The sequence below is a fragment of the Ammospiza caudacuta genome, chromosome 22 (assembly GCF_027887145.1).
Source record: "Ammospiza caudacuta isolate bAmmCau1 chromosome 22, bAmmCau1.pri, whole genome shotgun sequence".
In the NCBI taxonomy this organism is placed as follows: Eukaryota; Metazoa; Chordata; class Aves; order Passeriformes; family Passerellidae; genus Ammospiza; species Ammospiza caudacuta.
In genome coordinates, this window is record NC_080614.1 from 5,457,195 (window position 1) to 5,522,072 (window position 64,878).

Genomic DNA, 64,878 nt, shown 5'->3' on the forward strand with positions numbered 1-64,878 from the left:
CTTGTTGTTTAAACCCCAGAACAAACAGAGGGAAATTAATGGGTCTATCTGTATCCCTCCCTTTCACTCTCCTGTTTGTCTTTTCCTTTGTTGTTTTCCCTTCTCTTTCCGTTTTCCTTTGTTCTCTTCTTTCTTTGTTTTGTGTTATGGTAAACATGATTCATGGCACAAGGGCATTCAGGCTTTGAAGCTTTGCTTTACATCAGGGGAATGGCTAAGGGCAAGGGGATTTAGCAACTTGTGTTTGACCTGTTTTTCCCCAGGGATGAGGTGCTGGTCAGGAAGGGGAACAGAGCTGTGCCAAGATGGGTCAGTTAAATCTCAAAGGGAAGGGCCAGTAAAGGTAGTGGGCTTCTTCCAGTCTTACATCTCACAGGTTAGTAATATATTATTAACTTAATAACTACCCTCCAGTGAGAAAATCTGTAGCATTCCTGACTAGCTCAGCTTTGGAACAAATATTCAAAGGTATGGAGGTATCTGCAGAAAGATAAACACATCCAGCAAGAAGTTCAAAGCAGCCAAGCAGTTTGGGTGCTTGCCTGTGAGCAGGAATGGTCACTGAGCTCTTTGGATGCTTTTGGGGTTTTCCTGCCTGAGTGCCTGCATCTTTAGGGGCCAACAGCCACCAGTAATTCTGGCATGGGTTTTAGTTCTGGCAGGCGAATGCAGGAAATTGTTTGTAAACAATCAGGAGATTGTTCACCTACAGTATGGAGAGGATTCAGGAGAGCCAGGTTTGCCAGCCCTTTAGATGTTTTCTGTCACATTCACATTCTCTGAAAAAATCCCTTCACCCAGGATTTTTCTCCTGGGAAGGTGAGAAGCCTCAGAGAAAAGGAAAACAATTCTTATCTCATTTGCTTCTCCTGTGTTGTGCTCACATGTGAATGAGTTTGGAGATTGTTTACCCACAGGTGATTGTTTCATTGGATTCTGCTGGGAGTTGTTTTCACTCTTTGGCCAATCAGGGCCAAGCTGTGTCAGGACTCTGGAGAGCGTCACAAGTTTTCATTATTATCTTTTTAGCCTTCTGTAAGTATCCTTTCTGTATTCTTTAGTATAGTTTAGTATTATTTAATATATTATAGTATCATAAAATAATAAATTAGCCTTCTGAGAACATGGAGTCAGATCCATCATTCCTTCCTGCCATGGGGCACCCCACAAATACAACAGTTTCCCTTTTCCTCTCCTCCTCTGCCTTTCTCCTTGCTGTTTAAGGTAAACACACACAGGTTCCTGGAGGTATCCTTGTCCCTCTGAAATGGTGATACCTATTTGATTGCCATTTGAAAGTGCATTTGGCATGTGAATATCTTTCCTGCTTCCTTGCTGTATCTTTGTCAGGAGAATAATTTGAGACTAATTAGTTCTCAGCTCTCAGGCCTCACAAAGGAGCATCAGCACCTAGTAGACTCCATTTGCTGAAGCCTTTATGAAATGGGAACATATTACTCTTTCATCTTATTGTACAAATAATTAGAATAACTCAGCCAAAATCCCTTGGGATGCAGTTTGTGTTAAAAATGCTTCCCTGCAGTGACTGGCAGCCAGTGGAGAAGAGCTGGAGGGGCTGAGACCTCTTGCCTGTGGACACTTCCAGCCTTTCATCTGTATCCCTGTGGACTCCAATCCTTTCTAATCCAAACCCTCTAATGCTTTCCTGTGTTTCAGAGCTGTTTCTCTCCCAGAGATCAGCTGAAAACAGGAGTGACATACAGGCCTGGAGGAGGTGAGATGGATGACAAATGGATGGATGACAGTTTATGAATGCAGTAGCTCCTCTAAGAATTGTTCCATCCTGGTGGTCTGGTACATGGTGCCTGCCCTGGTCTGGGGGACATGTCAGACCCTTCCCTGTGTGGTTCTGGGTCACCCCAACTGCCCTGCACCACAGACAAGCTCACACACGTGTGCTCAGGGCACTCTCTTAGCCTTGACATCTTTAAAGTCAGCAAAATTCAACAATAAAGGTAACACCACATCAATAAAGTGATTCATATTGCAAGGTTGAATTCCATTTATTCCAGAAAGATCAAGATCTTTGAGATAGTTTCTTTTTTTTTGTTTTTGGTGACATCTTGTCACAAGGAGACATGAAATGTTTCACATCTATGGGATTTCAACCAGCAGCATAATTCCCTCACATGTATTCTATTGCTGTGTTGGGTGTTAATTTCCCTGCCTCTAATTTATGTGCATATTAAGGTTGAGTTACGGTTGCTGTGGGAACTATAACTTCAAGTTTTATTATTCAAAATGAAAAAAAGAGTATATTTTTATACTTTATTTTGCTTATGGATCAGCATGGTAAAATTAATATAATGGGAAAAGAAAGAGAAACTTCTAAATAGAAAGCATAACATGAAATACTGCTCTGTTTATTTTCCCTTCTGTAACAGGCAAAATCACCACTATGAAGAAAAAATATAAATTATGAAGCAGACAAAAGAGAAAAAAGAAGCAAGAGATAACTGAGATGTTAAATGAAGTTGGTCAGAGCGAAAAAGTTTGCACTTGCCAGACCCAGCTCACCACATGCCAGGAACCTTAGGGTAAAACCAGGCAGTAACTTGAGATACTGAGATTGGCAAGTCTATGAATTAGAGTGAGCAATTCCAGTCACAGTGCTGCTTTTCAGGAGAGTTGTGGTGATGTAGAAAAACAAAACAGACAGAAAAGCACATAGCAGAGATTAAAAATCTGTTTATTATTGTATTTGCAGGGGTGCCCCAACAAAGGCAGGAATGATGCATCTGACTCAATGTTCTCAGAAGGATAATTTATTACTTTATGATACTATGTTATATTAAAGAATACTATACTTAAGAATACAGAAAGGATACTTATAGAAGGCTAAAAAGATAATAATGAAAACTGGTGACTCTTTCCAGAGTCCTGACACAGCTTGGCCCTGATTGGCCAAAGAGTGAAAACAATTCACAGAAACTCAATGAAACAATCACCTGTGGGTAAACAATCTCCAACCACATTCCACATGTGAGCACAACACAGGAGAAGCAAATGAGATAAGAATTGTTTTCCTTTTCTCTGAGGCTTCTCAGCTTCCCAGGAGAAAATCCAGGGCAAAGAGATTTTTCCAGAGAATGTGAATGCCACAGTTTATGGTGTTATGGTGTCTCTCCCACTGCCCTGGGAGAGCTTGCAGATTTGTGAATTTAAAGTAGAAATGTTCATTCTTCCAAGAACTCAGGAGAATTGGAAAATGCTTGTGGGAGGCTGGAGTAGAAGACTGTATTGCACTCTCTTTTTCAGTGTCTCAGAATGAGGAATCTGGTTTTGGTCTCATACTGGTATTAAGTCAGAAGGAACCTGCTTCAAGTTAATGGTGTTAGATGGAGTAAATCAGGAGTAATGGGGGAGAACCAGGCTGTGTAGTACACTACAGAGTGAAACACCTCCCAGCAGTGGCCAATATCACGTTCTAGTCATGAGTTAATATGATGTAGGATCTAAAGTACAGTCCATGCCTACCCAGTGCCTTTCTAGCACAGCTACTTCTGATGAAGCCACAAAGTTATCTCTTTTCAATTTATCTCTAATTTTAAAAAATACAAACCCTTTTCCTTCTCACAGCATAGGGTCACTCTTCACTGGTCACACCACATACTGTGATTTAATTTGTTATTGATTTTTACTGAGGTGGCGTTCATAACAGAAATGGAACAACCCAAAGCACTAATCACTAATGAAAATTGTGACCAGCTTCTTACCAGCCTGCAAAGATGATGATTAAAAATGACTGGAAAGGAAAAATCAATCAGGCCCCTTCAGAAAGTTGCTTGTGAGGGGGCCTGATTGATGTACAGAAACAAAAAGCAAAGATTAGTAATACTAAAACCAGATTATTTCAAAAGCTTCAGATGGTCTTCTGTGTGACAGAAATAGCTTGGTTTCCTGAGCACAGAACAGGGGTTTATTTCCTCAGCAGTGGTGGCTGAGGAGGAGCCACAACAATGTGAGTTTCTAACATTGTTTTGCATTCCAAAGTTTGCAAAAGTCTTAACAGCCTTCAGGACAATAAATCTAGACAGCAGGTTATGGATTGAACATTTTAGATGTCACTGTCATATTTTCTGGAAAAATCCCTTTGCCAGGATTTCTCTCCTGGGAAGCTGAGACACATCAGAGAAAAATGTAAACAATAATTATCTGATTGCTTCTCCTGTGTTTTGCTGCTTTGGAATGTGGTAGGTGATTGTTTCATTATTTTAATTATTATCTGAGAAAAACGTGAACAATATTATCTGATTTGCTTCTCCTGTGTTTTACTGCTTTGGCATGTGGTAGGTGATTGTTTCATTGGTTGCATGTGAATTGTTTTTAATTATTGGCCAATTATGGGCCAGCTGTGTCGGGCTCTCTGAGGAGAGATTCGGGAGTTTTTCATTATTATCTTTCTAGCTTTCTGTCTCTATCCTTTCTCTATTCTTTAGTATAGTTTAGTTAAATATGATATGATATAACATAATATAACATAATATAATATAATATAATATAATATAATATAATATAATATAATATAATATAATATAATATAATATAATATAATATAATATAATATAATATAATATCTATATAGTATATATTATATGTAGTGTATACTATATATACTATATACTATATACTATATACTATATACTATATAATATATATTATTATATATGATATAATATTATTATATATATTATTATATATGATATATATTATTATATATATTATATATAGTATATATAATATTATATATTCTATTATGTATTATATAGTATATATAGTATATAGTATATATACTATATATTATATATTATATATATAAAATAAGTATATATATATATATATATATATAATATTTAAGTATAGAAAGTTAAGTATATAAATATATTATATATTTGCTTTCTAAGAACATGGAATCAGATTCAGTCATTCCCCCTTCGTCCTGGGGACCCCAAAAAGACCACATTTAGATCCCAGATGCCTGCTGCAGGAGAGATATTGCCTCTGGTGCACCAGTGGATTCCCAAGAAATGCAGGTCCCTGCCTGGCTGGGCTCTGAGCTGCTGGGCTGAAGGCACTCAGAACAATTCATGCAACTTCCTGCACTCATCCCAGCATGAGCTGCAACTCCTGTTGGAACAAGAGCACGGTTTCAGTGATGAATTCACAGCGCTGCTATTTTCTGGGAGCATAGCACATGGATATTGGTAGGTGTAACCTCAGCAAAACCTTGGGAGGCAGTGAAGGATCACCACACACAGGGGTTCTAAGTGACATACCTGGTGAGAAGAATAGCAAATTTGTCTTTACAAACCAGCTGTGGGTCTGCTGGTAGATAAATCCAGCACTGGGAGATAAAAGAAACAATGGGAAGGATTCCACTGATTGATGAATGGAAAAAGATATTTGATAAATGAAGTTAGACATTGAAAGATGAAAGAAACAATGTGGAAGAAAAACCCCTAAATTACATAATGAAAAATGAAAAGGGAGGGTTGGGCATTAGGGGAAATCTTTGGGATTAGGTATTCTGGGAAGTCTGAACCTCTCAAGTACCTCAGAAATGGGGAAAGAGAGAAGGGAAATGTGGCTGGGAAATTGGGATAAAAAGGGAGGCTGCATCTTCCAAAAATTGGAGAGATCCCAGGGGAATGTCCCATGGCCTCTCCCTTGATTGGAATAAAGCCAAAGGACTCCTCTGTCTCCTTTTTGGACATAAACCCCTGGTGTTTGTGGGTTAATTTTCCTGACACTGGTGTCTCACATTTACTGTCAAGGTCCTCAGTGGGGATAAACTGGTCTAAACCCGTCAGATTCACTGCCACTACAGTGACTGATCCACACCATGAGAGCTGCTCTCAGACGGAGCTGGGGAGGTTGTGGACCATGAGAAATCTCTCATTCTGCTCATCTGGATGGATGGGGTCTGTGGGCTGAGCAAGTGGCTGCAGGGGAAGAAGTCCAGCAAGATCTCTGCATCTTTTCTTTCAAGGCATGAGGGAGCTTTGGGAAGGCCTTTTCTGTTCTCCCCTGTCAGATGTGCTCGTTCTGCTATTTCCATTACATCAATTATGTAAACTGCAAATATTTGATTTCGGGGAAACGTGAAAAGAAAGGAAACTACTTCTCCCTGTCTCAAAGTGGACTGGATGTGCATCAGAGCAAAGGAGAAGGGAAGAGAGCTGGGAAAGCAGCTTTTATGGCTTGTGGGTGAAATGGCATGAATATGTACGAGGCTGTAATTGGCTCCCACAGAGTAACCAGGCTGCCAGAAGACCCAGGTGTCCCAGCTAATTGTTGTAGACAATTAATAACTCAGATTCTGCTAATTCCATATCGAGCTGGGCGGCTCATTACAGGACCAGAGAGTGAGATTCCCTGCTGAAGCTGCTTGGAGATGAGGAGTGCTGGGGGATCCAGGCTTAGGGGCAGAGAAGGTCCCAGCTGGGCAGTGTTGGCTCAAAAGGAACAGCAGGAGACAGAGAATTCTGTCAGCCTTTGGCTGAGGTCTGGGGTCACATCAGGGAGAGCTCTCACCCACTGGCTCCTCCCTGGAAACAGGGGCTGGGTAACGAGTCCGTGGGTTTAGCAAAGCCTAACAAACCTCATCTGGAAATAAATGATCAAGTTTTAAAAGCCCTGAGTACTCACAAATTATGTTACGTGTAATGGGAGCTTCAGGTTGATGCTTAGAGGTTTAAAAAAGGGTTTAAAGGGGGTTTAAAGGGTAGTTATAAGAAATTCAGTATTTAACTTACTGTATTACACTTAAGTAAAGTGCATCCCCCCAAGCAAGAACGAGCCAGCCTGGATGGAACTGTAAGAGCCAATCAGCACCTTAACCTTCATGCAAATGAAGGATACCAAAAGAAACCAATCCAAAGGAATTAAAAAATGGTGTAAAAGGGGGCATCCAAGTCAGTGAGAGTGTGCTGTTAGACGTTGAACATGGGGAACATCCCTGCTTGAAAGGAAGAAGATCCAGCACTGGCTCTGCAGCCTCCTCACTCCTCAGGAATTCTCCTGCCCTTCCCACTGATCCCATTCTTAGAAGGTTAATTTATTATTATATTATATTATATTATATTATATTATATTATATTATGCTAAAACTGTACGAAAGAATTGAGAAAGGACACTTGCAGAAGGTTAAAAGATAATAATAATGAAAACTCATGACTGTCCAGAGTCCTGACACAGCTGGACTGTGATTGGTCATTAAGTTAAAACAATTAACATAGTGGATAAACACTCTCCAACCACATTCCAAAGGAGCAAAACAGGAGAAGCAATCAGATAATTATTGTTTTCATTTTTCTCTGAGGCTTCTCAGCTTCCCAGAAGAAATCCTGGCGAATTTTCAGAAAATATGATGGTGACAGACACTTCTGTTGTACTATTTTTAATTCCCTCATCGGTCTCCTTCACACTTTTTCTCTCTTCTGAGTATTCTCCTTCTTATACCCACATATTTCCTTGCTTTCTCACTTTCCTACCTATTCTTTTAGACAGCCTGATCATGGCAGAAGAGGTTCTGCAATACCAAATTCCTGTTTCTGGCTCCAAGGGGTTCAGTGTCCCAGAGCCTGGGCTTGGATTACAGGGGGAATCCTGGAAGGGATCTTGAATGCCCTGCTTTGGGTCAGGGTCATGTCAGCTATATTGGATTCTTACAGATATCTAAATAACAGCAATTCTTAAATATAACTGCAGGGAAAAATAGGAAATAATTATAAATAAATGAATGTAGCAGGCTGCTGATGGGCACTTTAATCTCAGGGCGTATTAGAGTAAACACATCCGTGCCACCCACCAGCTCTGGCCATTCTCACTGCTTTGCCATCTGTTGCAGGATGGCTGGATGAACAAAATTTCCATAATTTGCACGATGTCCTCATGTGAAGCACAGTGGGAAAGCTGCTGGTAGTTTCTCATCTTATTTGAGGCTTTGAAGAGACAAACCTGGACTTTCACTACAGGGAAGAGGCCAGACCACTTCCCATGCAACTCTTTTCCTTTGGAGTTGCAGAACTTGAAGAAGTTTTCCAGAATTTTGTGAAATGCTCCTCAATTTTTTCCCAGGGATGATGAATTTCCAAAACATTCCATGGACTGCAACTTCAGCAAAACAATTTTCTGCCAGCACCTGAGGCAGTCAGAGAAGCAAAACAAACAAGTAAAACCCCAGCCACACACTGCTTGAGCTAAATGCAAATAAATCACAGAAGTATTAAGTTCAGCTCTTAATCTCTCTCTCCATCTTCCTGTCTTTCAGACTGTTTCTTACCTAAGAATATTTTATCAATCTGCCAGTTTAGCTTTATGTACTGTTTAGCTTTTTCCTGGATGTGTATTGTCTGTCTGCTTCTCACTTTACCTTTATTCTAATAACACTGTGTTGGTAAATAAGGGCACGCCACCAAAAGAAACTGCAAAACATATATCTAAAACTTCTGTCAAAAATAGGTTAGAAACTGTTGTAAAATAGTTAATAATTGTTAAGCATATACTGTTGAAAGGTTTGGTTATTTTATTGTAAAAGGGGTTGTAAAAGAGATTGGTGACATTTCCAAAGTGGCAGTGGGTATGTGCTCACCCTTCAGTGTGTGAATAGGTTTGAGTTCCTGTCCTCCTCCTCCTCTTTATTTTCCTTATTCTGTCCTGCCTTCCTGGAGCAGGCTTTTCTCCCACCTGATTTTCAGAAGCACTTTTTTAATGCTGCTACAAATATGCAAAATCTTCTGATTGTCTGCACTGCATGCCTGGGGGAGATGGAGTCAAAAATGATGCTTTGCTTAAGTACATTTTAATTGCTTCAAAAAAGAATATCTAAACTGTAAATATTTCAGTTTAAACTAATGTATTTTTGTTCCAGTCAGTGCTTCTTAAAAACCTGTGTTTCCTGTGAAGAACTGAAATGTTCTGCTGCTAATGTAGAACATTTTCTGAGAAGTTCTTTTTTAGTAGGAATATTTTCATATCTGGAAATAAATGACAAAGTTTTAAAAGCCTTGAGTACTCACAAATTATGTTACATGTAGTATGAGTTTAAGGTTGATGCTTAGAGGCTTAAATATTGATTTTAAAACCTGCCTTTTTGTCACAGACATCTTTTATGGAAAATCCTTTCCTTAGGATTTTTCCTCCTGAGAAGCTGAGAGGCCTCAGGAACAAAATGTGAACAATGATTATCTGCTGCTGTGGAATGCAACAGGTGCATTTGTGATTGGCCCATGTTGGTTGTTTTTAATTAATGGCAAATCACAGCCCAGCTGGCTTGGACAGAGAGTCCTAGCCACAAACCTTTGTTATGATTCTTTCCTTTTCTATTCTTAGCCAGCCTTCTGATGAAATCCTTTCTTCTATTCTTTTAGTATAGTTTTAATATAATATATATCATAAAATGATAAATCAAGCCTTCTGAAACATGGAGTCAGGTCTTCATCTCTTCCCCAATCCAAGAACCCCTGTGAACACCATCACAGTCCCTGGCCTGCATCCACTGTACATCCCTGGCACAGAGGCAGCCCTGCAAATCTCACATTCATTACAATACAATCAAGCTTTGCTCCATGGGTTTGGTTTTTTGGGGTTTTTCACAATGTCTCTCAAAAACCCAAGACTGATTTGCATTTTTTAAAAAAACCCACCAGTTACAGCTCAGGAAAATGCTATTCAGTAGCTCTGGGAGCTCAGGAATAAAGATAATCTCTCAGTTTTTCCCTCCCAGGTTTGTTTTTTTTGTTTTTTTTTGTTTTTTTTTTTTGCCTGAAATATATTTTTTTTTGTCCTAATAGCACAATACTTATTGCTAATGTTTGTGTTGTGAATATTCATTACATCCTGGGGCTTCAAGACTCCAGAGCACAGGAGGCACTGCTGTCCTCATACTCCTACAATCCACAGACACAGGGCAGAGGCAGAAGAAGGCTGAGGGTTGTTTGGCAAGGGAGTGAGCTGTGGGATGCTAATGCAGCCTGGAAGCCTTTGGGGAACGCTGGTGAAACTCCATTAAATAGAGCACTGGAGGCCTTTTCAGCAAACAACTTCCATAAAACCATTAGCTTCTCCTAATTGCAAGGAAAAAGCTCCACACACAGCAGGGATTCAGGACGCACTGGCGCTCTTTACATCTGGTTCTTTCCCCATGGCAATCTGCAGAAGGATCTCTTTCCCAGCAAGATTCAGAACTGGGGATACTCTTCCCACCTTCAAAATTGTAGTGTTTTACCTGTCAGCAGTGGTGATTTAGGTTTCCACATGTGAATTTATGCAAAAGAGCTCTGCTGCCATGCCTGCCCAAGCAGAGGCAGCCACTTGGATCTGGATTTTCTGTCTGGGAAAGGCTCTTGGGACTGGGATTTATTTGTGGGAATCCCAGTAGTCCCTTCATATCCACCTCTGTTGGGTTTATCCCCTTGGCCAAATGGCTCTTTCCTGAGAGAGGCAAAGGCACTGCCAGGATGATTTTTACATGTATTGCAGTCAGAATTTGATTTTTTTCCTTGCTTTTCTGTGCTTGTCCACAAGACCTGAGGTTTCATCAACGTTTTAACAGTGGCTGATTTGCCAAATTGGTGCAAGTTGGGGGTTTTTTTTCCTTATATCAGTACATTAAACCATTACCCCAACAGCTTTGAGATTATGGCACCTAAAGCTTTGTATGGCACCTTGTAAAGCCACCTAATTTGGGTTTCTAAAGCCAATAGAGATGGATAGAAATTGAGAAAATAAACAAAATCCTAGCAGCAGCCCCTTCATATCTACCTGCATGAGCTGCAGCTGCTGGCAGGGCTGGGACATGTTTTCCTTCTCCTGATGTGGCTCCTGAGCTCACTGCTGTTCACATGGTGCCATCTGGCTCTCACTAAATATATGAGAAATGTTATCCAATAAAAGAGGGGGCTGGCTGGCTATGTGCCTTCACCTCTGCTTTTTCTGGGGGGGGAAGTGATTGTTTCTGCATCTGGGAAATGTTTAACAGAATCTTTGAGTGCTAATGTTGCTTGAGTAAGAAATAAGAGGGTGGCAATTAGAATTCAGGCCTGAATCAGAGGTAGCTAGAAGATATTTTGCTTGGTCAGGTCAGGGCTGAGGTTTATAAAAATACACAACACATAGAAATATATAGAAATATGGCTTTATTAGTTTTAGGGGCACTGCTCACTTCAGAGGTGATGCATCAGAAAGAGCTTTTGACACAGCCCCCTTGGAGACAGACTCAGGTGATTGTTTTATATAGTGACAGACTCAGGGTTTGTTTTATATTGTGCTGCTTTCTATTTCTTATTGACCTAACAAATCTGTCTGAAAATAGATATTTTCCCTAAGCACCATCAACACTCAAATAAGTGAGAATATAGGGCAAAACAAGCTTAGGCTTCATTACTTCTGTAATGAAGCCTGATTAAGGGCTATTGCTATTGGGTAGTTGTTCAGCAATTTACTGACATAATCCTGCTCTTGCAGGAGTCCACGTTACAGTAACATTCCAGTAAACAGGCCAAGGATATGGGGACTACTGTTCTCTCTGCCTCCAAAGCCAGAAAAGCACAAAATAAATAAATGCAAAACCACTGGATCCAGCACAGTAGTTAGAGACCATCTGTCAGCACTGTGCAAAGCCCCTGTACTCAGAGATGTTTTTATCATAGATGGTGTGAGAAACAGTTACTTTTTATAATTTTAGAAAGGTTTATTAAATCTTATAAAAATTACAACAACTGAATAGAGAAAAGGTTACGGCGCAGGGAGCAAAAGGTTTTCCCCACCACATGCTCACCCACACAATCAAGGTTTTGCCTTGTAACCCTTTAACCCTCCCAAAGTTCTGTCCAAAGTTCTGTTCTGACCCCTTCTTTGCTGCCTAATGGTGGAGATCTCTTCCTCAAATCCTGACTGGAGGTCAGTGTTCCACAGTGACAAGCCAGCCCTCCCAGATGTCCCAACCCCAGCTGTCTCTTGATAACAACGTGAGGGAGTAAAACATAACTATTAATCTATAAAACTTTTCTTAACTTATATACATGATATTTGTCTGTTAATTGTGAGAGTCAATCATGGCATTACTCATCTGTCACAATGGGAGTCCATCTCCTGACAGGCAAGGCAAGGGCAGAGCAAGCTGGATGACCAGCTGTGCAGAATGCCTGGCTCCATGAGAGCCAAGTATGAATGTATAAAAGATTCTCTCTACCACCTTAATTAATAAGTCTTGCTGGCTCACATTTAATGACTCCTACTTAATTCAGGGATTGTTGCTTCATATTTCTGCCACTTAACACACATAGAGCATTTATCTAGCAGTGAGGGCACCAGTGTGTACCCATGATGAGTTCTTCCCAAAGTCCTGACTCTAAGACAGGCTGGACCTGCAGCACTGGCCTGATTAAAACGAGAGCAGGCTCCCAGTACAAAAAAAAATTTCAGCATTTATTATAATAAAAGAAAGGCCTAAAGCAAGGGGTACTGAAGTGATTTCAGCATTTATTATAATAAAAGAAAGGCCTAAAGCAAGAGGGCCTGGGCTGGGCAGGAGCTGCAGCGCCGGCACTGGGGCTCCCTCAGCAGCGATGTGCCCGATGTCCCAGGGAACAGCACAGCTTCCCTGCGTCAGGAGCCCCTTTTTATCCTGTTTTTTGTCCCTCTGGATTGGTTTCTGTTTGATCCTTCATTTGCATGAAGGTTGAAGTTGCTTGATCGGCCATTGCAGTTCTGTCCAGGCTGGCTTGCGGTGCACTTTACTGAGATGTGTTATGGTACGCTGAGTACCAGATTTCTTACAACTACCCTTCTAACCCCTTTTACAATATAACAACCAAACTAACAGTACATCCTTAACGATCTATCAACTATTTTACAACAATTTCTAACCTACTTTTAACAGGCCAGGTGCTGCAAAAGTTTCTGGTAGTTTCCGTCCCAAGACGGGCCCGGTCTCGGGGTGGTGGCAGAGCCGGACTCCCATCCCCATTCTGGAGGCATCAGCATCCTTCTCCAAAGGGCAGCCTGCAAACCAAAGGCTCCCTCTGCGGGCGGACGGGCAGGGCAGTCCCGGTGGTCCCGCATCCCGGAGGGGACACGGGCACCCACAGCTCCCCCGTTACCTGCCCTGTCCGCTGAGCAGTTCCGCGGGGCGGGCTCTCACCGGGGCACGTTCCTGAGCGCCGGTCCGCCCTGCCCGGCGGTACCGGGCCCTGCGGTGCGGCTGCTTTCCGCTCCGGGGCTGCGTGTCCGTCCGGCACCGCCGCACCGGGGGCCGCGCACGGGGCACGGTTTATATGTTCTACATGGTTCATACGGTTGATATGAGTTATATGGTTAATATGGTTGATATGGTTGATTTGGTTTACATCCGCGATTTGTAGTGCGGCCACAGCGCCGCCCGCAGCCCGGCGGGGCGGCGGCAGCCCCGCAGCTCCGCACCGCACCGCACGGCTTTGCTCGGCTCGGCTCGGCTCGGCTCGGCACACGGCAGGCGCTGCCGCCCGCCCTTCCGCCCACGGCGGCCGCGGCATCCCAAGGAGCGGCGGCGGGACCGGGTCGGGGCTGCGGGACCGGCGCCGCCGCTGCAGCGATCATCGGCGGAGCGGAGCCCGGCGGGGCCGAGGTGAGCGATGCGTTCCGCGGCCCCGCGGGTCTGCGAGGTTCTGGGAGTCCGGGAGCTCAGCCCGTCTGTCGTGATGCTCTGTCCGCCGGCGGCTCTCCGCGTTCGGTTCTGCTCGGGGGGCTTGGACTGGGGTATCGGTCGGGCTCCCCGGTCCCGCAGTGCTTGGAGACAACCGCTTGCAATCATGCCTATTTTTTCCCTTTTAAATTTTTTTTTTTTTTTTACTCCCCCTCTCTCCCCTTCCTCTTTCCCTTTTTTTTCTTCCCCTTTCCCTTTTTTTTTTCTTCCCCTTTCCCTTTTTTTTTCCTTCCCCTTTCCCCTTTTTTTTCTTCCCCTTTTCCCTTTTTTTTCTTCCCCTTTTCCTTTTTTTTTCTTCCCCTTTCCCCTTTTTTTTTCTTTCCCTTTTTATTTCTTCCCCTTTCCCTTTTTTCTAACCCCCTGGGAATCCAGCAGCTAAACCCCCCTCAGCTGTGTGTTTAGCCAACTCTCGCTGGAAGCTGTGGATAGTTCATGAATATGCACAGGGAGATCGTTTCCCGGGAGGATGCCTCTATAACGAGCTGATTGAGCTGCGCCTGCAGCAGGGCTGCTCTCCTGGGGGAAAAGTTGGGTGCCAGAACTGAGGAGCTTTGTGTCCCTGGCTTCACGGAGGCTTGGCAGAGTCACTGGGGTATTGGCCATACTCAGGGGTGTTAGCAGGTCCAGCCAGGCAGGATCCTCATCTGCTCAGTGCCCAAAAGATATAAAGAGCATCATGTAACTAGTGCATGTAAGGGAACCCTCCTGTTTTATACCAGCTTGTGTAGAAATAGACTTTTCCTGTCTAAAAACACTGCACCACTTAATAAGGACATTTCATTGCTTAGCAACAGTCCCAACTTAGCTTGGTCCTTATGGCTCTTGCCATTCAGGTGGTCTCCAAAGATGTACCAGTAAAGCAGCCACTGTCCTGGAGGAAAGAATCTCTTCTGTTTCCTCCTTGGTGATATGATGACCAAGCCAAACGAGCAGGGGTCTTGCTACTGCCCAAGTATTTAAGAGCACTTGAGAGACTGGGAGCTGAGTGAAACTGAAAAATTCCAGGCCAGACAAAGCTGGAAGTGGTGGTGGGTCCCTCAGGCATGTGTGGGACCTTGTTGATGCATCCTGTGTCACTTGCACCTTTGTTTTGTGCACAGGCATAGCAGCATGCTGGTTAGCAACCTTCATTTATGCAATGATTAGAATAGTATTTTGACAGCTGTGCAGAGTCTGCTGGCGTTTAATGTAACAGACAAACAAATAAGTTCCTTTCAAACCAGGCTGATGTCCTCGTCTGCTGCAGCAAGACAGGCTAACTGAGTGGGGTGAGGACTTGTGCTTTGGAAGAGCAATTCAAATGACAAATAAACACACAGACCTTTTGCTCTCAAAGCCACATCCTGATAAACATAAATTTTGCTACCTTAGAAACTCAGGCTCTTAAGAACAATTTCCCCATGAAAATTTGTGTAAGCTTTTGAAACTAGCTGTCTGTTCTCATCAGAACAACTTTGCTTGGGGACAATATTTTTGTTTCTTTCTCACCAGTAACCTTGTGAAGTGTTGATAAAGATAGAATTCACAGCACCAGCTTCCTTTAATTGCTCTTTTAGACTGTGTATCTAGATGGAAACCTAGCAACACAACAACTGTATTGAAGGAAGATATTTCACTTCTTTTATCACCCTGCATGCATCTTTAGAGGTTAGACTCATCAAACTCGTCTCTTTACCCCTTGGAGCCTTATAGCTTGATTCTCTAAGCCTGGAATAAAACAGAACTGAGCTGGTGAATAAGACAACAAAGCTGGAATGGAAATGCTTAATATGATAAAAGATCCATTCTTCCTTTCTTCCTGCTGCCCCTGTGCATACCTGCAATAGTCCCAAGGGGAAGATGTTCCTCTACAGAGAGAGAATGCTTGTCTAATAGGAAAATGATTTAAGGGGAAACTACCCATCGGCATTTGTGTCCCTTTCACCTAGAGGCACAAGGGGAAAGCTGAGGGACCAATGGCCCAGAGCAGTGTGGAACAGTGTAATATGTGAGAACTGGGCTGGCATTTGGGAAGAAGCATCAGCATCATCCAGTCTCCAACTGCCCACAGTGGTGACCCCTGTGATTCAGTTTCTGCAATGTACAGGGCAAATTCATCCTCAGGGGTAGGAAAAAACCCCAAACCACAACTCTAAACACAAGCTGAAGTCTGTCCAGATTTCCCTCACTGGCTGTAGTGTAGTGTTTTTAGCTATATTGACAAACACCCTTGTTGTAGAATAGGGCACTTACAGGGAGTCAAGGTGGCAATATCTGACTGGCTCTTTGTCATTTGGGGGCACATAAATGAGGGATTTCACACTGTTAAAATTGCTGTTAATTTTTAGATGTTTGGGGGAAATGTGTTTGCTAGGTGCTAAAAATTTTTTCAATACCTAGTGTGTCCTTGGCTGTGCCTCCCAAGATCTTGTGGTTTTTTCGGCATTAATGAATTAAACATCACAAATGCCTTTGTCACACCAACAGAAGAAGCAGTTAAGTTACAGGAAAACTCTGACCCCTTTTGTATCTGTAATTTCTGAACTGCAAATGAAGTGTTGTTGACAAGCTGTATTTTGCAGGAGTTTATGGGGTGGCTGTGATGTGTGTGTATGTAATCAAATGACATGAGAGTGATAGAATGGGTGCATCTCAGTTTGGCACAGGGAGAGGGCATGCACAAGATGTTAACATTTTGCCTCCAAAAAAGCCACAGCACATCTGTAATCCTCTTGTGATGCCAGTGCTCCAAGATAAGTGCAGCTTATACAAAGACTTGCCTGTTGGGTATGAGTACTTAATAAACAAGCTTGAGTGAAACTGAAGTGGGATAGAAGTTCATACCCGGGTGCACGTGGAAAATCTGGATAAGCTGTGATTTTTATTTCTGAAGTTTGAACAGGTCCCCCTGTGAGTCGCAGAGTCTCTGGGTGATGCTGCTGTGGTTTCTGTGCGTGCAGTAAATCCTGGCAGAAACTCTCTTCTGCACAAAGTATTTAGCATACAATTGGTTTAATCCTCTAATCTTATCAAGCACTAACATAAATGAGAACTGAACAAATTCATTCATTCTAAAAAATCAAATCCCATTATATTCCTCAGTGTAGTGGCAAAATATTTCTCCTTTTACTTACCTGATTGACTTATTTTTTTAATGCATTGTTTGTTTAGAGGTATCAGACTATAAATTTGGGTTTAGAAGTGAAATTTAGAGGTAAGCTGCTCTCCCATGGTGAGAGTTTATCTGTGATTTGAGCAGCTGGAGGGGATTTCAGGATCAGAGCAAGGAGTGTGGCCTGAGGGCCTGGGTACTGGGAGGAAGGAGTTTCCACTGAGGGAGTGCTCCTCACCTCTTTGTGCACTTTTTATTGCTTTTGTGCCAGTCAGAAAGAGCAGAATATGTCTAATAAAAATGAGAGCAGGCTCCTGGTACTAAAGTGATTTCAGCATTTATTATAATAAATGAAAGGCCTAAAGCAGAAGGCTCGAGCCAGGCAGGAGCTGCAGCGCTGGCCTGGGGCTCCCTCAGCAGCGATGGCCCCGATGTCCCAGGGGAACAGCACAGCTTCCCTGGGTCAGATGTCCCTTTTTATCCTGTTTTTGTCCCTCTGGATTGGTTTCTGTTTGGATCCTTCATTCGAATGAGGGTTTAAGGGGCTTGATTGGCCATTACAGTTCTGTCCAGGCTGGCTCTTTACTGAGGTGTGTTATCACAGAATCACAGAATAATGAGTCCAATCATCGAGTCCAACCTGTGCCCTAACACCTCAACCAGACTCTAGCACCAAGTGCCATGTCCAGGCTTTTTTAAACACATCCAGAGATGGTGATTCTACCACCTGCCTGGGAAGAGCATTCCAGTACTTTATTATTCTTTTGGTGAAAAATTTTTTCCTAATATCCAACCTATACCTTCCCTGATGTAGCTTGAGTCTGTGTCCTCTATGAGGACATTGAGTACCGTATTTCTTATAACTACCCTTTTAACTGCTTTTTACAATATAACAACCAAACTAACAGTACATGCTTAACAATCAACTATTTTACAACAGTTTCTAACCTATTTTTAACAATGTCCTTTGCCTTCTTCTTTTCCACACACCTGCCTGTTTCTCTCTTTAGAGAGGTCAGCAGTCCTCGCAAGGCGTGTGTGAAAACTGTCTTCGGCTCTGTGAATGTGTTTTCAGACCTCGTGATGAAGTTGAGCAATGAAATATTAGTTTCTAGAACTCAATCTCCTCCTGTTAATATAAAATTTTGATAGCCAAACCGAATTTTATTTCTATATCTTTTATTTTAAAGTAAGCAAGCAAGCAAGCAAGCAGCACTGGGTGGTCAGGGAGTCACTGCTCCACTCATGGCACACACCACTACAAATCCACCAGAGTATATATACTGGTTTTAAGCCTACAAAGCATTTTCCAGTCTGCTTGTGTTAGTCCAAATCAGCAAATATCAATAAAGTGGGATCAGCAATTTCATAATTTTTCCAGGTGGTCATTGGCTTCCTGTCCTTCTTGTACTTGTCTGGAGGGAGGCCTTACTAGTGTCTGCTACATGATTTTTGTCAAGTGCATCAAGCTTTTTATTATACATAAGCATTTGTTGCAGTATCCCTTTAGCTTTCCCACAGCTTCCTCTATTTTATTCTAAGCAGTCATCTTGCTGCCTCATCTCTTTACTATACTTCTTCTGTTTTATTCTAAGCATCAGTTGTCTTGCTGCCTCATCTCTTTATTCTAATATACTTCTTCTATTTCAATGCTTTATTTGCCTATTCAGTCAGAAAGTTTCAAAACTGTTCTTTGTAGTTATCCAAGGAACTGGGATCCACTTGTGTCACAGCAGATAGAAGCATTTGCTGATTCCATTGCCAGTTGACATGAATCACAAAAACGTTTTTCACACCCGTGATACTGCAGAACAGGCTATCTCTTTAATTTAAATGATTGATTGAACACAGATTTACCTGAGTTCATTCATCTTGTTGTACCTTCACCAGGGTGAATTTTCTCTCAGTCCTGTCCTTGATTTGCTGAGGGCTGGATCCTGCCTCTCTCCTCTTTCAGAGCAGCACCTCATTTCGTGAATAGCTCTGCTGCCTTCTGTGAGACTGTTAAAGAGGAAGGCTGTGGTGCCTGTGACTCAGACTAATGCAAATCAATTTAAAGGACAGATTAAGTGCAGTGTGGGTATGGATTGCAGTGTCTGGCCCGTCATGAATAATTCAGGAGTATGGAGGAGACAGCATAAGTGCTTAATCCAGCTCTAAGTGAAGTCAGCAAAAGACTTTCCATTGACCCCCGGCCAGGATATGTTTCAGCAAAGCTTAACTACGTGTGAGTTTGTAAATTTTCCCATTGGTAGCAGTGTGCTGCAGGCGTGGGCTACAACAACTGTCAGCACTAGCACCCAGCTGAATGTTATTTATGACCTGTTATACTGTCATTGACCGTCCTCTGCAGCACCTAAGGGAAGCTTTCTGAAGTCTGAGCATGGCTATTGAGTCATGGTTTTATAGCCTTGAAAACCAGAAAAGATTAATAACTGGAGTGTTACACCATTAACAGGAGAAAATACAGGTTGGAAAAACAAGCTTCAAAGGTACAGTCTGATGTATAGCCTGCAAGCCATTTCTTTCCACATCCTAACTGAATTTTATTTCCAGGGCCATCCCTTCTTTTTCTCCCCATCCTAACCCTTGCTTCTCAGCTCTGCCCCTTCACACAGGGCTCAGAGATGGATGTGGTATTTTCAGATCCTCATGTGGCAAGAAGGAGATGATGAATGTGACTCCATGCTCTTAGAAGGCTTATATCATATCATATCATATCATATCATATCATACTATGCTATACTAAAAATATACTAAAGAATAGAGAAAGGATACTCTAAGAAAGCTAGAAAGATAATAATGAAAAACTTGTTGCTCTCCAGGGTCCTGACACAGCTGGACTGTGATTGGTCATTAAGTTAAAACAATTCACATGTTGGATAAACAATCTCCAAAGCAGCAAAACACAGGAGAAGCAATCAGATAATTATTGTTTTCATTTTCCTCTGAGGCTTCTCAGCTTCCCAGGAAAAGAAATTCTGGCAAAGGGATTTTTCTAGAAAATATGACAGTGACAGATGGGCAGGTGAGCTGTGGTCTGGGTTGGTCTTTGGTCCATTGCATGCTTGTCTCTGGTATCAATGTGCTTGTGCACAGAGCCTGATAGAAAAGCTGCAGCATCACAGGGAGCTGTAAAACACCAGTCTATGACAACTGGAAACAAGATATATCAGCAGGTAAATGTTTCGTCCCCTGTGGCAGTGCTTATGCCAAGGAAGCAAAGCTTCATTCCTGTAAATCTGCTGTCTGGAGCCAATTCCTTGATGCACGTTTCCTCACAGAGACTGCAGAGTTCATAGCATGGGTTTGTGTGTAAGTGGCACAGGAAAGCATCTGGCCTTGTTTAGATTCCAATAACAGGGAGCTCTACTGTAAGTAGCAGACAAATAAGTTTTTTATGACATTTCCTTTACAGACCTCTTGCAGTCTCTTGTAATTCTAATGTGTTGGGAGGGAGACAATTCCTTCTGGACCCAAATCTTGGCTTCGATGCAGCTAAATTAGTTCCTGCATGTACACCACCCTGCCTACATGCTCATTTATTTGGTTTTGTTGCAGATCCTGGTACTGTTTGCATTTCCATTTCTTTGGCTGATTCAGGAAGTGCCTTCAGTTACTTTCCTCTTGTACTCAGCCAGCAGCCTGGTTTTCAGAGGGCCAGACACAGTTCCACATCCACACAGGGCTGAGGAGTGTGTCCTTTTGAAAATCAATTTACAAATGTCTTTTCAAAAATAGTCTGTGTTTCCTTGTGAAGGGGAATCCCAGGAGTCTTTAGAACAAGGCAGGTTGTGAAAGGATAGAAATCTCAAACTCCAAAATATGAGAGCAATTCAGAGCAGATGATGTGCTTTGCCTCAGGAAAGCTGGAAAAACTAACAGCAGAGCCACAAATGTTTCTTTCACTTCTGTGTTTTAACTGCAGGACTTAGTCCTTAGAGATAGCACAAGCAGCAAGCATCTCACCCTGTGAACATCTGTCTGAGAGTGTGGGATGGAGTAAGAAGTGGCTGAAATGCTTTGATCCTTCCAGGTGGCATTTTTGTCCCTTTGGGTTGGCCACAGCAGCTCCTGTGCCTGTGGATCTCTGCATCTCTGGCAGCAGAAGGGGAATGAGGACAATGGTGATGTTTGCCTCTTTCTGAGCTGCTTCAGATCAGACTCCCGGGTCTGTGCTGGGAGGGAGGAGCAGGGAGCAGAGAGGAGGGACATTCCTGCTGGCTCAGCTCAGCTCTGGTGGCCTAAATCTGTATCCTGGAGACGTGGCTCCACTGGCAGCTTCTGGGAGCTGTTGCAAGCAACATTTCCCTCTCTTGCACGGTGACTAACAGGAGCCAGCTCCTGGTGTCTCTTGTTTGTATTAGGAAGCATCCTGGACCTTTCTATGATGTGAAAAATGCGTATTTTGTGATTGGCTTTTCGCAAATGTTCAAATGAATATTATATGTGTTATGTCAGAAAGTGATGCTGTGTTAATTTTCTTAAGTACTGTGTTAAAAATAGTTTAGGTTATAACATAATGTTAAAATACAAACTATGCTATGTAAGATACTTTTTTAAACAGAGGACTCACAGCGAGATGGCAGCCACAGGACACCTAAATCTTTCAGAGAAGGAGAATTTATTGCTCCACTATCAGAAGAAATGAACTTCTTCCTGCCTTGCTCAGCCATGAAAACGCTGGTTAGGATTCAGAGGAAGAAGCTGACACTGCCCAGACAGAATCCTGTGTTTGAATGGAATTTATGCATCATGGATGAGGTGTATGAATATGCAACAGCCTGTTGCTTTTAAGGGTTAATCCTCTGTTAAAGTGTGTCCTTTTTCAGGCTTATTTTGCCCAGAAAGAGGTACCTGGACGTCCCTAACTCTTTGTTTTTATTGTCTGATATTGTCCTAATCCAAATTGTCCAAAATTATTATTACTCTAATTATATTATTATTTTTATAACCATTTTATTACTATTAAACTTTTAAAATTTTAAAACCAAGTGATGGGCGTTTTTCACATCTGAGATGAACATGTCATCAGAGCCTGTTTGCTTATTCTGAATCCCTGCCCCCTCCTCTGCTAATGGTCTGCAGGGCTGTGCTTATTGAGCTGTTGTAATATTTAATGTGAGTTTCTGCATGGCTGGTGCAGCTGGCAGTAAGCTTTAACTCATTGTGCTGGCAGGGGATCTGCTGCTCAGACTGCTTGTCTTGTCTTCACATCTTCCCCTCAAGAAGTTTTCCTTCTGCTCTGACAAACCTTGTGCTTGCCCAGGTCCTGCTCTGGACCAGTGAGCTGTGTGGCACTGGAGGCTCCTCAGCCTCTGGATATTGCACATCTGCTTCCAGATTTCTCACTGGTTCTTGGAAGGTGAAATAGCAGTGAAATAGTAATTCCACAAGCTCTGGGTTTGCATGGGAGGAGTGCAGGTAGCTGCATCTGTTTGGGAGAAAAAGTGTGGGAGGTAAGAAAGATATAACCTGCTTAGATCCCACTTTTCAGGCTGCTGCAAGCTGCTCTGTGGGTCCCTCCTGATCCAGTAGTTAGTTTTCCATGGGCCACACATGGTTTGCTGCAGTTATTCTCACTCAGCTGTAGTGACTGTCAGGATAAATTCCTCCCAGAATCCACCCTCACATTCTGAGAAATAGGAGAGACTGTGTCTGTGCCACAGATGACATCAGCTCAGTGCATGGAGCTGGAATGGTGCACAAGTATTTCAGTATTCCTGCTGTTCCCTCATTTGGGAATGTGCCACAGATCTCCCATTCCTCTCAGGCTGGTGTGTGGAAAGCCCTGCTGAAAAAGTGAATGTGGCTAAAATAAAATAAAAATAAAATAAAAACGAGCTGTGTCCTCACTGCAGATTGCAGCCTTACAGCCTTCCTCTTCCAAATCTGTTATTTTCTGATGGCAGTAAATTTCAGCAGTGAAAAATAAGACCTTTTAGATACATTAGATCAAAATTGGTAGCACCTGGAGTGAGACACTGTGACCTGCATGATGTGACACCTGCAAGTGGGACTTTGTGCCTGTTCCTCCTCTTTCTGGAAAGTCAGAGCACACTGATCAGAGCTGGCTAAATACACTCTTCATTCAGGTTGGAGCATCTGTGACATTTTCTTTTAACCTCGTTGTGCTTTTTAAGTTGGAGTGGCAAGAACTGGAGCTGGAACAGCTGCCTGTGCTGTGCTTGGCAAGGAGGTCTGGCAGGACAGGTTGGAATTCCTCGGCAGCAGTCCCAGGGAGTCAGGGCACTGAACATGCATGGTTTGATGTCAGCAAATCTTGGTGACCTTTGTCTTTGAAAAGTGACAGTTCCAGTACTTTAAAGCGTGTGTTTTGGGGCAATTTACTGGGTTCCTTTTGGTAATGTGTGTGAAAAATGCCTATCACTTGTTTTTAGAATTTTAAAAGTTTAATAGTAATAAAATGGTTATAGAAATAGTAATATAATTAGAGTAATAATAATTTTGGACAATTTGCATTATGACAATATGAGACAATAAAAACAAAGAGTTACAGACAGTCCAGGTAACTTTTTTCTGGGCAAAATAAGCCCGAAAAAGGAGCCACGTTAACAGAGGATTAACCCTTAAAAGCAACAGGCTGTTGCATATTCATACACCTCATCCATGATGCATAAATTCCATTCAAACACAGGATTCTGTCTGGACAGTGTCAGCTTCTTCCTCTGAATCCTGACGGTGTCTTCAGGGCTGAGCAAGGCTGAGGAAGAAGTTCATTTCTTCTGATAATGGAGCAATAAATTCTCTTTCTCTGAAGGATTCAGGTGTCCTGTGGCTGCTATCTCACTGCAAGTCCTCTCTTAAAAAAAAGTATCTTACATAGCATAGTTTGTATTTTAACATTATTTTATAACCTAAAACTATATTTAACACAGTACTTAAGAAAATTAATACAGCATAACTTTCTGACATAACACGTATAATATTCATTTTAATATTTGTCTCTGGTATCAGCTGACACTGACCAGACAGAATCCTGTGTTTGAGTGGAATTCATGCATCATGTATGAGGTGTATGAATATGCAACAGGCTGTTGTTTTTAATGGTTAATCCTCTGTTAACGTGGGTCCTTTTTTGGGCTTATTTTGCCCAGAAAGAGATACCCAGACTTCCGTAACTCTTTGTATTCATTGTCTCTTATTATCCGAATTCAAATTGTCCAAATTATTATTACTCTAATTATATTACTATTTTTACAACTATTTTATTACTATGAAACTTTTAAAATTCTAAAAACAAGTGATTGGCATTTTTCAGACTTAGGCAAATAATTTCTGAAGCATATCAGAGCCTCAGCTTGCTTGTTCCTGTTTGCACAAACCTGGAATTGCCACACACCTGAGTGACAGCCGAGCTTATCGCCAGCACAAGCCAAGTAACTCGAGCAGTAAACATGGCACAGGGCTGCGAGGCATGTTGTGAGAGATTGTAACCGAGACGCTGCTTCTGACACCTACAATCATTAGTTACAATAACCAGGAGCAAATTATTTTATCAGGGAATTAATTTTCTTTGGCAGCGACAAGCATGTTAGCAAAGTGCTCATGCAGGAATACCTCGGCAGCAATCCCAGGGAGTCAGGGCACTGAACATGCATGGTTTGATGTCAGCAAAGCTTGGTGACCTTTGTCTTTGAAAAGTGACAGTTCCAGTACTTTAAAGCGTGTGTTTTGGGGCAATTTACTGGGTTCTTTTTGGTAATGTGTGTGAAAAATGCCTATCAATTGCTTTTTAGAATTTTAAATGTTTAGTAGTAATAAAATGGTTATAGAAATAGTAATATAATAAGAGTAATACAATAAATAAGTATAATAAATTTATAATAAATATAATAACAATAAGAGTAATAAAAATTTTGGACAATTTGGATTAGGACAATATGAGACAATAAAAACAAAGGGTTACAGACAGTCCAGATACCTTTTTCTGGGCAAAATAAGCCTGAAAAAGGACCCACATTAACAGAGGATTAACCCTTAAAAACAACAGCCTGTTGCATATTTATACAGCTCATCCATGATGCATAAATTCCATTCAAACACAGGATTCTGTCTGGGCAGTGTCAACTTCTTCCTCTGAATCCTGATGGAGTCTTCAGGGCTGAGTGAGGCAGGAAGAAGTTAATTTCTTCTGATAATGGAGCAAAAAATTCTTTTTTTTCTGAAGGATTCAGGTGTCCTAAAAAAATGAATGTGGCTGCTATCTCTGTGAGTCCTTTCTTTAAAAAAAGTATCCTACATAGCATAGTTTCTATTTTAACATTATGTTATAACCTAAAACTATATTTAACACACTACTTAAGAAAATTAACACAGCATAACTTTTGAACATAACACATAAAATATTCATTTTAATATTTGCGAAAAGCCAATCATAAAATCTGCATTTTTCAGACTGTGTATGGTGTGAATTTGGCTCTCCTTGCGGAGGTTGGGTATCCCTCACCAGCATAAAGGTTACATTGCACAGTGATGGTTATGCTTGATGATACAGCCCAAATTATACTTGCAGAACACAGGTTTGTGGCACACAGCCCCCATTTTTGCCCTCAAAAAGATTTGGTACCCTGTGTGTCAAACTAAGCACCCAAAATAAATGTCTGCTTCTTCCTTCATCTCCTCAGCTCCTGCATCTGTCAGATGCAGACTACACCACCCCCTCCTTCTCTGAGATGCTGGGGAAGATTCAGTTCAGCCCTGTTTCTCCAGCCCTCAGACTGTGTCATGGCAGGCAGTGTTAAAAAGCTCACGAGGAAATTAATAATTCTGCCTGTGAGGCAGGCATGAGCGGCATGCAGGAAATGAGGCATGAGACCACACGCTGAATGATGAGTGGAGAGCAGGGCAGTGAATACCTGCTGGGTTTGGGGAGCATCATCCACTGCATGCTCTGGTGGAGCCAGAGTCCTTGCCTTGGACACTGAGCCTGCAGGCAAAACTACACTGCAGAGCATTTATAAAAGAGGGACAAAATTAAGGATGCTGTATTGGGCCTGAATTTGGCATTTCCTGACTGGTGAGTGCTTGACTTTGCAGCTGATCTTTCCATGCTGTTTTTGGCATGCAATTATGATAGATCTAATCAGTGTTTGTCAGAGCCTGGAATAGCAGGTGGAGGCATGCAGAAGATCCTCAACATATGCTGAGAGTGCTCTAAGCAGCCTTTGTCCAGTCTGGAAGCTGGTTGAGAGATGGTAGAATCATTTAGGTTGGAAAAAATCGTTGAACCTAATCACTTAAAAATCATTGATCCTTCTGTTTCCAGCTGCTCTTATCTTAGCAAGGGTTTAAAAGTCTCTGTAAGGTGGAAGAGGGGTGGAACAGTCAGCAGTGGAAGGGAACACCTCAGTAAGAGATGAGGGTGCATGTGCCTGTGCTAGATTTCATAAAAGCTTGAGATCAGATAATCCTATTTCCTATACACAGCCCTGCCTGTTGTCTTGCTTTTTGTGGGCAAATGGAATTATGGACTGTAGAGCTTTTATATCTATACATCTATATCTATATCCATATATATAATAGATATTATATATATTATCTATATAATATATATTTTATATAATATATATTTTTATATTTTATATAATATATTTTATATTTTTATATATATATATATATGTATTTAAAATAATTTTGCTGAACTTTCTTCCCAGCAAACACATATTTATATCATTACACTGTAATTCCAACAGCTCTGTGCTGCTGGAGCATTCTGATATCATTCTGATCTGCAAAGTGCCTGGGCTCTGGCAGTGTTTTTCTGCATCTTACTAAAGGATTTAAAGCAAGTGGAAAGGGAAAAGCAAAGCACACAGAAAGAAAATAGATTAAAGCCTGGTTGTTGTGCTGTGCTTGCAACTGGGAAAGTGAACCTGCTTAACTAATACTGGTGAGCCAGCTCAGCCAGCAGATCAAACCAGTGCTTTTGAGCAGCCTGTGCATCTCTGGGCTCGTATCCCACTGAAAAGCTTCTCTCTGTGTTGTATCCTCAGGCACAGCTTCTGGTCTGTGGCTGAATTAAGTCAACGTTTTGAGAAGTATTGCAGGAGATTCAGGGTGAGGTGTCCATAACCTGCCTGACTTTTCCAGGAGTGCAAGACTTATGAAAGTCAGACTTCCAATTGGAAAAAAAAAACATATCTAATTCTCCCTATTGTTTTGTTTAACAATTCATGAACAGTAGTCTGCACTGGGAAAGGGACTCCATGCTCTCAGTGATAGCTGTGTTGATAAGGGAGAATGGGATTGTGTTTGCATTGCCCCCAGATGAAGGAAGGAATGATGAATCTGAGTCCATGTTCTCAGAAGGCTAATTTATCATTTTATATATTGTAACTATATTATATTAAAGAATACTATACTAACTATACTAAAGAATGCAGAAAGGATACTTATAGAAGGCTAAGAAGATAATAATGAAAACTTGGGACTTTGGGAGTCCCAACATAGCTTGGCCCTGATTGGCCAAAGACTGAAAACAACTCACAGCAGAATCGAATGAAACAATCACCTGTGGGTAAACAATCTCCAAACACATTCCACATGTGAGCACAACACAGGAGAAGCAAATGAGGTAAGAATTGTTTTCCTTTTCTCTGAGGCTTCTCAGCTTCCCAAGAGAAAAATCCTGGGTGAAGGGATTATTTCAGAGAATATGCATGCTACAGAACAGGGACCTGAGAAAACCCTTTTTGGTTGCATTTTAAAATTAGACTTCTGGATTAGTCTCAGTGATTAAAGTGTAGAGCCAGACTGTGCTGCTGTGTCCCGGTGTCCCTGTGGAGCTCTGCTTTAGTGTGGCACATTAATGCTGCCCTCCAGTTGCTCTGTGTGCAGCTCTGTGTCACAGAGATGTGGCTTTTGCCAGGACCAGATGCTCTTAGGATAATTTGGAAGCATGAAGGGTATTTCTCTGCCCCTTATAGGAACTCCTTGTAGCTATCAAAGGGGCTTAAAGCTGCCTTTGGTAGAAGCTCCAGAAGATTTCAGGAGCACAAAACTGCTAGCCCTGCTGTGAATGCTCTGCACATGGGAGAAACCTGTGTGAAGTCTGATTATTTTGTCAATGAGAATCTCCTTTATTACAGAAATTGTCTTTCCCTCCCTTCTAGTCTTGAGCTTCCTTTCCTTTTTTCTTTCTAGCTTGGTGCTGCACAAGGCTTCCTTTTTCCTGCAGGAAGGAACAACTGGGTAATTGAAATGGAACACTAGTGAGGATTTTTTAACGTGAAAGTCAGCATTAATTAGTCTGGTCGGGTGTAATTAGCTTCCTCATCTGTCACTGCTTCTCTCCAACTTGCCAATGACTTCCTTTCTTCTAGATGCCACTGGAAAAGAGCTGTCTTGTGGGAGCTGCATGGGTGTTTTCCGTGGTTGAGGTGCAAGTGAATGACAGTCCCTGTGGGGCTGTTGGGGCTTGAGCTTGCAGGAAGCCTGTTTGCTTTGGAAATAGCAGAGGGAAGCCCAACAAATCTATATGCCTACCCAAAGCAGCTGAATCAGTGCCTCTTCTCTAAAGAAACAGACCCAGGGCTCCAAGGAGTTCTATAATCCTCTGCCTCTTTCAGCCTGGCGCAGGCTAAGCTTGCTCAGAAGTGAGGCAGAGCTTTAATGAAGGCTGCAGGATTAAGTTCTCTGTGTGTATCCTGCAGCAGAAAAAGTAATTGGGCCATGATTCAGTGCTGAGAGTCTCTGGATAGCATGAGAAGTGATGGAGGGAAAACAGGCCAGCCCTCGAGTAAAATTCAAGCAGAAAAAAAAAATGCATTTCAATCCCCTTCTGGATGATTTGAGGGTTTATCTCCCCCACCAGTTCAATTTGCCGTGTTTTGGGTTGGATGGGCTATCATCTTGATCCAGGCAGGATCTGGGGAAGGTGGCAAAGCCAGATGAGTCCCAAGGGCAGTGCCAAGTGTGCCATGTCTGTCTGTGGAGCTGAATCAGCTCTCCTGAAGGGGGTTCAGAGCTGTGGATGCAGAGGGAGGCTGGCACTGCTGGGCACAGTCCTGGTGCCACCCACCCTGCCCATGCCTTTGTCCCAGACCAAATCTTGATCCTTCCCTGACTCAGTTCTCTCTCTGGGTCTTCTGCAGAAATTTCTGTGCTGGAGTTCACACCAGTGCCAGAGTTTGTGCCAGGCTGCAGCCAGAGTGTAGCACACGTTGGTCACCAAACATTATATAATGGTGCCCATGTGTTACAGATTGGGGTTTGCAGTCCAGACCATGAAAATTGGTGGACAAATCAGAGGGAGATACCTTAGAGCTGATCCCATCCTTGAGTTGAGGGTTTAGCTCTTGGTTAAGAAAGAAGATGGTGTAATCCCTTTTCTGCTGCCTTATTATTAAGTTGCTCTCTCTCATTTCCCTTTCTTGTCACGTGCAGGCTCTTCTGTCTCAGGATAAGAATCTTTTCCCTCCTTCTCCTCAGTAACTCAATAAAATGGGAAATTATTATGGCTCTTTACCTCTCTTTCTAAAGAGAGAATAGATATCCTTTTTGAATTCTCACAGTAACTCCATTCCCCAGGCCAGAGGGAGAAAAGTCAGCTGTAGAGGGGAGCTAGCTGCAGGTGCACAGCAACCTGCCCAAGTGGGATGGGTGAGGTTACACCTGAGCTCCTGCAGCATCAATCTACACTGATGTGAACTGGAGTTCAGCTTGGCTGTCCCTTAGAGGCTGAAGGGGAGCAGTCCCTGGCAGCTCAGTGATGGATGGGGCTCACACACCAGCCATGGGAAGGAGCATTATCTTCCTCTCCTTAGAATTGAAAATAGATTTCCCCAGTTATTTATAGCAGTATTCATCTTCCCCACAAAGTGTGCATGTGTGTGCACACAGAGACAGAAGCACACACACACACACACCTGCACACCACACTTGCACACATCAACCTCTCTGAAGACTCACTGGATGTCTGGCAAAGGTGAGCCCTGTGAGCTAGGTGCTATGTTTGGTGGGGCTGGTTAGGAGCAAAGCCATAAATAGCTGGGGGAAATCTATTGGCAGTTCTAAGGAGAGGAAGATAACACTCCTTTGCATTTTGTACCTGGTAGCATGAACCATTCCTGGATGTGAGAACCAGGTTAGCTAATTAAGTGTTCATGCTGCTGCAGGGTGAGCAACATACTGTGAATCCCTGCAGTCTCCTTGCCTGGTGCTCCTGGAGCCTTCCTCTGCCACAGCACTGGGCTCTGGGGCTGTCACTTGAACTTCTCCCTCTCCGGTTCCTCTGCCAGGCAGAGTGGGATACCCCATGACAAGGCTGTTGTTTCAGAGGCTGCAGCAGATCTGTGGGGCTTGGAAGGAGTGATGCTTTCCTCCTGAGGGAGCTGGAGTGTCCTGGCTCTGCTGGTGTGAGTCTGTGGATTCACAGCTGTGCCTGTGACACCACTGCTGCATCTTCTCTATCTGTGAGAAGCTGCTACTGACTGCTCTTCTCTATCTGTGTGCAGGTGCTGGACATGGACACAGAGGATGACCCATTGTTACAGGATGCCTGGCCAGAGGAGGAAGATGAAGAGGTGGCCTTCAGCTCCCGGAAGAGGCGCGAGGGTGCTCTGTTGTGTGGGAAAAGCCCGTGCAGAGTCAGGCCCCTGTGTGTCACACTGCCTATGTCTGGCTTCTGGAATATTGTTGGCTGGGTGTTCACCAACCCATACTGTGCTGGCTTCATCCTTTTCCTGGGCTGTGCCATCCCTGCCGGGCTTGCTATCGTCATGTTCCTCCACTACCCCGCCCTGGACATCGACATCTCCTACAACGCTTTCGAGATCCGCAACCACGAGTCCTCGCAGCGCTTCGACGCCCTCGCCTTGGCCCTCAAATCCCAGTTTGGCTCCTGGGGGAGGAACCGCCGGGACCTGGCTGACTTTACCTCAGAAACCCTGCAGAGGCTCATCTTTGAGCAGCTCCAGCAGCTCCACCTCAACGCGTCCCACCTTGGTGTCAGCACACGGGTGAGGCGCAGCCCCGCACAGGGCAGGGGGAGCTCCCTGCAGCCACAGCCCTATCCAAGCACAGCAAACCAGAGCTCCAGAGTGGGGAGGGGAGCCCCACGCTGGGACTACTCCAGCAGCTACATCAGTGCTAACACACAGACTCACGCTCACTGGCGCATTGAGCTCATTTTCCTGGCTCGGGGCGACGCTGAGAACAACATCTTCACCACGGAGCGCCTGGTCACCATCCACGAGGTGGAGCGCAAGATCATGGACCACCCTCGCTTCCGTGAATTCTGCTGGAAGCCACATGAGGTCCTGAAGGACCTGCCCCTGGGCTCTTACTCCTACTGCTCCCCTCCCAGCTCCCTCATGACCTATTTCTTCCCCACGGAGAGAGGAGGGAAGATTTACTATGATGGCATGGGGCAAGACCTTGCTGACATCCAAGGTGAGCTGAGGGCTGCGGGCAAGGGCTGGCATGCTCAAGGATTGCCTCTCCTCATGTTCTGTCAGGACCCAGGACATCCCTCTGGCTGTCCTGAGCAGCCAAGACCCCTGCCAGGGGGCTCAGAGACCCTGGCACAAGAGCCCAAAATGCCCCTGTGGTTTTGATTATGACCCATGGAGCAAGTTACCAACCTTAGATGAAAATCTGCAAGCCATGATGAATTAAGTAGAATGATCGTGAATTTATCACAAGGTGAAAAAGTAGATTTTGGGGTTTTTAGAATGGGGATTCAGGAGGCAAGATGGCAGGATCTGGGTGTGTCCAGCCTTTCTCCTTCTTCTTCTTCTTGGCCTCCATCTTCTGCTGTGATGTTGGCACTGACAGATTGGTTTAGAGTAGAAGCTCACTGTCTAACATAGGTGATAGGTAGTGGACAGTAATTGTAAACATTGTACAAGTAGTTTTTAGTATAAAGACATAACACTGCCCTGGGGGCAGGCAGAGTGCCTGGAACTGCCTTGCTGGATGGACCTCAGCAGGGCAGGAGAAAGAATTTTATAGATAAAGATACAATAAACAGCCTTGAGACCGAGAAATGAAGAGCCCTGACTGCTTCTTCAAGCACTGGGCTGGGAAAAGAGACTTTCTAACTTTTCTCGGGGTCACTCTGACCAGCTAAAGATCCCAGCAAGGTTCAGGCAGTCAGTGGTGTGCAGCTAACAGGAGTGATTGCCTTGTTTGGAGAGGAAGATGCTGCTGGGCTGTGCCTTGAGCAATTGTCTTTTCTGCACCAGGGCCTCTTTTCAACCCTGCAGCTCCAGTCACAAGTCACACAGACCCCCACAGGCGAGTGAGAGGGACAAGTGAGGGGGTGTCCTGCATGGTACAGGTGTCTTCTACTGACCCTTGTCCCCTGTAGATGGCTGTGGTTCACTAGAGCAATGCCAGGGGCTTGAAAAGACAAATAGGGATGAGCTTCCCTGCACTACAGAGCAGATTAAAGAGGTCGGTGGGCTGTTCTGGCAGCTTGTGAGTCACCAGCTGGAAAGATTCCAATAAGGAGAGGAGGAAAAAGGCCCTGCCTCCTCCTCCCAGCTCTGTACCTTGTGCTGTGCACCTCCAGCAGAACAGAGGCTGTGGATGCTGACAGAGAGGTGACTCATGAGGAGTCTGTGGGTGTGCTGTGGCTGTGGGATGTACCCTCCATCTGTCTCCAAGCCAGGCTGTAGAGGAGCTGTCCAGGAGCCATGCAGGGAACAAGCAAAGGATTAGGTCCATCTGCTCCAGTAACAGTTCTGCTACCAAAACAGGAAAGAGCACAGTTTCTGGTCTTTCTGGTACAAACTCTAGGGAACTGGGTTTTGGGAATAGATAGGCAGTGTCTCTTAGTCAGAACTAGCTGAGTGCCTCCATCTCTGCATCCCTCACACCATCAGATGGCAGAGGTACCAGGTCACAGCAGAGCTAGGACTCCTCTTCCATGGGCATTGTTTAGTTCTTGTGCTTCCAGGTGTAATGGAGAAAATATTGTCCCCATGTGTAAGAGAAGGAGGAGCATCCAGCAGTGGGAGTATTGATCAGGATGCTGTTGGCTGGGGGTGCTGTAGTTCAGGTTGGTCATGGGGGCAGTAACACAAGCAGTGGGATGTGAGTCTTTGCAATCCAGGCTTTCCTTGCTCTCTGGAAGGCAGCAGCAGTCAGCACTGCTCTGATGAAGGACAGGCTGACTCCCAGTTTCCCTGTTACACACTAGATCCCGTGCCTTACCAGGACAATCAAGCAGGACCTCACAAAAGTGGCACTGCTTTCTCCTGCAGGATCCCTGGAGCTGGCCATGACCCACCCTGAATTCTACTGGTATGTGGATGAGGGCCTGTCTGCTGAGAACAAGAAGAGCTCCCTGCTGAGGAGCGAGATCCTCTTTGGGGCCCCACTGCCCAACTACTACTCGGTGGAGGATCGCTGGGAGGAGCAGCGCCGCAAGTTCCAGAACTTTGTCATCACCTACGTGGCCATGCTGGCCAAGCAGTCCACGAGGTGAGGAGGGGTGGGTAGGGCAGGTGGGAGTGCACAAGAGCAGGGAAGGGCACAGGGTGGAACAGACCTTTCAGGGAAAAAGCTCTGCTATTGTGTTTGCAAGGTTCCCAGACGATGGAAGGAATGATGCATCTGACTCCATGTTCTTACAAAGCTAATTTCTATTCTATTCTATTCTATTCTATTCTATTCTATTCTATTCTATTCTATTCTGCTGTTATAGTAGTCTCTTCAAGCTAGGTCTAATAAGCTTTTGGAGATCTATAACATGCCCAAGATAGCTCAGCTACCCTTGGAGGCATAAAATCAGCAGGATGGCTTCTGTTGCAGTGTTAGAAACAAAAAGGTTTAATAAAAGGCAAAATAACAAACAGAGAAAAACCAAGCCAGGTACCAGAGGTTCTTGTTCCTGGTAAAACACCTTACTAAAGTGATTTGTTAGTTTCTTTCTTCACTTATTTTTTTAGTAAATTGCTCAGGCAGGACTTTTTGGCTTCTGTTTAATTGGCTAGCCTTAAGTTTGAGGTGAAGTCCCTTAGACTTATGAAGTAGCTTTTTCACTTAATTGAGAAGAGAAATTTTTGGGCTTTTTTTCTTTTTGAAGAGACAAAAGATAGTTTTGTCACTCTGTCAACAAGAGGCAAACTCCTATACTAAACTATACTAAAGAATACAGAAGGGATACTTACAGAAGGCTAAAAAGATAATAATGAAAACTTGTGACTCTTTCCAGAGCCTCCACACAGCTTGACCCTGATTGGCCAAAGAGTGAAAACAATTCACATGGAACCAATGAAACAATCACCTGTTGGATAAACAATGTCCAAACCCATTCCACATGAGCAAAACACAGGAGAACCAAATCATATAATTATTGTTTTCTTTTTTTCTCTAAGGCTTCTCAGCTTCCCAGAAGCAAAATCCTGGGCAAGGGGATTTCTCAGAGAATATGACAATGACAGCTCTGCCTTAAAGTTCACACCAGGGCAGAAGTGCCTATTCTATTCTATTCTATTCTATTCTATTCTATTCTATTCTATTCTATTCTATTCTATTCTATTCTCTGATAGCCACGTTCCATTTGGCTTCACTGGGAAGGCACCAGGTACAGAAGGTTTGACATGCTAGCTTGGACTACTGGTCAGATGTGAACAGTGGCCATGGCATAATGTTCCAGATGAAAAAGCATCTCCACAGAAACTGGGCTCAGCCACAGAGCTGTGAATGATGGTGGGGAGTAAATGGCAGAAAATTACTCATATGCTCCCCTTTACTGCCACTTCCACATGCAGAGACACCAACAGAGACAATGAAAAGGGGACAAAGTTTGAATCTACTCCCTGTCTTTCCACTGAGTCCTTGTCTGGCACAGGATCTTTTTGCTTCTGTCTTACAAATCCAGTTCCACTAGCTCAAACAGAGCTGTCTTCCTGCTCTGAATTTGGCCACTACTGGTCTGATGCAGGGGATGAAAGTCTTCACTCAAGGCTGCTCAACCTATGGATCCAATTCTGCTTTTTGTACAGACAGCTTGGGAAGGGAGTTTCAAGGCAGGATAAGTTTCAGGAAGTGCAGGCTTTTTTCTCTGCCAGGTCTTGGTTGAACAGAGCTTTGCTCAGTGCTTGTGAGATATAGAGATGATAAAATAGAGCTAAAAGGGCTAAAAGGGCATCCCAGTACTCAGGCAGCTGACAGAAGGCTGTGTGTCCCAGTCTCTGTGCCTTCTTAGACTCCAGCTTTCTGCTGCCCTGAGACTTGGTGCTTCCCAGAATGAAGGGATGCTGATCTTCACAAGCAGGTTGGAGTGCAGGCACCCACAGAGCATTCTCAGCAATGGGCTGGGAAAGCAGACTGTGATTCTGACAAGCCAAAAAAGGAATTGAGGCCAAGGCTCAGTTCCAAAGCTCAGATCCCTGATAGCTTCCTATGGTGCAGCATTATTGTAGTCCTGGTTAAATTATGTTGGCTTATTTTTGCTCTGAGCCTGCTTCCAGAGGCAGAACCTGGTAAATCATATAATTTCTGATTAATCTCTCCCTCTGCCTGCATCCACAGTGCTAATATAATAAGCAGTGATTAGGATTCCAGATGGAATTGGCTTTAAAGGCTCCAGGAACTGTCTATTAGTGCCTGAGACCCACCATGCAGTGGAGGAATATTAAAAATATTAGACCTGCTCTTTATTTTTCTCCTTTCCCTGTACGAATTTCACCTCCAGCAGCAACTTTGTTCAACCTGCTCTCACTGCTCTGTTTTCTCAGAGAACTGCCAGGTTATTAGAGCAGTGACCTCCTTTGGCTCTGGAGGAGATGCTGTGCTTTGAACCACCTGGCTCTGCTCCTTTTGTGCTCAGCTATTCCTCTTCTTTCACATCTCCCCACCCCAGCAAAGTCCAGGTGCTGTACGGAGGGACGGATTTGTTTGACTATGAAGTGAGGAGGACTTTCAACAATGACATGTTGCTGGCCTTCATCAGCAGTAGCTGCATAGCTGTCCTGGTCTACATCCTCACCTCCTGCTCAGGTACGCTGGGCTCACAGCTGCCCTGTTCTAACACAAATCCAAGTGTGCCAAATGTCTCTGTGTCAAGGCTGAGGAGACACTCCGATGCCCTGGCACCAGTGTGGCTGTGTGGCACTGCAGCATGCAGAAGGGCAAGTCTGATTCTCCAGAGCAGAGATTTATGGGCAGGGTGAGTGTGACCATGTTCACAGGGGTCTTTGTACGAGGGAAGAGATGAGGATTTGACTCCATATTTCAGAAGACTTGATTTATTATTTTACGATATATATTACATTAAAACTATACTAAAAGAATAGATGAAAAGGCTCTTAGAAGGCTAGCTAAGCTAAGAATAGAAAGGAATGAATGATAACAAAGGTTTGTGGCTCGGACACTGTGTCCAAGCCAGCTGGCTGTGATTGGCCATTAATTAGAAACAACCACATGAGACCAATCACAGATGCACCTGTTGCATTCCACAGCAGCAGATAATCATTGTTTACATTTCGTTCCTGAGGCCTCCCAGCTTCTCAGGAAGAAAAAATCCCAAGGAAAAGATTTTCATAAAAAGATGTCTGCGACAGGTGAGGCAAAGACTCACAGGAGATCAGGAATAAGATGCAAATGCCTGTCTTGGTAACAATGGCATCAATTTGATGTAATTTTTTGCATGAGCCTTGTGGGAAGGAGTCTGCAAGCAGTACTCCCTGAACTGTTCTCTATCACAAACACACTATGGGAACCACTATCCCAACAGATAGGGAGATGGGAGGTGTTTGTTCTGCTAGGGGTGGCCAGAAATATTTTTTTTTTCTGTGTTTCTTTTCTGCTGCAGTGTTTCTGTCATTCTTTGGCATTGCCAGCATTGGGCTGAGCTGCCTGGTGGCTCTGTTCCTGTACCACGTCGTGTTTGGGATCCAGTATCTGGGTATCCTCAATGGTGTGGCTGCCTTTGTCATCGTGGGGATTGGTAAGCTCATCTTTACCCAAAGCCTGTGCTTCACCTGCCTTGCCCTGCCTTCTGTCTGCAGGAGAGAAGGTGATGGTGGCAAATCCAGATTGAATTTTCAGGCCCTTTTTCTGTTACCTATAAATTTAATATTTGCAGTTCAAATATCAAGGGATGTGGAAAACGCCAATCACTTGTTTTTGAAATTTTAAAGGTTTAATAGTAATAAAATGGTTATAAAAATAGTAACACAATTAGAGTAATAACAATTTGGACAATTTGAATTTGGACAATATGAGACAATAAAAAGAAAAAGTTATGAACAGTCCAGGTACCTTTTTCTGGGCAGCAGGAGCCTGAAAAAGGACACACATTAACAGAGGATTAACTCTTAAAAGCAACAGCCTGTTGCATATTCATACACCTCATCCATGATGCATAAATTCCGTTCAAACACAGGATTCTGTCTGGTCAGTGGCAACTTCTTCCTCTGAATCCTAACAGTGCCTTCGAGGTGGGAAGAAGTTCATTTCTTCTGATAATGGAGCAACAATGACATGACATAAATTCTTTTTCTCTGAAAGAGTCAGGTGTCCTGTGGCTGCTGTCTCACTGCGAGTCCTTTCTTTAGCAAAAGTATCTTACATAGCAGAGTTTCTATTTTAACATTTTTTTATGACCTAAAACTATATTTAACACACTACTTAAGAGAATTAATCCGGCATTACTTTCTAACACAACACATGCAACATTCACTTTAATATTTGCAAAAAGCCAATCATAAAACACATGCATTTTTCACGAGGGGGAAATCAGGTATTTTTAGCCGGTGTCACCTCTGTGAGCAGAGTACCAATATCCCTGCTGTCTTTTTCCAGGAGTTGATGATGTCTTTGTTTTCATCAACACCTACCGCCAAGCCACGCACCTCAAGGACCTGCGGCTGCGCATGATCCACACTGTGCAGACAGCAGGGAAAGCCACCTTCTTCACCTCCCTGACCACAGCTGCAGCATATGCTGCCAACATCTTCTCTCAGGTACCCTGCGCCTTTGGAATTTGGGGTTTCAATGTCTGCCAAAGGGCCTGATTGATCAGGAGCCTGCCAGCACCATCTGTCCTCTCCTTCGGCGCAGTGAGAGCTGCTTCTCACAGGGCTGTCTCTTACTTGCTGTAAGGTAGTGGGTTATCCAAGGAAATATTTCTGTGCTGGTCTGTAGCTGGACAAGGCAAATCTGACCATAACAGAATTCTAATTTGGTTTGCCCGGTTCATTCTAGAAAAGAATTCAAACAAGTCCCTGGGTGAGCAATCATTGGTTAGATTTGAACTCAAACAGATCTGTCGAAACAGGTCAACCCACGTGGCAGGGAAGAATGATGAGGAGGACTCCATCTTATCAGGAGGCTAATTAATTACTTTATTATACTACATTATTCTATATTATACTATATTGTTCTGTATTATATTACCTTACATCTAAACTGAATCTGCCATGCACTCCACTGCACAGAATCTCATCAGCGACAGTCCCGACACAGACACACACCTGGCCCTGATAAGCCAAGGAAACAAAACACCATCACTTTGGGTAAACAATCCCCATATTGCATTCTACTTTTGCACAAACACAGGCACAGCCTATAATAAGAATTGTTTTTCCTTTCTCTGAGGTTCAGAGAATGTGAAACCCAGAAATAATCTTGGGAAGAACTGTGCCTTGCTTTTCTCTGTGAAGAGAAATGTGGTGACAGATCTCATCCAATCATGTTCCTTCTAGAATGCAGACATACCACTGGTCAAGGAGCTGGGGTGGTGTTCAGACCCAGACCCATCAGTTGTCTAACCCTGGGGGTTTTAAACCCCCTATATAAGGAGGCTTCCATAGTAAACCATTACTGTTGTCACATGCATCTCTGAGAGTTTGTGTTGTCTCTGTCTCCACCAACAACCCCATGGGCCATGGATCAAACAGGCTCTGTTTCAGTGCTTTACCTAGCAGGTTTGCTGATTTTCATGGCTGAGCTCACCGTGTGTTATTCTCAGGTTCCTCCAGATATCTCTTCCTTGCCCCAGCTGATCCCTGTTGCTGGTGGTGGAGACAGGAATGTGATGTACACACATTGCAAAGTTCATGTGGCAACAGCCAACCTTTGTTGAAGCACACCCTCTTTTATAGGGGCTTTGAATTTCCTGTGCTTAGAGAGACAATTGGACAAAGGTCTTTACTCTGCCCAGCTAACTGGCCAATGATATGGGTGCATTCCTGATTCAAAGGGATTGCCTGGTGTCCCCTTGTTTAAACTTAAATTTAGCCTATCAGTATTGTGTCCAGGGGCTTCTATACTTCAATTCCCTAACAAGCTAAGCTGGTCAAGTAAGTGTCTGTCATGGCCAAATTATTTGTGCAGCTATAGATAGACAAGCTGTAGCCTTCACAGATCCCAATCCTGTGTTCTCTCTCTTCATGTAGATCCCAGCTGTGCATGACTTTGGACTCTTCATGTCCCTGATTGTGTCCTGCTGCTGGGTAGCTGTGCTCTTCACCATGCCAGCTGCTCTTGGAATATGGACCCTCTATTTGTCCCCACTAGAGAGCTCCTGCCAAGCCAGGTGAGCCCTGGAGCCTGTGGGTGGGAAGCTGTGGAATTTGCAGGCAAAAGGATGTTTGCAAATTCCTTCCCTGTCATCTCAGTTTATCCTCATTCCCCTCAGGCAGCTTGGCTTTGGCTCTGACAGAAGGGAAATTTAAGTTCTGCCATTCCAGATCCGAGCAAAATGGAAGGGTCAAGTCCCAGTCTCATTCTGTCTCAGTCAGTTCTCTTGGTTGAATGCCATGGAGTGAGTATTGGACCATTTGTTTCCTCTGAGCACTTAATGACAGCTAAACCTTCAAGAGGTGGAGATGCAAGGCAGACAGGTCCCCACTGCTCCTGCCTGTGAGCAGGATGTGGAAATTTGTGTTGGAAACTCAGCACATTTCCTTTTCCCCTGCTCTTCAGCACTGCAGGTGACCTGGAATGATTTTATTCATTAGCAGGGAGATGAACTGCTGAAACTGCCATCTCTCAGCACCCAATGTCCACAGCTCAGCCCTGCTCTGTGTATGCAGCCCAGCCCCTGCCCTCTCAGCACTTGCAATGGAATTTGCTCCTGGCAGCTCCTGTTGTTTTTCCAAACAGTTGGAGCAGGTTGTTCCTGTGCTCCTTTGCCACTGAAGGAGCCCACTGGTAACTCCTCACAGGGTATGTGGCTTTAAACTCTTGCCTTTGTCTCCTTTCCTGCTTCAATCCAGCTGCAGTCAGAAGTGCACCAAAAAGAGTGCCTTGCACCTGGCTGAAGATCTCTTCATTGCCTCAGCAGCCCCCTCCAGAGCAGGCAGAGAGACCCTTCCCTACCTGGATGATGACATCCCACTGCTCAGCGTGGAGGAGGAGCCTGGTAAGTGTTTTCTGCTGTTTGTGCCTTTGGGGGGATCACCCTGCCCTCTTCATCCTGCAGCTCTCCCTGCCCCTGACACTGGTTCTTGCTTCAGTTTTCTGAATTGTAAGCTGGAGATGGTGTCATCATGGGAAGTTGTAGGAGTCAGGACTCAATATTCTTTGTAAGTTTGCTTTGAGATCTTCAGTGGGTGTCAGTGCATGCTTTCTTAACTAGTTTGCTAATTCTCTTGAGTCCACTGTGGTCTGATTTCTGTCTGAATTCACTGATTGTGACATGGAAGTAGCCATGAAACATCGAATCCATAACACCAGGACAGCTCACCATGGAGTAATGTTTTCCCCTCTTCCCTGCCATTTGGAGCGCTGTATTTGGGAAGCAGGAGAAAGAACACTGTTGTTCTTCAGCCCCCTAGAGCAGCTCCTTCATCATGGTATGAAGAGGGCAGTGACTTGCCTGAGATCATGTAAGCAATCTGGGGAAAAAAACCCCAGAAATTCCCTATCTGTTGTTAGCAGGAGATAATCCTTCCAGCCCAAGAAAAAGGTGCTTACAGGGTCGTGCTCTCTTGTACTTGGCTTTTAAAACTCGCTGGAATCTCTTCCATACAGCCTATAAGAATCACTACTTTACCACACTGTGTCACATTTTAAACCCTAAGAACTCCTCTTTGAGCCCCTTCTGCCAAGCTGTAGGGTCTGCTCTGACCCTTGGGCCTGTCTGCAAGCAGAGGGTGTTGTTCCATCAAAAGGGGATCACCTTCAGCCAGCCATACCATTGTTTTCCAGTTGTTCAGTAACTAAAGGATCTCAAAGCTTGCTTTCATTTCAATCTCACTTATAGTTTCCACATTCTCAAAATCTTTTGCCAGGCAATCATATTCATAAGGCTTTCCTGTTTCATCTTCCCCAACACACAGCAAGTGCCCTCTTCTCACACATAGAGAAGGGGGCATTTCCCTTGGCATCCCTGAACTAAGAGAATCAGGAGGAGCCAGGCTGCACTCAGGAAGAGATCAGCTGTGTGTAATTAGCAGTAAGAATATTTAGTGGGACAGGGACAAATTCTGCTTGGCCCAAGAAGCTTGCAGTGTCTCTGTGACCTTATGGACAGTGTTTGTGGAGTTTGGTAGAGCAGGGAATAGCCTGAAGCATAGATTTGGACTGAGATATGGATTTCCATCTGTAGCTGTTGCATGGCAGTGACTTGGCAAAGATGCTTCTTAAAACATCCTGGAGTCACTGCCTCTGCTGGGGTCTTACTCCATCTTTTTAGCTTGACTGAGTTGTACAGCACTTTGCACAAGATTTGATAAAGGAGAGCAGAGAGCTCTGGGAGACACTCATGACACTGAGACTGCTTTTGATTTCTCTCTATTCTAGTCTCCCTGGAAATGGGGGATGTCCCCTTGGTGTCTGTGATGCCAGAAAATCTGCAGCTCTCTGCAGAGAAGAGCAGCCAGGGTCACTTGATAACTCATCTGCAAGAGCTGCTGGAGCACTGGGTGCTGTGGTCTGCAGTGAAGAGCAGATGGGTGATTGTGGGTAAGCAAGGAGGAGAGTTGAATCTGCATGGATTTTAGAGGGTTTGGCATTTCAATCAGTCTCCAAGCCTTGATTATTAGTCACAAGAGTTGGGAAAAGGGGCATGGTAAATGTCTTCTAACACAGTGGGAGAGTGCTCCTTGAACAGTCAGTCCATAAGGGGGCTCACCTACAATGTTCAAATATCTGATTGGACATTGGATGGACCCCGTGGAAAGGAGGCACATGTTGGGAATGGGATGGTTGAGTTGCCTGTAGGAGTGGAGTATTTAGAAAAGTATTTCCTGTTTTAGCCATGAACTGCATGAGTGTTTCTTCTGGAGCAATCCCTTCACAGACCATGAAAACTGACTATTTTTACTCATAAGTGCTGCTGTCATCCCTTTCTTCTCACTCAGATCCCAAGTGGCAATTCCTGATGGAATTTTTTCCAGGCATGGGGCTTATTACAAGAAAGCCCAGTGTGCTTTAGCGGCTGTTCTTTTCACAGCTGAAAATACCATATTTTGTTGTCTCTACCACATTGCTGCTCTCTGAGCATGTCTGAAGTGCACGTAGGGTCCCATGCTTACCCAGATTTCCCCCTGCAGGGCTCTTTCTCCTGGTTTTGCTGCTGTCCATATTCTTTGCCAGCCGCCTCCAGCCAGCCAGCCGTGCTCCAGTCCTGTTCCGGCCAGACACCAACATCCAGGTGCTGCTGGATCTGAAATACAACCTGAGTGCTGAGGGGATCTCCTGCATCACCTGCTCAGGTGAGAGCACTGCTTCCCAAACCACGGTGGGTGCAGTCCAGCCTGGCCCAAACCCTGGGCTGGAGGAGCTGAAATGTGAGGCAGGTACCTACAATGTTCAAATACCTTATTGGAATGGACCCTGTGGAAAGGAGGCACACATTGGGAATAGGATGGTTGAGTTGCCTGTAGGAGTGGAGTATTTAGATATATTTAGATTAGTATTTAGATATTAGATATTAGATAGATTTAGATATTAGATTAGTATTTAGATATAAATATAAAGTATTTCCTGCTTTAGCCATGAACTGCCTGAATATTTCTTCTGGAGCAATCCCTTCACAGACCATGAAAACTGACTGATTTTTACTCATAAATGCTGGTCTCATGTTGTGACAGTGTTCACAGGGGTTTTCAGGGGAGGGAAGAGATGAGAATGTTGACTCTATGTTTAGAAGGCTTGATTTATTGTTTTATGATATACATTACATTAAAACGATACTAAAAAGAATAGAAGGAAAAGTTTCATCTCAGAAGGCTAGCTAAGCTAAGAATGGAAAGGAATTAATAATAAAGATTTGTGTCTCTGACAGAGAGTCCAAGCTAACTGGACTGTGATTGGCCATTAATTGTAAACATCCAAGATGGGCCAGTCACAGATGCACCTGTTGCATTCCACAGCAGCAGATAACCATTGTTTACACTTTGTTCCTGAGGCTTCTCAGCTTCTCAGCAGAAAAAATCCTAAGGAAAGGATTTTCATGAAAAGATGTCTGTGACATCATGTCAGTGCCCAGCCCAGAGACTGTGGCACTGCGTTGCCTGCTCAGGGTTTGGTACTCGGCAGCTGAGTCTGTGGTGTGCACAGCCCTGGTACCTCTTTTCTCATGCCATTCACTCTTTCCTCCCTGACTAACCTTGTGGGACAGGTTTGTTTCAGGAAAAGCCCCACAGTTTGCAGAACAACATCCGAACTTCCTTGGAAAAAAAGAAGAGGGGCTCGGGTTCACCTTGGGGAAGCAAAGGCAGCATGAGTGATGCAGGGCAGCAAGGTGAGTGGAGCATGGTGACCCTGGCCACATTTGCAAGGATCCACTGGGGTACAAATTAAACCACATGCTCTCTGAATAGCTGGTGGGGAATAATTCTCTCCAGAGCCTGCCCCACTGAGCCCTAGGTTGGTGCTGGGTGGATGGTGTGACCATGTTCACAGGGGTCCAAGGATGAGGGAAGAGAAGAGGATCTGACTCCATGTTTCAGAAAGCTTGATTTATTATTTTTTGATCTATATTATGTTAAAATTATACTAAAAGAATAGAAAAAAGAATTTCATCAGAAGGCTGGCTAAGAATAGAAAAAGAAGGAATGATAACAAAGCTGACTGTGATTGGTTATTAATTAGAAATAACTCTATGAGACCAATCACAGATTGGTCTATGAGACCAATCACAGAATGCAACAGATGCACCTGTTGCATTCCACAGCAGCAGATAACCATTGTTTACATTTTGTTCCTGAGGCCTGTCAGCTTCTCAGGAGGAAAAATCCTAAGGAAAGGATTTTTCTGAAAAGATGTCTGTGACAGTATGGGGCATCTTTAGAATCCCCCTTTCCCTGAACACCTACTGCTCTCTAGGACATGGTCCTATAACCCAGGTGGTAGTATCATCTAGTGTCATATCCCTCTGATCTGAGAACAGGGCTAGGAACTCCAAGCTTTACATCCCAGTCCTGTTCACAACCTCGTTGGCAGGTCACGAGGAGAGTAAATTCAGTTTGCAGGGGATTTTGAGGATAAAAGAGTTATTGGGCCAGCTCCAAAGATGACATGAATCAATAAGCCATCAGGAATTACTGCAGCTCAGGATGTATTTGTGGTAGCCTTTGAAAGATGTACTGTGCTGGGAGAAGGCAGAGGCTGAGCAGACAGCAAGCCGTAAGATCCCTCCTTTGCTTTGGCTGCAGGATTTGCTGGTTTAGAAGTAACACCAAACCTCATGCTTTCCTCAAACTGTTTTCCTCAGAGCTGCAGGGGACTGTATATATCTCCAAGTCCGGGAGCAAGGGAAGACCAGCTATCTACAGATTCTCACTCAACGCCAGTGTCCCTGCGCCCTGGCAGATGGTGTCACCAGGAGATGGGGAGGTGCCTTCATTCCAGGTAAGTCACTCCAGGATGCTGCACCCCTCTAGCAAGAGGGCAGCACACAGCAGGTGAGCACAAGAGCCTCCTCCTGTCTCTCCATGGGGTCCTGTGTGACACTTTCAGAGCACTGCAGTAGGGTAGTTCACACACAAGGCATCATGCTTGGCACCATCCAAGATGATGCCTTGGAGTGCCACAAGACTTCACCTGTTGCTGTTGAGAGGTGACTGTCAGTGATGGGAGCAAAACTGTGGGTGTCTCTAGGGCAGATGTCCCTGAGCCTGGGCAGAGCAGCCACCATTTGGCCTTGGTGTTTATACCATTTATACCATTTATACCATTTATACCATTTATACCACTGGGAATGAGGGTATTAAGGGGACTGTCCCACACTGGCCATCATTGGGAAGGGGCAGGCTGGGGGCTGACTGTGCCTGCCTGCACTGCTCATTCCGTGTGGCTGTGCCAGTGCTCAGGGAGGAAGGGAGAGTGTGATGCTAATGTGCAAGAGGCTGCAACCCTGTGGAGTTAAGTGTCTGTTTTCATTAATCCATTGCTTAGGTGTATAGAGTGCCTTTCGGTAACTTCACCAGGAAGCTGACAGCTTGTGTGTCCACAGTAGGGCTGCTTAAGCAGATGAGCCCCAGGAAGTGGATGATGACCACCTTGTCCTGTGACACCAAGAGGGGCTGGAAGTTCGATTTCAGTTTCTACGTGGCCTCCAAGGAGCAGCAGCGAACACGGTAACCTTCCAAAAACCCTTCTGGACAAGGCAACAGAAACAGCACAGCTGAGAGGCTCATCTAAGCTGCCTGATGCCACTCCTACCCTCAATCAGTGACATGCATGGCTCTAGAATTTGCTTTGCTGCATTTATGCCCCATCTCTGCAGTCACTTTGCAGGCCCATAGCGTCATTAACATGATGCTTGAGATCATTTACAAAAGGCTTGAGAGACTGTGAGTGAGCTTCTCTGAGTGGCAAAAAGATGTTGCTGATGTGGTTCTTGCCCTTACCCACCTGAACTCTTGGGCTGAATGGGCAGCACAGAATATACAGTGGTTTGGGATACGAGCCTGCAGATGTTCACCTTTCCCATTGCTTCTGTCCCTGAGAATGTCTGCTGCCATGCAATACTTCGGATGCTTCATCTTCTCTCCCTCTGTTCCCCCATAACAAACTCTCTTTGCTGCACAGGAAACTGTATTTTGCCCAGTCCCACAAGCCCCCTTACCACGGCCGAGTGTGTGTGGCACCTCCAGGCTGTCTGCTCAGCTCCAGCCCAGACGGACCCACCAAAGGCATCCTCTATGTCCCCAGTGAAAAAGGTGAGCTGGTGAGGCCCTGCTCAAACATGCCAAGATCCAGAGAATCAGACCTTTTCTTGCTTTCTAATATAACTGTCATGGTTTGAGGCTGGCGCAATCCCAGTGGCCCCATGAAAATATATTCTCCCCAGTGTCTGCTGTGAGATGTGACCAGAAATAGAGCAAAGCAGGCTCCAGTTAGGAATAAAGAAAAAACTTTATTAACTTACAATATGAAAAAAAAAGGAACACACAGAACTCAGAATGAAAACCTTCCAAAAACATTCCTCCTTCTCCCAGTTTCCAGCACAACACAGTGAGACAAAACTTTGGATTCTCAATCAAGTTACCACCCCTCAGATAATCTACTCTCAGTTCATCACCACCCTGCAGATAATCAACACTTCCTTATCAAACCAGGATGCTAACTGTAGTTAGTGCTCTTGGTTGATAGAGTGACAAAACTCTTCTGTCTCCTTAAAGGAAAGAAATCTAAAAGTTTCTCTCTTCGATTAAATGAAAAGACACCTCATAGGACTCAGGAAACTTCACCTCAAACTTAGGATAGCTAATTAGGCAGAAGCTAAAAAGTCTGGCTTGGGCAATAACTAGAAAAAGGAGTAAACAAAGAAACTATTGGTTTTTGTAAAGTGTTTTACCACAAGCAAGAAGATCTGGCACCTGGCTGTTGCGGTGTGATGTCGGTATTTAATTCCAATACCTGGCTCAGTTTTTCTGTTTGTTATTTTGCCTTTTATTAAAACTTTTTTGTTTCCAACACTGCAGCAGAAGCCATCCTGCTGATTATTGTGCCTCGAAAGGTAGCTGAGCTATCTTAGTGTGTTATAGACCTCCTGCAGCTCATTAGACCTAGCTCGAAGAAGTTACTATAACAACTAACCAACCTTTACTCTCTATTTGACTACAGCGCCCAAAGCAAAGCTGTCAGCCACATCTGGATTTAACCCCTGCATGAACACAGGCTGTGGGAAGCCAGCAGTGAGGCCACTGGTGGACACTGGAGCCATGGTGTTTGTGGTGTTTGGGATCAGAGGCGTGAACCGCACCAGGCGCCAGGACAACCACGTCCTTGGAGACATGGTACTCGTGGTGGTGTGCTTGTGTGCCCCAAAATACACCCAAAATACATGAAGGGAGGAATGATGAACCTGACTCCATGTTCTCAGAAGGCTAATTTATTATTTTATGATACTATGTTATATTAAAGAATAGAGAAAGGATACTTACGCAATGCTAAAAAGATAATAATGAAAATTCGTGAGTCTTTCCAGAGGTCCAATACAGCTTGGCCCTGGTTGGCCAATGAATAAAAACAACTCACAGCAGAATGCAATGAAACAATCACCTGTGGGTAAACAATCTCCAAACACATTCCACATGTGAGTACAACACAGGAGAAGCAAATGAGATAAGAATTGTTTCCCTTTTTTCTGAGGCTTCCCTTCGCCCAGAATTTTTCTCCTGGGAAGCTGAGATTTTTTCAGAGAATGTGAATGCCACACTCATGGTCTGGCCATGCTGTTGGGGCTGGCAAGTGAGGGGCAGGCTCTCTGGATGGTGTTTAGTTAATACCCACAGCCCCCAGGGTGGTCCAGCAGTCTGGACAGATGGAAGGGCAGGGGTTGTAGCATTGGGATGAGCCAGTACAGTTCTGTTTTAGCAAATTGACAGAATAATGGAGATCAGGAAGTTCTTATTGAAAAAACACTTCAGACTTTTCAGAAAATCCCTCTGAGTGCAATATATAGCCTTCTAATTTTGAGTCTAAACCTGGCTTTCTTGAGGATTTTTGAAACAAACCCATCTTGAGCGCGGTATAAAATCTCACTACAGATTCAAGACTGAGGGAACAGATATTTTTCTATAATATATATATCTCGTTATGAAGTATTAACAAAAAATAAAAATCATTTACTCTAGGGAAAGCCACTAAATGTGACAGCTTATCTGTGAGATCTCATACCTTGACACATGACAGTCATTCCCTAGAAAACTTACGCTTAGCTTGGCTGCTGCACTTCAGCTTTCTGCTGTTCTTCCTGCTCTGTGGTTTGGGGGTGCTGTGCAGAACCAGCCTTTTCCTGTTCCCTCTGCAGGGGCAGTGAGAAATGCAGGCAGAGGGGCAGGCAGGAAGCTGCAGTGCCAGTTGCTGTGTGCATGTCTCACGTGTGGTGCTCTTGTCATTGTGTCTCCTTGTGAAAGGGCAGTGTTATCTACGATGACAGCTTTGACCTCTTCAAAGAGATTGGCAACCTGTGCCGCCTCTGCAAAGCCATTGCCAGCAACTCTGAGCTGGTGAAGCCCGGAGGGGCTCAGTGCCTGCCCTCGGGTAGGTTAGACAACTCCTCTGCAGCCCTGCCTGTGCTTGCTTGGGGTCCTCAGCAGCAAACAGAAAGGGTGACTGCTTCTTGCTGTCTCCTTTTCTTCCCAAGGCAGCTTGACCCTTCTAGAACGTGTCATTGGTTGTGCTTTTTGGGGCAGAAAGAAAGAATGATGGTCTCTTTAATGCCAAAGAGGCTGGGTATATTTTTTGGGAGTTAATCCAGAAAGATAAGAAAAGAATTGCATTTTTGCTTTCTAGTCATATTCTTTCTAGTTCTTTCTAGTCATAGTCTCCTTTTCTTCCCAAGGCAGCTTGACCCTTCTAGAACGTGTCATTGGTTGTGCTTTTTGGGGCAGAAAGAAAAAAATAAAGAAAGATGGTCTCTTTAATGCCAAAGACACTGGGTATATTTTTGGGGAGTTAATCCAGAAAGATAACAACAGAATTGCATTTTTGCTTTCTAGTCATGGTTGTTGTTTGAGATACAATCTTTTTACTCAGTAAATATCCTCTCAGTAGCTCCTGAATAGCAATGATCTCACACCTGATCTCATTGCAGTGAGGTTACTCACTGTCCCTGTGGCTTGGCACACCTGACCAGTGACCAGTGACCATCTCTCCCAGCTTCAGAGGTCACAAGCTCGTGGAGCTGAGCCTGGGAACTGTATATTGGCTTCAGGCTAAAAGCCAACTTCATGCCTGGAGCAAATCCCTGCCAGGCCAGGCAGACAGCCCCTCAGCACCTGCTCTTTGTGCTGCTTCCTGACAGCTGGGGACAAACAGCAGTGACACTGTCCTGTCCCATGCTGGTGACAGTGTCCTTTCAAGCTACAGCAGCTGGGAGCTGTGATGCTGAGACCTCAAGGGTTTTGGCAAACCAGAGTGGCAAGGGGAAGCAGCTGTGCACAAATGGGTCCTGTGATTCTCTTGGGGCTCTCATTTTGGGTTGTTAGTTGGGGTTTTTTTTCATCTCTTTGCTCCAATGTGCTTCCTTTCCCCGTTCTGCCCTCCATCTCTTGCTCTTTCTCTCTCTCCAGGTTACAGCATCTCCTCCTTTCTGCAGATGTTGCACCCAGAGTGCAAGAATATCCCTGAGCCCAACCTGCTGCCAGGACAGCTCTCTCATGGGGCAGTGGGGGTGAAGGATGGCAAGGTGCAGTGGATCTCCATGGCCTTTGAGTCGGTGAGCCCGTGGGAACATTGTCATTCTGCTGACAGCTTCATCTTGTGGCTTCTGGGGCTTTAGCTCTGCTCCTTCTGCACTGGCCACTTCCATTTGCAGACATCATTTTGTGTTTATTAGGATTGTTGCAGACAGATGCCTGCACTCACTCACAGGTTGGTAGAAGTGGCTGCTCACACCACAATTAGCTCAGGCAAAAAGCTGGTGGCAGGTTTGCCCAAATGCCACTGCCAGTCCCAAATACCCCAAATGCAACGTATGTGGGTAGTATTATGCTCTCTAAACATAGCAGGGCTGAGATTAAATGGGTTTGGTGGAAGGCTACACTGAGGCTGCTTGGGGTGAAGGCTGAGTAGAAGCTTAGGTGGAAGTAGGACATAAAGAAAGTTATGGGGTGAGAGCTGTAATTTGTTGAGTCGAAATCAGCTGTCTTGGTTAGACTAACTTTCAGTTATTCTGCTCACTCTAATCTGCCTTGGATTCATTTGTACACCAGCCCTAAGGTGGTGGAGGTTAAGTGTGGAGGTTCAGGTTAAGGTGGTGGTAGAGGATTGGTAGGGCCACTTCCATTTGCAGACATAATTTAGTGTTTGTTAGCATTTGTTGCAGACAGATGCCTGCACTCACTCACAGGTTGGTAGAAGTGGCTGCTCACACCACAATTAGCTCAGGCAAAAAGCTGGTGGCAGATTTGCCCAAATGCCACTGCCATTCCTGCCTGATGCTGCCACTTGAGCTGGTTTTTCTGCCCTTCCCCTTGCCATGCATTATATTAAAGAATACTATACTAAAGAATATAGAAGGGATACTTACAGAATGCTGAAAAGATAATAATGAAAACTTGTGACTCTTTCCAGAGTCCCCACACAGCCTGCCCAAAGAGCAGGCCATGAGTGATGTGTTTATCTTGTTACAGACAACCTACAAGGGGAAATCATCCTTCCAGACATATGCTGACTATCTGAAGTGGGAGACATTCCTGCAGCAGCAGCTCCAGCTCTTCCCAGAGGGCTCTGCTCTCCGGCACGGCTTCCAGACCTGTGAGCACTGGAAGCAGATTTTCATGGAGATTATAGGCAAGTGACTGCCGTGTTTCTGTCCCTGGGGAACCCATGCTCTCTGACACATCCTCACAGCACACCCCATCCCATAGGGTGGGCATGGGTTATATCTGCACTCCTTTGCCATTGCCAGGCAAACTCCTAAAGCCTGAATGTGCATTGTCAAAATTAGGCAAAGCCCAAGGAAATGGGTTAGGGAAGGGACTCAGCCCTGCTGATTCAAAATCCAATCACTCTCGGAGTCTCTGTGGTCAGGATGACCCCGAGATGTGTCAGAGAGTCTCTTTTCCCAGCCCAGCAGCTGAAAAAGGAGTCAGGATTCTTCTGTTCTGGTTTTCAAGATGATTGTTTATTTTTTGCTTATCTATTCCATTCTTTCTCTGACCTGCTGAGATCTGTCTGGCAGGTCGGTTTGTAGCACACTGACCACACTTGGGGTGCTGTTGGCTTTTTATACTAAGAACTACGTGTACTTTATTTACAATAATTTTCCAATACCTATCCCCTATGTTAGACACTCTGTCTCTACTCTAAACCAATACAACAGTGCCACCATCACAGCAGAAGATGGAGGACAAGAACAAGAAGGAGATGACACACCCAGATTCCTCCATCTTGCCTCCTGAACCCCCATTCTATAAACCCCAAAATTCTACATTTTCACCTGGTGATAAATTCACTATCATTCTATTCAAACTCTTGTGGCTTGTAACTCCTTGCACAAAGTTGGTAATTGTTTCCATAGGTTAAAATGGAAGGCACAGGGGTCTTGGGCTCTGTGCCAAGGTCTCTGAGCCCCCTGGCAGGGGCTTGAGCCATCCAGGGCAGCCACAGGGATGTCCTGGGTTCCAACAAATCACCTTCTTTCCACTTTCATTCTCCCCCTCCTGTCTTCCCCAGTGTGAGTCCCTGCCTGCCTTGTTGCCAGCAGGAGCATGGTGCCTTTGCCATGGCAGCTGTCACCTTCCAGGATTCATATCAGCTGGCTGTTTCCTTCCAGGAGTGCAGAGTGCCCTCTATGGCCTTGTCCTCTCGCTGGTCATCTGTGTGGCTGCTGTGGCAGTGTTCACCACACACATCCTCCTCCTGCTGCCAGTGCTGCTCAGCATCCTAGGTAAAAACACCAGTTCCAATGTGTCAGGCTTTGTTGGGAAGGATGAAAGTTTGACAAGAAAGTCTCACAGATATGTGTGCTTGGCAGAAAGATTTTTGAATGTAGAATCTGAGAATGAAATAGAGATAGAAGCAAGTTTTTATATAGAAGAAAAGAATTGCTGAGCCAGTCTTACTGGATAACCAAGGAGGCAAAGGGTGTGTTAGTTAAAAGGGGTTTTTATGGCTTAGAGCAAAGGATAAACCCACCCCAAACAAGGAGATGTTTTTACCAAGCAGAAAGACAGCACAGGCAAACAAGTCAGCAAATGTGGCAAGTAGAAAAAAGATCTCAGAATTTTCCACTGCAAGAAAACTGAATAACAACTTCTGGCTTAAACTGCAATGTACTAACTTTTAGTGACTGGAGAACAGTAACATGAATATGGTAATTACAGTAGTTATGATGGGCTATAGATAATAATTAAGGTATAGATTGGTTCTGCTGTATTAAGATGCTCAGCAAAGAAAAGTATATAATGCATTGTAACCAGAATTAAAGGGTCTCCAGGCCTGTCTGCAGCTGGAGCTGACAGCTGTGGGCACAGCTCTGTCACCCATGACCCTGGGCTGCTGTAACCTCGTGGATACAATAAACTGCATTTTGGAGAGCTGCCTGGAGTCCCACATCCCTCATTTCAGCTCTTAGAAGGTTTTCACTTTTCCTGAAAGGGATGGACTGTGGCAGAGCTGATTCTCTGGTGATTTGAAGTGAATTGCTTGTATTCTGGATAAACCCTTTTGGCATTCCAGGGGCCGGTCCTAGAGAACAGACTGGTTAAGTGAACAGAACAGAACAAACTCCCAACCTCATTGGGAAAGTAGATTTGTGTGTCTAATTCCCTGTGTGTTTTATCTACACAATAGATAGGACTCTCTGTCTAAGCCAGCTGGGCTGTGATTGGCCATTAATTAGAAACAGCCACATGAGACCAATCACAGATGCACCTGTTGCATTCCACAGCAGCAGATAATCAATGTTTACATTTTGTTCCTGAGGCCTCTCAACTTCTCAGGAGGGAAATCCCTAAGGAAAGGATTGTTCATAAAAATTGTCTGTGACACCTGTACATTACCTAACATCACCTTTCTCCCACAGGGGTTGTGTGCCTGGTGGTGACCATCATGTACTGGTGTGGCTGGGAGATGGGAGCTGTGGAAGCCATCTCCCTCTCCATCCTCGTGGGCTCCTCTGTTGATTACTGTGTGCACCTGGTGGAGGGATACCTGCTGGCAGGGGAGAACCTGCCTCTCCAGCAGGCTGAGGTGAGCTCTGTTCCTCCTACAGCTTTGCATTCATTCTTCCTGTGCCTCCCTGGCACTCAGCTGTGATGCAGGACACATGACAGGCAAGGGTCAGAGTGCAGTGTGCAGCTATGGCCCCTCAGTTTGGGAAGGATGTTGAGATGCTTGAGCACGTCCAGAGGAGGCAACGAGGCTGGTGAGGGGCTGGGAACACAAACCCTGTGTTTGAAGGAGATGGGGAGGAGATTTCTCCTTTTAGCCTGGAGAAAAGGAGGCTTAGAGGCAACCTTATCACTCTCTACACCTTCCTGAAGGGAAGCTGCAGACAGGTGGGGTTGGTCTCTGACAGAACCAGAGGACACAGCCTCCAGCTACATCAGGGAAGGTACAGGTTGGATATTAGGAAAAAATATTTCGCTAAAAGAATAATAAAGTACTGGAATGCTCTTCCCAGGGAGGTGGTAGAATCACCATCTCTGGAAGTGTTTAAAAAAAGACTGGACATGGCACTTGGTGCTATAGTCTAATTGAAGTGTTAGGGCATAGGTTGGACTCGATGATCTAAGAGGTCTCTTCCAACCTCATTATTCTCTGATTCTGTGATTGTAACCCTATGGCTCTTTGCATAGCACTGCACTAAATGTCTGAGTACAGACAGTCTGAGTACAGACTCAAGCAGCTTCTTTGTCCTGGACTGGCATTCTATCAGCTAAGCCACCTCTCCAGGATTTAGAGGTCCCTTCCAACCTCATTATTCTGTGATTCTGTGACTCTAACCCAATGCTCTTTGCAAAGTACTACACTAAATGTCTGAGCTGCACTCAAACAGCCTCTTTGTCCTGGACTGGGATTCTATCAGCTAAACCACCCTCTCAAACCGTAATATATCAATGAACCAACCCCCTGTGCGTGTCACACTAACGCTGCTCTCCCTCCCCAGGACCCCACGGCGTGCCGGCAGTGGAGGACAATGGAAGCCGTGCGCCGCGTTGGGGTGGCCATCGTCTCCAGCGCCACCACCACGCTGATTGCCACCGTCCCGCTGTTCTTCTGCATCATTGCCCCCTTTGCCAAGTTTGGGAAGATCGTGGCCCTCAACACGGCGGTGTCCATCCTGTACACGCTGACTGTGAGCACGGCCCTGCTGAGCACCATGGCGCCCGGCACCTTCACGCGCAGCAGCACCTCCTGCCTCAAGGCTCTGCTGGCCGTGCTCCTGGCTGGCCTGCTGGCTCTCTGCATCTGCCTTGCCCTGCTCAAGAGTGGGTTTAAGATCCCCCTCCCCAACGGGACAGCCCTCTAGACCCGATGGGACAGCCCTGTATGACCCAATGGGATGGCCCTCTAGACGCCAGGCCGAGAGAGCCGCGTCGCTCCTTTTCGTTTTTTCTTTTCTTTTTAAAGAATATTTTTTGTAAGGAAAACAAAGAGGAAAAAAAAAAAAGAGTCCCTTTTTTCATGAAGTTTTTCAATTGCAGATGCACTTTATTTTCTAATGAGTTTTGCTCAAAACTTGTATTTATTTTAGGTAGTGATGGATGGGTGATGGAAAGTGAGGGCTGCCCAGGGAATACCTCAGCCCGTGAAGAGGAGAGGAGGAGGTTTCCTTCTCTCAGTTTTCTTTCTGCTTTCTTTTTTTTTCTTTTCTTTTAATTTATTTTTATCAAACAGGGCTTTCTGGACCCACAAGGCTAAAATGGGAGAATTTGGGAAGGTCTTTCAAAAATCCTTCCCTCTGTCCTTCCCCTCCCTTGTCCAGAGTCAGAATTGCAAGGATGACTCTTGGGTGATGTCCTGCTCCCACACCAAGCCTGTGCCTCCTTATCTGAGCCTCCAAAACCAGCAGTGAGCTGTTGGACAGGCCTGGGGACAACATTATCTGGATCCCTTTGCCAGGCCCTGTATCCATGCCAGACCAGCAGTGAACTTGCTGCACTTTTGAGCGTCACTTTTGGATCCAAACCAGAGCTGTTGGGTGGCACCACCTGCAGTGGCCCTGTTTTCATGGTGGTGGGATACAAAGCATTCCCCTTCCTGCTGGGGGGACTTTGTGCTGGGATCTCATGTGTCTGCCAGCAGCCATCAGGAAGCAGATGGTGCCCTCAGCAGCCTGCTCTCCTCTCCCTCATCCCAGTAGTGAGGTCAAGGCATTTCAATGCCCAGTCCCGCCATGTCACCTCACCAGTCACTGATCTGCTCTTCCTGGTGGAGAGAAAAGAGAGCCCTGGGTTCCCTGCAGAGCTCTTTGGTCACAGCAGTCAGCTCTTGGCTGAGGACAAGGCAGAGCCCATTCCTGGTGGTGTGCACAGCATCCTCTGTGGCAGCTCACAGAAACCCTCCTCAGTGGAGACCCATGGGCACCAGAGCTGCAGCTGCTGTCTGCTCTGAGCAGATGGTTGGTATTAAACTGAAATGAAATCACAAACTGCTGCCATTAACAAGTGCGTTTTAAGCATCACTGGTTCTCTCGTATTTTTAAAATTGAAATAGCTAAGTGTGCATTAATGCACAGCACATCTGATGCTTGGCAGGAGGGGAGGGTCAGGCCCACTGGGAGATGCATTAGCCATTATTTACAAGGGTGCCTGCAGAATAATGTGGCCAGGAAGCAGCCTAACTCAATTTCTTTGCAGATTTCATGTCCTGGTGGCTTTGTGTTCTCTTTTTAAGATGAAACTTCCAGGAAGTCCAACCCCATTGCCAGCCAGTTTGTGGGGCCTGCACTGCTGAGAGACTGAGCTGCTTCTCCTTGGCTCAGGGCATCCCTGCTTTGATCCCTGCCAGTCTTACACCTTCACATTGTCATCCCTGTGAAACTGGGTCAAATACTTGTTTCTAAAGTAGGTTCCCCAAGGTGTCCCCAAGCTGGAGAGAGGAGTTCTTATTGTTTCCAGTTGGACTCCGGAGTAATCCTGCTACAGGCAGTGAGGGTAGTGAGAATGTGAGTAGAGCAGAATGTGAGTGTCCTGGTTTCTCCTTGATATCCCATGGAGCTTCTGAGTTACCCCTTTCTGCAAAGTGCAAAATGTTTTCTTGGTACCTACCTCTAATCTGCACCAGCTCCTTCATAATGAACCCTGTGCCCATGAGTAAATGGTTCTGTCTTGTAGTTGCTGGGAATGCCCCAACAAAGTCAGGAATGGTGCATCTGACTCCATGTTCTCAGAAGGCTAATTTACTATTTTATTATACTATATTATATTAAAGAATACTATACTAACTATACTAAAGAATACAGAAAGGATGCTTACAGAAGGCTAAAAGATAATAATGAAAACTCGTGACTCTTTCCAGAGTCCTGACACAGCTTGGCCCCAATTGGCCAATGAGTCAAAACAACTCACACCAGAATCCAATGTAACACTCACCTCTGGGTAAACAATCTCCAAACACATTCCACATGTGAGCACAACACAGGAGAAGCAAATGAGATAAGAATTGTTTTCCTTTTCTCTGAGGCTTCTCACCTTCCCAGGAGAAAAAATCCTGGGTGAAGGAATTTTTCAGAGAATGTGAATGCCACAGTTCTGGAAATGATTTTTGGCTATCCTCAAGCTGTGCTGCTCTGATGGATGCTGTGCACAGTTTAGCCCCATCCTTGCTCTGTAAGCCATGCTGTTCCCTGTGTCTGTGCTCCAGATTTAACTCCTGGTGGTGCCCTGAGCTCTCCTAAGTGGCAGTGACTGGAGAGGGCAGGAGTGTTTGTGATATCCATGGAGCCCCATGCAGCTGTGTGGCTGTGCAGGTGCTGCAGGGGATGGCAAGGTGTCCCTAGCACTGTGGGCAAGGATTCTCTGGCTTGTAGCTTGACTTGAACTTAGCAAATACTTCAAACCTCTTTTGGGTGATTAAAGCTGATGGATGTTTCCAGGTCAGCAGACAACAGAGTAAGAGAGTGACTTCCCTTCGAGGAAGTTCCTCCTTCTATACGTATTAAGAAACCTTTCAAGGCCTTTGAGAAAAAGCACAGATGTGCTTTGAATCCTGTGAAGTTGAAAGCCTGTGTAAGCCCCTGGTATCCTACGTCTGTTCTCACTATAAAGAGGCTCCATAAACGCCCCACCTGCAGTGTTAATCTGGACATGCCATGCTGGGAACATCCATTCATGCCATGCTGGGAACATCCATTCAGCCACTGTGGGGAAGCAAAGATTAATTTTAAAGTAGAGGGAAACTTTGAGTGTTTCTTGGGTCTGCTCTGGCAGTGTCTCTGATCTGCAGGCAAAAATAACAAAGAGTTCTTGGCACCTGGCAGGGTCCATCCTGTATTCTGAAGCAGGTGGGGAAAAGGACAAGCTGTCATTGTCTCTCCTCCTCTCCAGCCAGCCCAAGCCCCCTCTGTGCAGAGGAACTGGTGGGCTCTAGCAGGAGCAGGGCATCACCTTGGCTTTTGCTGCCCAGAGTGAGACTGGGAATGCCATGGCTGGAACGATTCAGATGGAGCAGGGCAGACCAAGATAAGTGCAAATGATTCACAAAGGCATGCTGAGGAGATTGTGCCCCTCCAGGAGGGAAACTGAGGCAAGGAGAGGAGCAGGAACTTACAGCAGAGGTAGCAGGATGGCAGAAGAGTCTTAGAGGATCCCAGGTGATTTATGCTGTAAGGACTCACTGAATGTTGTAACCTGAGACCCTGATTAAACACAGCCATGACATTTAAGATCTAACTAGACATTTGTCCCATCACTGCTTCACCCTGCTCAGCTCTGTGCTCAGCATGGCTGGTGCTTTCTCCTCATGCACTGGAGTGACAGAGGCTTAAAACTGGAGCCCAGCCTTCTGCAAAACACTTACAACATCCTGGTCTCCCCAGGCATCCGTGGAGACAGCAAATGAGTGGCAGATGTAGACATGTCCATGTAGGCAGTGTCAACTTTGTGATTGCAGAATACTCATAAATTATGGAGGTAAGGAAAGGGATGGCTTTATCTGAGCAATGTGGAGGCAGAGCTGACAGCCCTGCTGGGAATTGGTGCTCCAAGGCAGATGCTCACAGCAATAAAAAGCAATGTTTCACCTATTTGATGCTGTTCCAGGAGCAGATGTTCACCTTAAAAGATTCCTCCCACATCTTTGCCTATCTTCTCTCCCTCATGACTCCTCTGTCTCACAGACCATCTCCTGAGCCCTGTTGTCTTGCTAAACAAGGTTCAGCCTTCACCATGGTTCATGCCTAAGGTGCTCACAGAATCTGGATTGAAAGTGGCTGGAAAAGTGTTGAGAGTTTCCTTAGGCAGAGGAAGGCAGGGAGTTAAACAGCTTCTCACAGAGCTTTCAGCCTGCCCTTCTGGAAGGTTACAAAAGGCTTTTTGTTCAACCCCATGACACAAATATATCCTCCCACACTGTCCACCAAGGAAGCTGTGCAGACTGATTTGCAGCCAGGCAGGACAAATTCAGTGTCTTGGTTACTTCCAACATCACTCCTCACCCCTGACAGCGTGAAAGCCATAGTTTACAGATATTTCAGAGGCTTCTGCTAAGTATATAGCCCTGGGATAGTACCCAGGGTCCCAGAGCTGGGCATCTTTCAATACCTGTCTCCATCCTGAGGTTTTGGCTTTTTCTTCTCTGCTGCTCCTTTGGGCAATTGCTGAAGGGAGGTGGGGGCAGTGACCATGGCTGGAAGAAGAACAACAATCAGATTTGGAGGAAAAGAAAGGCTTGGAGGCAGAAGCAGAACAAATGGGAGGGAGGATGGTTCAAAATGGGAGGAAAGATGGTTCAAAGTACAAGGCTTGAGCACCCCATGGACAGCAGGAGGGAGGGCACTGCCATTCCACCACGTTGTGTGCAGACCTTAGAGTGTCAGTTCCCAGAGTTGATGTAGCACAATTCCTGATGTATGCGTGTCACTTTTGTAAGTTGTCTCCTACCCTCACTATTTTCAGTGTTCCCTGATTTTTTGGAGACTGTTGTAAATAAAAAGATTTTGACATTCGCACGTTTGGGTCCCTCGCTCATCACCACATCACTGTTGATGCTGACAACCAGAGTGCACTGACAGCATCTGTGTTGTGCCAGGAATGCAGAGGGGATGAGGCCACAGAACCAGTTCCTGAAGTGCACAGGATTGTCTGCTCCTGCTGCTGAAGTTGGGCCTCTTGAAGCCAACTTATCACATCCAGGAGAGCTTGGAAAAGGCCGTGCAGGAACCCACACAGGTCTGCAAGAGGGCTGACCAGAACAAGAGCTTTAGCCATGGTTTGTGGAAGATTTTCACTCCTCCATTCCATGCTGTGTATGAAGATTGCCCTGAGCTGACTCCACGGGGATGGGGCTCACCTGCAGCACCGCAGTTCCCACAGCACACAGTGTCTGCCATGAACTTCTGGTGCAGGTTTTGTCCCTCTGTGCTGTGCTGCGGCACCAAAGGCTTGTCCTGCACCTGCCAGGAGCCCGCTGAGCTGATGCAGCAGTGGAAGAGCCCCTCAGTCCCTCATCTGGGTGTGCTCACACTTGTGATGGTGCTCACAGGGGTCTCAGGATGAGGGGAGAGATGAGGATTTGACTCCATGTCTCATAAGGCTTGATTTATTATTTTATGATATATATTATATTAAAACTATACTAAAAGAATAGAAGAAAGGATTTCATCAGAAAAAGAAAGAATGAATAACAAAGGTTTGTGGCTTGGACAGAGAGTCTGAGTCAGCTGGCTGTGATTGGCCATTAATTAGAAACAACCACATGAGACCAATCACAGATGCACCTGTTGGTAAGCAACTTCTAAACCACATTTCAATAGATAATTATTGTTTACATTTCTTTCCTCAGGCTTTTCAGCCTTCTCAGGAGAAAAATCCTGGCAAAGGGATTTTTTCATAAAATATCATAATAACAGTATACTTCACTAATTGTGAAATGATTCCTGCAGCTCTAGGTGTGTTACACCCTAGAGTTCCCAATTCTAGTGTTACACCAGCATTCCCCACTCACCAACAGGACAAGCTCATTGCAGGTGATGGTGGCACCATTGTGTGCCCTGTATCACTGTGAAGGTGGTAGCAGTTCTTTTCCATGAAGAGCAGCAGCCTCTCACTTTTCCAGCAATCCCCAAAAGCCAGCAGTGTGCCTTTCTCAGGCTCCTTCACAGCAATGCAATTACCATTGCATGGAAACCACGGCTGCCCATGCTTTAACAGCATTGCAAATTGCACTCATAAATCCAGAGTGCAGCTAATTGTTGTTTTATGGAGTAGACGTTCTTTTGGGGGGGAAAAAAAATCTGTAAACACTCTGATGCCTTGCTGAGCAGAGGGCTATTTATCTTGGGTGAGGAATGGCCTTCCAGAGCAATGTAAGATTTTCAAGGGCACTCGCATTCCCCTGATGTGCTTCTGGGCAAGTGTGATCTGCAAAAGGTGGTTCTTTTTTTAAATGTGGGATTTCACCTGCTGATAGAGTAATGTGCCTTGTGATTACAGCGTGATTGCTTTTCCTGGAGACTCATCTGGCCTGGCTGAGATCAGGGCTCCCCTGTGCCACCCACTGCCCTTGTGGAAGGGAAGGGTGCAGCTGCTTTGAAGGATTGCACTCAAAGTGGAAGTGACTGGCAGGGGACAGAGGTGCCCAGATCACTGCGCAGGGGTGCTGGGAAGGATGAAACTTTGACAAGGAAGTCTCACAGGTATGTATGGTTAGCAGAAAGATTTTTAAATGTAGAGTCTGAAAAAGGAATAGAGACGGAAGCAAGTTTTGATACAGAAGAAAAGAATTGCTGAGCCAGTCTTACTGGATAACCAAGGAGGCAAAGGGTGTGTTGGTTAGAAGGGGTTTTTATGGCTTAGAGCAAAGGATAAACCCACCTCAAACAAGGAGATGTTTTTACCAAGCAGAAAGACAGCACAGGCAAACAAGTCAGCAAATGTGGCAAGTAGAAAAAAGATCTCAGAATTTTCCACTGCAAGAAAACTGAATAACAACTTCTGGCTTAAACTGCAATGTACTAACTTTTAGTGACTGGAGAACAGTGACATGAATATGGTAATTACAGCAGTTATGATGGGCTATAGATAATAGTTAAGGTATAGATTGGTTCTGCTGATTAAGATGCAAAGCAAAGCAAAGTCTATAATGCATTGTAACCAAAAGAAAAGTATATAATGCATTATAACCAAAAGAAAAGTATATAATGCATTTGTAACCAAAACCAAAGGGTCTCTGGGCCTGCCTGCAGCTGGAGCTGACAGCTGTGGGCACAGCTCTGTCACCCACGACCCTGGAATGCTGTGACATCTTGGATACAATAACCTGCATTTTGTAGAGCTGCCTGGGGTCCCACATCCCTCATTTCAGTTCTTACACAGAGGAACTGAGATGCTGGGCAGGCTCTGCTTTGTTTACCAGGACGCTGCTGGGTGGCATTTGTCACCATTAGGAGGTGCCATGAGAAGGTTTCTGCTCCTCATCTCTCATGAGCCTGTCCTGAAGATTGATGGAGAGCCAGAAATGAGCTGCTCTGGACACTTGGCCCAGAGCCCTGATCTTCAGTGCCTCACCCTGCACGTGGGCAAATCTGTGGTGAAGCAGCTCCCCCATTTGCTTGGGGGTTGTTCCCACTGCTGGGATGACCCCGGGTCAGGTTTCAGCTCCTTACATGCAGACCCCAACACTTGTGGGTCAGCCAAAACCAGTTCCTGCGGTGACAGTCCCACTCTCTGCTCTGTCACAATACAACACAAAATGAACACTCAAACACTGAGATGTCCATGGCAAAGAATGGACAAAAAAAAAAAAAGCACATTTATTTCCCAACCTTGATATTCATAGAATTCCAAAAGTGATCATGGGTTGAAGGGTGAAATTGCCACCTCTCCAACCACACTGGTCAAACCAACAGCCCATCAGTTCTCTCCTGCTCCAGAAAGGAATGCAAAACAATCATTATTTACAAGAAAAGTGCGTGAGGAAATCCATTACCAAAATGCAAACATCAGAAGGTTCAGAAGAACTTCAGAAGAGCAGGGTGACACTGCTCCCCTGTCCTGTGCCAGTTCTGCATGCAAATGTAGCCTTTTAAAAAGGCAAATTGCTGAGCCCTTCTCTCTGTTCCTAATTGGATCTTCTATACTCAACCATCTTCATCTGTGGAAATGTGAGTTTTCAGCCCTTTTTTCTTATGCTAGTTTACTGCATTTTAATTTTGGTTTCAGTGTGTACTGACTTGGCAGGATATACAATTTGCCAGGAGGGAGAGAGTGGTAGGCTTTATAAATAAAAACCCTGCATCTGTTCCATCTCTCTTCACACCCAGGGGCTGATTTTTGTTGCACCAGGACAAACCTGGAAAGCTTTTCACTAAAATTTGGGGTAGCAGCAGCGAGGTGTGGGTGTAGCAGAGATGAAAATGAGTGCATGTAAATTGTCGAGGCTGTAGATCTTGGGGCTCTAAGGAGCCAATGTTTTGTGTATTTTAATAACTGTTTCTGCTTAATGTGCAGAGTGTAAACCTGCAATATAATAGGTGGAAAGGTTGTTTGTGGTGCATCTGTTTGGACTGGGCTTTGCTTTGCTCCAGGAGGCTGTAAGGTGACTTTGGAAGATGATGCGCTAATGCAGAATCCAGCAAATAACAGCTTTTTAAAGGTTATTTGGTAAGATATCTCTAAAAATAACACTTTCACTGGTTAGACCTATTTAAGGAGATGTCCTTACACTGCACTGGGCCACTGTAATTACAAGTAATAACTGTGCTTTGAGCCTTGCAAATGCTCTTTATAATCAAAATGCTTTTGTCCCTTCCTTGTAGTGCTGAAGTGGAGCATGTAAGGACAGGGAAGTTTTTCCTTCCAGTGCACGCAGGCAGCACTGGGAGCTGTGCTGAAAATGCAATTTTTGCCCAAATCCAGCTCCAGAAAAGGACTTGGATGCTGAGAGGAGCTTTGGTGTACCTGCCAAGGCTGGCATATGTCTGGTGCTGCAGTGAGTGTTGCTGTACAGCTGCTCTAAGATCTGATACCGTGCCAAGTGGGAATCACACTCTAAGCACATAATCTGCTTTATCAGGCTCTGTCACCAGGGGGATTCCTATTGTAGCACCACTTGTTTAAAGGGGAGAGGTGAGCACAAGCATTTTAAATGTAAGGCTTGAGCCAGGATTTCATGTAAACAATGTGCCTTTTCCCTTCAGCTTGTTTGTAGTGCCCACTGGGCTGGCAGCCCTGGCAGGGCTTGTGAAAAATGCGGATTTTATTATTGGCTTTTCAGAAATATTATTAATGAAATAAATAAATTAAATTAAATAAATAAATTAAATAAAATTAATATTATATGTATTATGTTAGAAAGTGATGCTGTATTAATTTTCTTAAGTAGTGTGTTGAATATAGTTTTAGGTTATAACATAATGTTAAAATAGAAACTATGCTATGTGAGATTTTTTAAAGAAAGGACTCGCACAGAGATAGCAGCCACAGGACACCTAAATCTTTCAGAGAAAATGAATTTATTGCTCCATTATCAGAAGAAAGGAACTTGGTGAGAGTACCTCATTCCTCTTTTAAAAAAAGTATCTCACATAGCATAATTTCTATTTTAACGTTATGTTATAACCTAAAACTATATTTAACACACTACTTAAGAAAATTAACACAGCATAACTTTCTAACATAACACATATAATATTCATTTTAATATTTGTGAAAAACCAATCATAAAATACACACTTTTCACAAGAAAACAAAGAAATTGACTCACTGAATCAAGTCCTTCCCCAGGCTGCACGGTTTTGGCTGAGAAAGGAGAGGTTGGCCCTGTATCCTTGGGGGGATGCTGGGGTTTTTAGAATTTTTAGGGAGCGGGGTGGCCAGCAGCAGATTGGGGAAGGAATCTTGGCTCACCAATGAAAATTTTGCTCAGAATAACAGCTGGGATCAGTGACAGCTCAAAAGACCAAGCTCAGAACTGCAGGTCAAGAAACAGCAGCTGACATTACCATGGAAGCCCTGATAACATAATCCTCTGATAATTCCCACATAATACCAGCAGCTGAGGGAAGGGGAGAGCTTGGAAACCTGGATTTGCATTTGGTGTGGACTGACAAGAGAGAGGACAGCGTGTGCCAGGGGCTGGGGCACACAAACGTGAAGGTCTCTGAGCACAGGAGGTGGCTTTGCTAGGGATGCACACCTTAATGATTGTTTAATTACTGCTGGGTGTAACTTTTTCCCCACTCCAGAGGGAGCAGTGGGGTTTGTGCTCCTGTTCATGGCCTGAACTAACACTGCAAATGCCTGCTGGGAGAGGAGGAATTCTCTTGGAAGCTGGGGAGCTCCTCACTTGAAGACCTTGCGATGAGAGGGCTGTGTGCTCAGGCATTGCAGCTTTTCAGAAGTGGGGGTTTGTTGGGGTCTTTAGCTGGTCACAGTGACCCTGAGATGTGTTAGAAAGTCTCTTTTCCCAGCCTGGCGCTTGAAGAAGGAGTCAGGGCTCTTCATTTCTCAGTCTCAAGGCTGTTTATTGCATCTTATCTATAAAATTCTTTCTCCTGCCCTGCCGAGGTCCATCCAGCAGGACAGTTCCAGGCACTCTGCCTGCCCCAGGGCGGTGTTATGTCTTTATACTAAAAACTTCAATATTTACAATAACTTCCCAATACCTATCACCTATGTTAGACAGTGACTCTAAACCAATCTATAAGTGCCAACATCCCAGCAGAAGATGGAGGCCAAGAAGAAAAAGGAGAAAGGCTGGACATGCCCAGTTCCCTCCATCTTGCCCCCTGAACCCCCATACCAGAAACCTAAAATCTACTTTTCCACCCTGTGATAACTTCACTATCATTCTACTTAATTTGTCATGGCTTGTTGATCTTCATACAAGGTTGGTAATTTGCTCCATGGGTCATAATCAAACCCAGAGGTGTTTTGGTCTCTGAGCCCCCTGGCAGGGTTCCTGGCCATCCTGGACAGGCAGAGGGATGTGCTGGGTCCTGACAGGGAGTTTGTGCAGAGCGCTGAAAATAATGCAAAAAAGTATAGCTTGGCTCTTACTGGATGTGCTGTTCCTCTGCCCCCACTTAAGA

General features: G+C 44.7%; 1 protein-coding gene across 1 annotated transcript; it reads left to right on the top strand.

The window, feature by feature from the left end:
* The first annotated feature begins 30,268 nt into the window (after window positions 1-30,268).
* Window positions 30,269-54,156, top strand: DISP3 (dispatched RND transporter family member 3). The gene is made up of 20 exons (XM_058818883.1): window positions 30,269-31,211; window positions 33,029-33,248; window positions 35,635-35,771; window positions 36,586-36,720; window positions 37,578-37,738; window positions 39,173-39,312; window positions 39,995-40,140; window positions 41,523-41,684; window positions 42,275-42,436; window positions 43,345-43,467; window positions 44,440-44,576; window positions 45,123-45,304; window positions 45,759-45,889; window positions 46,797-46,969; window positions 48,092-48,218; window positions 49,250-49,395; window positions 50,312-50,471; window positions 51,457-51,570; window positions 52,708-52,874; window positions 53,794-54,156. Exons 1-20 carry the CDS (start codon window positions 30,284-30,286, stop codon window positions 54,154-54,156), a joined length of 4,014 nt encoding a protein of 1,337 aa, XP_058674866.1. The 5' UTR covers window positions 30,269-30,283.
* Window positions 54,157-64,878: the final 10,722 nt, after the last annotated feature.

What these genes read in the sequence shown, in the direction of transcription:
- DISP3 (XM_058818883.1), top strand. Translation starts at nt 30,284, where the DNA reads ATGGACACAGAGGATGACCCATTGTTACAGGATGCCTGGCCAGAGGAG. An exon ending in CATCCTCACCTCCTGCTCAG is followed by an intron (nt 35,772 to 36,585) that starts GTACGCTGGGCT and finishes TTTCTGCTGCAG; the next exon opens with TGTTTCTGTCATTCTTTGGC. An exon ending in TCTCCATGGCCTTTGAGTCG is followed by an intron (nt 49,396 to 50,311) that starts GTGAGCCCGTGG and finishes ATCTTGTTACAG; the next exon opens with ACAACCTACAAGGGGAAATC.